The 69,774-nt window shown below is 32.7% G+C and overlaps 9 protein-coding genes across 18 annotated transcripts; 4 read left to right on the forward strand and 5 right to left on the reverse strand.

Moving 5' to 3' along the window:
• Positions 1-1,282: 1,282 nt before the first annotated feature.
• LOC128193807 (secreted RxLR effector protein 161-like) lies at positions 1,283-2,701 on the reverse strand. Its single transcript, XM_052867930.1, has 3 exons — positions 2,567-2,701; positions 2,117-2,198; positions 1,283-1,701 (listed from the first exon to the last, which is right to left on the reverse strand). The coding sequence occupies exons 1-3, from the start codon at positions 2,699-2,701 to the stop codon at positions 1,283-1,285; spliced, it is 636 nt and encodes a 211-aa protein (XP_052723890.1).
• A 4,413-nt stretch (positions 2,702-7,114) lies between these two features.
• Positions 7,115-13,156, reverse strand: LOC108343989 (kinesin-like protein KIN-14P). Its single transcript, XM_052867931.1, has 17 exons — positions 13,009-13,156; positions 12,716-12,846; positions 12,535-12,618; positions 12,165-12,242; positions 11,980-12,072; positions 11,838-11,870; positions 11,620-11,706; positions 9,922-11,538; positions 9,756-9,837; positions 9,578-9,673; positions 9,320-9,496; positions 9,083-9,189; positions 8,790-8,965; positions 8,521-8,685; positions 8,185-8,438; positions 7,890-8,053; positions 7,115-7,439 (listed from the first exon to the last, which is right to left on the reverse strand). Exons 1-17 carry the CDS (start codon positions 13,154-13,156, stop codon positions 7,320-7,322), a joined length of 3,612 nt encoding a protein of 1,203 aa, XP_052723891.1. The 3' UTR covers positions 7,115-7,319.
• Positions 13,157-19,117: 5,961 nt separating this feature from the next.
• On the forward strand, positions 19,118-20,440 carry LOC108343988 (LOB domain-containing protein 41). The gene is made up of 2 exons (XM_052867209.1): positions 19,118-19,447; positions 19,678-20,440. The coding sequence occupies exons 1-2, from the start codon at positions 19,258-19,260 to the stop codon at positions 20,229-20,231; spliced, it is 744 nt and encodes a 247-aa protein (XP_052723169.1). The 5' UTR covers positions 19,118-19,257; the 3' UTR covers positions 20,232-20,440.
• A 450-nt stretch (positions 20,441-20,890) lies between these two features.
• LOC108343891 (NADH dehydrogenase [ubiquinone] 1 beta subcomplex subunit 10-B) lies at positions 20,891-23,039 on the forward strand. Its single transcript, XM_017582321.2, has 3 exons — positions 20,891-21,269; positions 21,492-21,545; positions 22,777-23,039. Exons 1-2 carry the CDS (start codon positions 20,981-20,983, stop codon positions 21,521-21,523), a joined length of 321 nt encoding a protein of 106 aa, XP_017437810.1. The 5' UTR covers positions 20,891-20,980; the 3' UTR covers positions 21,524-21,545; positions 22,777-23,039.
• A 4,854-nt stretch (positions 23,040-27,893) lies between these two features.
• Positions 27,894-30,759, reverse strand: LOC108343784 (zinc finger protein CONSTANS-LIKE 16). The gene is made up of 2 exons (XM_017582170.2): positions 29,521-30,759; positions 27,894-28,457 (listed from the first exon to the last, which is right to left on the reverse strand). Exons 1-2 carry the CDS (start codon positions 30,523-30,525, stop codon positions 28,233-28,235), a joined length of 1,230 nt encoding a protein of 409 aa, XP_017437659.1. The 5' UTR covers positions 30,526-30,759; the 3' UTR covers positions 27,894-28,232.
• Positions 30,760-35,035: 4,276 nt separating this feature from the next.
• LOC108344752 (carbon catabolite repressor protein 4 homolog 5) lies at positions 35,036-41,604 on the forward strand. 4 transcript variants are annotated; one of them, XM_052867211.1, is made up of 15 exons: positions 35,583-35,913; positions 36,460-36,623; positions 37,644-37,709; positions 37,805-37,857; positions 38,084-38,165; positions 38,380-38,426; positions 38,778-38,865; positions 39,051-39,143; positions 39,244-39,276; positions 39,772-39,866; positions 40,390-40,522; positions 40,713-40,798; positions 40,883-40,967; positions 41,079-41,208; positions 41,282-41,604. In XM_052867211.1, exons 1-14 carry the CDS (start codon positions 35,748-35,750, stop codon positions 41,157-41,159), a joined length of 1,272 nt encoding a protein of 423 aa, XP_052723171.1. In that variant the 5' UTR covers positions 35,583-35,747; the 3' UTR covers positions 41,160-41,208; positions 41,282-41,604. The 4 variants fall into 4 exon arrangements, with proteins under 4 accessions (XP_017438727.1, XP_052723171.1, XP_052723172.1 ...); XM_017583238.2 differs by lacking the exon at positions 35,583-35,913 and adding an exon at positions 35,036-35,241 and having other exon boundaries at positions 41,079-41,604; XM_052867210.1 differs by having other exon boundaries at positions 35,584-35,913; positions 41,079-41,604.
• An 889-nt stretch (positions 41,605-42,493) lies between these two features.
• On the reverse strand, positions 42,494-44,169 carry LOC108343987 (ethylene-responsive transcription factor ERF119). Its single transcript, XM_017582449.2, has 3 exons — positions 43,938-44,169; positions 43,777-43,826; positions 42,494-43,620 (listed from the first exon to the last, which is right to left on the reverse strand). The coding sequence occupies exon 3, from the start codon at positions 43,534-43,536 to the stop codon at positions 42,601-42,603; it is 936 nt and encodes a 311-aa protein (XP_017437938.1). The 5' UTR covers positions 43,537-43,620; positions 43,777-43,826; positions 43,938-44,169; the 3' UTR covers positions 42,494-42,600.
• A 5,210-nt stretch (positions 44,170-49,379) lies between these two features.
• LOC108344672 (syntaxin-81) lies at positions 49,380-52,693 on the forward strand. 2 transcript variants are annotated; one of them, XM_017583116.2, is made up of 7 exons: positions 49,381-49,766; positions 49,945-50,028; positions 50,148-50,252; positions 50,953-51,096; positions 51,278-51,520; positions 51,633-51,764; positions 52,325-52,693. In XM_017583116.2, exons 1-7 carry the CDS (start codon positions 49,689-49,691, stop codon positions 52,466-52,468), a joined length of 930 nt encoding a protein of 309 aa, XP_017438605.1. In that variant the 5' UTR covers positions 49,381-49,688; the 3' UTR covers positions 52,469-52,693. The 2 variants fall into 2 exon arrangements, with proteins under 2 accessions (XP_017438606.1, XP_017438605.1); XM_017583117.2 differs by lacking the exon at positions 50,953-51,096 and having other exon boundaries at positions 49,380-49,766.
• An 829-nt stretch (positions 52,694-53,522) lies between these two features.
• Positions 53,523-59,990, reverse strand: LOC108343748 (uncharacterized). 6 transcript variants are annotated; one of them, XR_001833517.2, is made up of 11 exons: positions 59,832-59,990; positions 59,674-59,742; positions 59,342-59,496; positions 58,249-58,536; positions 57,714-57,843; positions 56,868-56,975; positions 56,654-56,756; positions 56,443-56,568; positions 54,511-54,698; positions 54,242-54,393; positions 53,523-53,715 (listed from the first exon to the last, which is right to left on the reverse strand). XR_001833517.2 is itself a non-coding variant. In XM_017582111.2 (11 exons), the coding sequence occupies exons 2-11, from the start codon at positions 59,724-59,726 to the stop codon at positions 53,696-53,698; spliced, it is 1,263 nt and encodes a 420-aa protein (XP_017437600.1). In that variant the 5' UTR covers positions 59,727-59,742; positions 59,832-59,990; the 3' UTR covers positions 53,523-53,695. The 6 variants fall into 6 exon arrangements, 5 of the variants coding, with proteins under 5 accessions (XP_017437600.1, XP_017437603.1, XP_017437602.1 ...); XM_017582111.2 differs by having other exon boundaries at positions 54,302-54,393; XM_017582114.2 differs by having other exon boundaries at positions 54,266-54,393.
• Positions 59,991-69,774: the final 9,784 nt, after the last annotated feature.

A 69,774-nucleotide genomic window follows, 5' to 3' on the forward strand; every position in this document is an offset into this window, starting at 1 on the left:
AAACAATATATATGACCTTTTGTAGCATTTTTGTGAAGTTTTCAGAGTGTCTTTCTCTGTAAATTATCTTTTACTTTTTTTTCAAAAAGTAAGAAAAAACGAGTTTTTAATTGCCTAAAAGAAATATTTTCTAATTAGATATTTGATTAACTATATGCGTATATTCATGGAAGTTATCATAATCGATTAGTTAAAAAAATGAAGATTTATATATTAATTTATGTGTAAAATATTGAAAATTTCAAAGATAAAATTAATTTATAATAAGTGAATGAAAATATTATTTTATTAGTAAGTTTTTTAAAATTAAACTATCTAAATTTATTTTTTAAATGATATTAAAAATCATGAATTAAAATTTATCATAATAAAATGTATTTTTTGTTGATGTATTAATTTGCTTTTTTATCTAATTAATTTTTTAAAAGAGACTTAAAACACACTCTACCTAATTATGTTGTTATTAATAACTAAATTAGCTATGCAACATTTAATAATAGGGAATGGCTTTCCATAAATACTTCGAAGCCATTTTACTGTATAACACCATTACATAATCATTGTGTTACTTAGCATTTAAATTGCTAGTTGATCTTATTTATATAATATAATCATTGATTTCAGAAAAACCATGAACATGTTCAAACGAAATCATGTTGTTCGTGATTCTTATCTGGAATAACTTTTAAATTATACATATGTTAAGAATTAAGATTCTAAATGCACTGATGTTTAAAAAATTGAATGACTGTATTATTAATATTAATTGTAAACGTGGCTTTAAATAGTGAAATGACATTTACTAAACAATTAAAAACCATCCATCGAAAATAAAACTAGTAGTGGTTAAATGAGAAAAATTAATAAATATTCCTAAAGACTTGGTAAACCAAGATATTATTCAAAACAGAAATAAAACTACTGCAAATTTCTTCATTTCTTCCCTTAAACTAAATGTTATAAAACAATTAGTTTATATCAGAAATTATATCAAACATATCACACACTTCCAGTAACTTTCGAAACTTCTGAAAAACTTCTATCTTCAATGGCTTGGTCATTATATCAGCCAATTGATCTTGACTCTTGCAATGAACTAATTCAATTGTACCTTCCTTAGTAAGATTTCTTAAGAAATGAAACCTTACATCAATGTGTTTGCTGCAGTCGTGCATAACAGGATTCTTTGACAATTTAATGGTTGAGTTGTTATCACAGATCATAGTTATACAATTTTCATAAGAATGACCAACTCTTTTAAGATTCTTCTCATCCAAACTCCTTAACAAGCACAAACAACAGTTGCTACAAATTCTGCTTCTGTGGTTGATAAAGTTACAATAGGTTGTTTTTTGGAACACCATGAGACAACACCTAACCCCATTAAAAATACATAACCGGATGTACTCTTCCTATCTTCCATATCCCCTGCATAGTCACTGTCTGTGAAAGCTAATAGCTCACCACTTTCTGTTGTCTTATAATAAATTCCATAATTCACAGTTCCTTTCAAGTATCGTAAGGCTCTTTTAGCTACCTGCAGGTGAATATCCAATGGTTTTGCCATATATCTACTTATGAGAAATGTAACAAACATCATATCAGGTCTTGTGGCAGTGAGATACATCAAACTACTAACCAACTGCTTGTAATAAGTTTCATCAACAAAATTTCTGGTTCCATCTTTGCTCATTTTGTAACCTGGAACAATTGATGTGCCTACATGATTACTTTCCAGCATACCAAACCTGCTCAAAACTTCTAATGCATATTTTCTTTGACATATATAAATACCATCAGGTCTTTGTAGCACCTCAATCCCAAGAAAAAAATCTCATTTTTCCCAAGTCAGACATATCAAATTCTCTTAACATAGAGCTTTTAAACTCAGACATCATGACTTCATCATTACCAATAAAAATTAAATCATCAACATAAATACTTACAATGATAATTTTTCCTTCGTTGTTTCTCTTGGTGAATAATGTCTGCTCGCTGTCACACTGTTGAAATCCTTCACTAATGAAATGAGTTTCAATTCGACTGAACCAAGCTCACGGGGCTTGTTTTAAGCCATACAAAGCTTTATGCAACTTATAAACCAAATGTTCACTACCCTTCATTTCATACCCTTTTGGTTGCTCCACATAAACATCCTCGTTAAGGTCACCATGAAGGAAAGCCGACTTAACATCTAGCTGGAAAATTTTCCAAGTTTTATGTGCAGCTAAAGCAATAATCATTCTTACTATATCCATCCTTGCCACTGGTGCATAAACTTCTGTGTAGTCAATTCCATGCTTTTAAGAATACCCTTTGGCCACTAATCTAGCCTTGTACTTATCAATCTTGCCATGTTCATTGTATTTGATTTTGTAGACCCATTTCACTCCAATTATTTTAGCTCCAATAGGTACTGTAGTGAGTGTCCATGTTTGATTCTTTTTTATGGATTTGATTTCTTCATCCATAGCCCATCACCAATTCGGATCTTTCACAGCTTCCTCAAAACATGTGGGATCATTTGACACCATTAATGTCATATGGGTCTCATCCTCCGACAAACCTTCGCCAGGAACATAATCACCCATCCATGTAGGAGGTTGCTTATTTCTTGATGCTCGTACTCGATCTTCTCCTTCACTGGAAGATCTTCTCCTTTACTGGAATTCTTCTCCAACATCAATATTGTTGTCTGCATCTATTTCTGCATCATTCTCACCTGTATTTATTTCTGCATCATTCTCACCTACATCTATTTCTGCATCATTCTCACCTGCATCATCATTCCATTCTAAATCTGGTACAGGTTGTGTTCCATCCAAATCCCATTATTTGTCTTCCTCAAAAATCACATCTTTACTTATGAGAATTCTTTTAGCTATAGGATCAAATAGCCTATAGCCTTTAGATTCCTCACTAATTCCCAACAGTACACAAGTGATGCTTCTATTATCGAGTTTGGTTCTTCTTGTTTCTGGAACGTGCATATGGGCTACACATCCAAAGACCCGAAAGTGAGCAACCGAGGGTTTCACTCCACTCCATGATTCTTGTGGTGTAACATATTTCACAACTAATGTAGGAGATCTGTTTAAGACATAAATGGTCCAGTTCACTGCCTGGCCAAAAAGACTTGGGAATATTTTTACCAGATAGCATGGAACGAACCATGTTCATCACTGTTTTGTTTTTCCTTTCGGCAACTCTGTTTTGTTGTGGAGTATAAGTAGTGGTTAATTGCCTTTTGATCCCATTTTGTTTGCAAAAATCATGGAACTATGTTGAATGAAATTCTCCCCCTCTGTCTGTGCGTAAACACTTAATAGACATTTCAATCTCTTTCTCAACCATAATCTTAACACATTTGAAAGAATGTAACGCTTTTGATTTTTCTGCCAAAAAATACACCCATGCTTTTCTACTATAATCATCAATGAATAATAGAAGATACCTTTTATTACTATTAGATGTTTGAGAGATGGGACCACATATATCTGCATGGATAAGTTCTAGCTTCTGACTTGCTCTCCAATTACTTTGTTTTGGAATGGAGTCACGATGTTGCTTTCCATTAAGACAGTCAATGCAGATTACTGTTGACATAGAGAGTTGAGGAAGTCCTTGTACCATGTTCTTGTTCAATAATGTTCGTAAGCCACTATAGCTTAAATGCCCATACCTTCGGTGCCAAAGATGAGATAGTTTTTGAGTGTGTGTATGAAGGCATTGGTCAGATTGTGTTTGATGGAAAGTAAAAGATTGGGGCAGCAGGAAAAACATCCTGTTGGCACTCATGTTGATCTGAATTATCAAGCCTTTCTTTGGATGAAATATTTTGCACATTCCTCCCTTGATCAAAATGGTCAAGCCTTTCTCTTGTAATTGCCCTATGCTTAAGAGATTATTTCGCAATTATGGAATATAGTAAACTCCAGTGATAACAAAGTTTACTCCATCTTCCAGTAACTTGATGCTCCCTTTTCCCATCACTGTCATCTTGGTGTTGTTTCCCAATTTTACTGAGTGTCGAAAGTTTGCATCAAACTCATGGAACATAGCAGAATCACCACACATGTGATTAGAACATCCTAAATCAAGAAACCAAACGTCTTTTCCTTTAGTCTCAGGAAACTCCACGTAAGACATCAAAAGTAGTTCTTCTTCTTCATCATCAACCTCCACATAATTTGCCTTTTTGTTGTGAGGACATTCATAAAAAAAATGTCAAGTTGATGGCATTGGTAGCACTCTACAGTTGCCTTGTTGAAAGTTGTTCGACCTCTTCCTCTTCCCCGTCCTCTTTCTCTTCCTTTGTAGCCACCTCGACTATGACTTCTTTCCTCTTCAAAGGTCACTTTTAAGGCTTGTTCGTCATCTTTGTGTCTACGAAACTTTTTTCATGTACTATTAGTGAGCTTTGTAACTCATCAACAGAAAGATTATCTATGTCTTTGGAACATACAATGTAATCAAACTTCTCAATTAAAGAACGAAGAATTTTTTCAACCACTTTAATGTCTGACATAACTTCTCCTTAAGTTCTCATTTTGTTGGCCACTGGCATGACCCTGGAGAAATACTCTATCACTACTTCACCAGATCTCATCTCAAGAACTTCAAATTCTTTGCGGAGAGCTTGAAGATGAGATCTTTTTACCCTTGCATTGCCTTCAAACTTTTTCTTCATAGCATCCCATATCTCTTTAGAAGTGTCTTTCTTGAGTATGGTGTCGAGAACAGTTCGATCAATCGCTTGAAAGAGATAGTTTTTAACTTTCAAATCTTTCAGTCGCATCTCATCTTGCTTCTCTTATTGTGCTTCAGTTTGTATAGTTTCGCTTGCTGGGATTACATAACCAGGTTCAATGAGATCCCAATACTCTTTAGATCGAAGGAAATTTTCCATTAACATGCTCCAATGGTCATAATGACCATCAAAGCGTGGGATGGCTGGCTGGACAAAGCTCCCTTCGATAGTCATTTTCTGCTGGTGCAAAACTTCAAAGACTGCTGCTTTGAAGTATCGGGTCCAGTAGGGGCTCTAATACCAGATTGTTAAGAATTAAGATTGTAAATGCACTAATGGAGAGAAAATTGTTATTAATTGTAAACATGGCTTTAAATAGCCAAATGACAGTTACTAAAAATTACCCACCGAAAATAAAGCTAATAGTTGTTACAGAAATGAGAAAAATTAGCAAATATCCCTAAAGATTTGGTAAACCAAGATATTATTCAAAACAGAAATAAAACTGCTGCAAACTTCTTCAACATATTCACAAGTGAAACTCATAACCGCGAGATAACCAGATTTCGAATTCCGGAATATTTATTTTAAAGTTTTTTTTAGAGAAAAGTTAAATGTAAGAAATATTTAATATAATTAAAAAATAAATAAATAGATAAATTATTTTACTATTGTTCATATTTTTATGATTTCTTAATTTTATGGATAAAAAATGTTTATGGAGGAATAATTCTTAATTTTATTACATTTATTTTAGTTTAATAAAATTTATTACTATTTATATTTTATTTTTAATAAAATTTATTATTTTTTAGTCTCTTATAACTATAAGAGAAAAAGACACAACAAACACAACACAATCATAAAAGTATTTGTCCGGAATATCATGAAACTTGTATATAATGAACAAAATTAACTTTAGCAACTCTACATGTAAATTATTCATTAAAAGTATGCTTAATTTAAATATATTAACATTTAAAATTAGAATACATATTTATGTCATTTGTTGAACTCTTATGTTAAATAAGATGTACTTGATAATTTTTAATGAGAATACTATTTGTTTGGATAATTTTTTTAAATAATTTAAAAAAAATAAAATTAGTATGTTCATATTAAGCTAATAATAAATTAAGTTGTAAAAATTATTTCGTATAATTTTTTAAAAATTTATTTTTAGTTTGTTAATAAGTTATTTTTAGTTCATGCAAAAAATTATCTTTAAAAAATTTACGAGTTCATGGAAAAGTTCTTTAAAAATACTTTAAATTCAAAACAAGGAAAAAGAAACTAAATAAATAAATGTTGCATTAATAAGCGGAAAAATTATATGTAGGAAAATTTTATTATATTGCCATAATTTTATAACTATATGATTTTCTTAAGGTAAATATACTTAATTGGGTTAAATATATTTTTAGTTAATTAATTGAAAATAATTAATTTGTAGTCATTCAACAAATTATCATTTTAGTTCTCTAAAACGCATAGTTATTTTTCTAATTATTTAGAAAAACTTAAATCGTTTTCTTTTAGAAAATAAATGTACGATGAAGTAGGGTAAGTGAGAGAAAAATTCAGATGTATATAAAAACTTGTGTTGACAATACAATATATATATATATATATATATATATATATATATATATATATATATATATATATATATATATATATACTGCTACAATTTTGAAGATATGTACATTGCCTCCTACTTTGCTGCTACAGTTTTGAAGATATGGTGTGTTCAGTTCTAAAGTTTGCTTCAAATACCTGAAATGAAAAAAAAAAAAACTGTGGAATAAGTTGAATTCTTTATTAGCAGAATTTTCTAACAAACAAAGAACTAGCAGACATCTAGAAAACAATTTTTTCCATAAATATTTTTAAAACAGAAAAAAAAGTATTTGAGTTTTTTATGTGCACAAGTTAAAAAAAATAAAAATTCATAAAAATTAGGTGAGGAAATTTATAAAATAATTTAAATATAAATTCAATTTAACGAGAAATAATTTTTTTTTTCTATTTTAGAAGAGTTTATAAAAAAAGTTAAACATGGTGAAAATTTTAGTTACAAATGTGATAGAATCTAATTCTATAACCATTGTAGTTATTGGGAAGGGAAGAATTATTAGCATTTAACAAATAAAAGCTTCATAATTATAACTAGAAATTTTAATTTTTTATTTTAATTCTCAACATATTAAAATTAAAAGATTTTTTCTCACATTTTTTTTAAATCAAATTGTAGTCCTTAGATCTACACTTTTTCCTCTCTACAATTTCAAAATTAGGATATATATAAAACATATTTAAAACTATTATTGACATTAGGATTAAATATATATAATATTTACGGGTTGAACTTCAAATACAAATAAGCAAACTAAAAGTCGTTACTATATTAGATAATTGTATGCTCTTTTTGAAAGAAAAAAAAAACCCTAATAATGTGCAAATCAATAATCATAAACCTACCTTCAAAGTTCTTACCTTTTCCACTTTTTTATGATTTTGGTTTCTCTTTCTAAATGATCCTCTTTGATTGAGAAAAGTTCATAACTGATTAGGCAGTTTCAACGTTCTCAGAATTAGCACCAGGATATACATTTTTTAGATCCTTAAGTAATTGTAACTTCTCAATCTCCTCATCTTTAACCGAAATAGTGTCCTTCAAAGAAGCCACCTGAAAATTCAAGTATAAATTTGAACAAGCTCTTATAAGAGACTACGAAAAAATAGATGCCATATCTGCTGAAATAATGTATTTGATATATTCATAAACGATAGAAAATTATAATTATATTTTGACATACATAGATTTTCTATATTTAACTAATTATATACGTGAATGATATCATTCTTTATCCAAAACCTTAATGAATTAATGGGTCTTTCATTTTTATATAGTGTTTTATTTTTTAGTTTTTATCCAATGTGAAACTTATATTCATATTTATATTTTCAACAAAATAAATATAAAAGTACGTTATGTTACGGTTCCTTAAATATAAAAGTTTATTTTTTTATAATCATTTTACTTTTGTATTTTGTATCAAGTGAACGCAAGTGTATCTCATCTTTCATCTAAAACGATTGAAAATGAAGTAAGAACCATCTAAATAAATTTAAGCACCTGTTCCATTAATTCTCTAACATCTCTTCCTTCTTTGCTACTTTTAGCAGCTCCTAACTCAACTCCGGAAACCCTCTCAGCAAACTTTAAAGTACTCAAAGATTCAGAAAAAGACTTTACATCAGAATTAATTTGGACCAACATGAGTGTTTTTGCTTGACCACCTGTGCGACGAAAAATAGAATGTTACCTCATCAGAAAAAATTGATACAGAAAACCTTAATTTTTCACTTTTTTTTGAGGATGCTAGTTAGACAAGACAAGACATCTTGGCAACAAGAAATGATGATTTTACCAAGAGATGTTTGCAGAAGTTGAGTGAGCTTGCTATTTCTATATGGCACATGAGCAGTCTTCTGAGAAAGTGCAAAAATGACATCTCCAAGAGCAGATAGTGATTTGTTGATATGTTGTGCTTCCTTGAGTCTATCCCCAGTTACTTCAGAGCGATCAACTCTTTCACTTCCTGCTAAATCTACCAAATGAAGATTACCATGAAGAGAGGAACCAGCCTTTTTATCCATCCCACGAACATGAATTGAGACAACACTGTATACACACATTTAATGAAACATTATGGTAGAAAGCTATTATTACATTGTTAAATTGTGAAGAGAGTGAAAACACAAACCTGTGAGAACGACTACTTCTTTCATTCATAGCTGTCGAACCCTTAGCTCTATTTTTCAGACCAATGTCCATTAGCTTTATGACATCTTCAGGTGATTTCACAGGTTGCATGGTAGCATCAGGCACTGCTAATCCATTTGGTTGAGCATTACTCAGTATCCCAAGTGTGTGTAAATCAAGGAAATCATCGTTCAGAGACATCACATGCTATTTTTTTTCTCTAAAAAAGTAAGAGAAAGAGAAAAGAAGTTCATGCTAGAAAAAGGATATTTCTTTGAAGCATCAGTTGTTAATAAGTCTCGAACTTGTTCATTGTATATCTCAATTACTTGAACACCAATCTCATACTCTATTGAGCTTTTTCTACTTGTAGATATGCTGAAGAGATCATTAAGAGCTCGATAGTTAACACCAACAGTCTCGGGTGTTGCATTATTTGGACCACTCTGAAAAACAATGGCAACATATATAAAAACATAACAAAATCAAAGTTTGAGATAGTGATGAAAACGAAAACATATATGGTTAACCCAATGACAATATGCTGAGAAAAAGTTGCATACCATTGTGAAAGTTTTCCCTGAACCAGTTTGACCATAAGCAAATATACATACGTTATACCCATCCAATACTGATCGTATGAAGGCTTGTATGTCAGCATACACCCCAGCTACATCATTCAAGTGAGAAAATCCAAATGAAGAAATGGAGTCAACATGCATAGATATTATATTATGAAGTTGTAAAAGTTCATCCATTCAAAACCTTATGATAAAATGGAGATTATAGAGAAATATAACCTTGAGTTGAGGTTGGACCAAAGACCTTATTGAACTTAAATGTTCTAAGGCCTTCCTTTCCTGGTTTGGAAGGATTTGCCACAACCAACTCAGTTTCACCAATGTGTTCCACAATAGATTGTTTTTCCTTTTGACCAGGAAGAAATGGTCTAAGTCGACAATATACTCTTATATTTCCTATATCAGAGAAAAGTCCCATGTAAATTCACAGCACATACCTCCATCTATTAACTGTTGGACAAACATAAACAGTGCTACCTTTTAATTCTTGAACTTCATTGAACAGTTTTCGGTTTTCTGCAAGAACTATTTGATAATTCTCAGCTGCATCTACTAGTGGTTTCAGATTTAAACCTAAACAAGTTACTACAGTTATTAACTGGTCAAAGAAAACAAGAAAATTTGGAGGGTGAGCATAAAGTTTAATGTAACATACCTAACTTTTTACATTCCTCAGAGTAAATAATTTGCTCTTTCAAAGCATCTTGCTTAATAGATTCCCATGATAATTTCAATGTCTGAATTGCAAGTTCGATAGAATATTGTAACAGTTGACATCACTATAATAAGATTGACATTTCGTTGTATATAAGTTTAGTTACCTTTATGGAACTGAACTGAATATTCACATCTTTTCGTATCTGGTTCTCTTTCTGCATCCACTTCTGATATTTTGACTCGTAAAGGGTTTCATTCTCTTTAACCTTATTTCTTAGTTTTTCCAACAAATTTTCGTATTCTTGTGATTTCTCTTTCAGCTCTTCTCTACCAGCCTCCGCTTTTGCTTCCCATTCTGAGCATCGTACTTCGTGTGTTCTTTTCGTTGTTTCTAGTTCTTGCTTAAATGATGAAATTTCCATACTTTTGTCCTCTACCTCTTTCATATATTTCATAATTTCTTTCTCATTCGCCATTTTTTCATCTTGAGCTTTTGCTTTCAGTTCTGAGCATTGTGCTTCATATGCTTCTTTCGTTGTTTCTAGTTCTTGCTTAAATGCTAAAATTTCCATGTTTTTGTCCTCTAGCTCTTTGGTATATTTAATAATTTCTCTCCCATTCGCCATTTTTTCCTCTTCAGCGTTTGCTTTCAGTTGTGAGCACTGAACTTCATGTGTTTTTTTCATTGTTTCTAGCTCCTGTTTAAATGCTGAAATTTCCATATTTTTTTCCTCTAGCTCTTTGATATATCTAATAGTCTCATTCCCATTTGCTATTTTTTCCTCTTCAGTTTTTGCTTTCATCTGTGAGCATTGAACTTCATATGTTTTTTTCATTGTTTCCAATTCTTGCCTATATGCAGAAATTTCCTTATTTTTTTCCTCCAACTCTTTAATATAACTGATAGCCTCTTTTCCATTTTCCATCTTTTCCTCCTCAGTTTTTGCTTTCAGTTGTGAGCATTGTACTTCGTATGTTTTTGTCACTGTTTCTAGTCTTTGCCTCAGTGTTGAAATTTCCATATCTTTGTCCTCTAGCTCTTTAATATATCTACTAACCTCTTTACCCTCTTCGCTCTTTTCCTCCTCAGCTTTTGCTTCCAACCGTGAGCATTGTACTTCATATTCTTTTTTCATTGTCTCTAGCTTTTTGATTAGTATTGAAATTTCCATATTTTTGTCCTCCAATTCTTTAATATATCTGATAGAATCTTTTCCATCTGTCACGTTCTTCTCCTCAACTTTTTCTTTCAACTGTGAACACTCTACTTCATATGTTTTTGCCATCGTTTCTACTTTGTCTAGTTTTTGCTTCAACGTTGAAATTTCCATGTTTTTGTCCTCTAATTCTTTAACATATCTGATAGAATCTGTTCCATCTGTCATGTTCTTCTCCTCAACTTTTGCTTTCAACTGTGAACACTGTACTTCATATGTTTTTGATATTGTTTCTAGTGTTTCTAGATTTTTCCTCAACGTTGAAATTTCAATGTTTTTGTCCTCTAACATTTTCATTACATCTGTCATCTTTCCCTCCTCGGCTTTTGCTTCTAATTCTAAGCGTTGCTCTTCACACGTTTTTTTCATTGTTTCTAGTTTCTGATTTAATGCTGAAATTTCCATAGTTTTGTCCTCTAACTCGTTAATATATCTATTAATCTCTTTGCCATCTGCTCTATTTTCCTCCTTAGTTTTTTGTTCCATCTGTGAACATTGTACTTCGTATGTTTTTTTCATCGTTTCTAGCTTTTGTTTCAATGTTGAAATTTCCTTAGTTTTATCCTTCAACTCTTTAATATATCTCATAACCTCTTTGTCGCATTCCCTCTTTTCTTCCCTTTTAGTGTTCTCAATTAGGTTCACATCATTTTCCTTTTCTTCTTGCATTTTAGTCATCCTAGTTTGTTTTAATTCATCTACCTTCTTTTCTTCTTTTTCAATCCTCTCAGTCTACATGAAAAGGCCAAAGAACATGATTCATTTTTTTTTGTTAGCTACAAAACACAAAAATTTAATAGGATTCTCTCATATTTTATGTCTAGAAGTGCATACATATGTTACTTGTAAGCAAGAAACATTACCTTCAAATGTTGAAGTTGGTTTATGCTAACAATCTGTCAGAAAAAGGTTCCTATGATAAGTAGAAAAGCTTGTATTTTGTACTGATATATGTACTTTGTATTAATTCACATGCAGAATGATATCCAAAGCTATTCAGTATACCTCTCTTTCTTCCTCAGTTCCAGATGCAAGAGCTTCAAGGACTCTGATTCTTGAGTGATATTTTTCTTCACGGGCCTTAAAAATATTGTTTTGCTGAAGGTAAAAAGGAACATAGCACAGTGAAAAAAACAACTGAGAAAAACAAAGGCTAACCAGCTTTTGAAAATCATGCAACTTTAACGTACAGTTTTTAAATGTTCTGCTTGAGTTGATATACGTCGCTCAATCTCTTGCACAACCTTTCTCAATAAGCAAGCCACACGCTGAGATATAAAACATCATTGTTACACAATACACTTTAAATTACATGTGTAGAAAATTTTGCATGCACTGATATCTTATTATTAGGATAAACTTCTCCATTAATATTTGATGAAGATAAAACCCAAATGAATTGAGTATGTAAAAAGTTCTTCTTGTTTAACTTCTCTGAAGGTTAAGGTAGATAGATAAGCTTTTCCTTATTTTCTTCTCTCAGAAGTGCTTATGAGTAAATTTATCCAAATAATATAGACCTGTTCTTTTTCATGAATGCATTTGTTATTTATTTATTACTTGGGGTATTTCGCCATTTCTTCTTTCAACACTTTCTTCCAAAATACCATTCACCACACTCAAAAGCGACTGAGTAGGAGCATTCTGCAACAACAAATGCTAAAACAAATCAGTGATGTAGAAAAAATGTGAATTGTGCAAATCTTTGAAGGGGGTGAGAGAAAAGAACAGGAGAGCTTACATCCAAGCTAGTTGATTTCATCAGTTCTGAAATTTTGGCTGAAGGATGATCAGCATAGCTTCCTTGTTTTACTCGAAACACCTCGGGAAACTTGTTAGAACCTACTTGGTTTATTAACGTTGGTGATGGCTCTGCATAAGATGCGAAATAAGTATCATAAACACTAATATTTGGTTTTCAGAATCACAAAACATAGCCATATGAAAAATGCTTAAAAATTTGGTATTTCATCTTCATCTCACCATGTTTATAAGCATCGAAACATGCTGGAAAAGGTAAAAATTTCATCGTACCTGCCATAAGTGGACTGTGTAAAACACGTTGCAGCTTTGTTCCTGACAAAACCTTCCTCTGGGGTGAGTTAACTCCATTATTGATATTTGAACCTGAATTTCCCAGGTCTCTTGGTTCTATATTGTGGTTATTTGATGGTGGATTCATCACTATAGTTGAATTTTGTTGAAACAACACTTCATACATTAATGCGTAGATGCATCACAATGATGTCGTCCATTGTTTCATATCACCCAATAAACTATTCAAAACGTAAAATCATGTCAAAATTACCTCCATTAAAGCAATAGTAAAAATCATGGTACTGGTACTAAGGATTAAATTATACAATATGTTGTCGTAAATGCTCAACTTTTCAACAGTTATGCTCAAATAATATTACATCATCCTTAAACAATTTGCAGTATCAGTTGCAGACAACACATTTTGAATTTAATCAAGCTTCATCTCACCATGAATATCAAAGCTACTAACATGGATATTGTGTAAAGCATCAAAACCAGAGAATCCAACCTTGAAAATGTTAACATTGATGAAATGTTCTTGCTGCGGCGAGAGTTGAGTCAAAACCAGATGAATATCAATTGGATTTTTCTGCGTGAATATAGTTAGATATGATAAAAATAATAATTTATCAGGTAAGGGAAATTTTGGTTTGGATTTGTGAGAGAGAAAGAAAAAGGGGTTCCTCAAAAATAGGAGAGCAATTGCATGAACACCATTGCATGAATGATTTGCGTCACAATCATTGTAGTGAAAGAACACCATTGCATGAATGTCTCTCCAAAAAGAATTTGGATCCTTTAAAGTGTTTCTTCTCACTTTAGAGAATAGAGTTATTTATGTATTTATTATTTCATGGTTTAAATTGATCTATTTTAAAATTATAAACCAAAATCTCAAACAAAAGTAAATAGTATATAATTTTATCTTGTTCATTTATTACACATTCTTCATTTCTTATCATTTCCACCAAAATAAAATAACTCACAATTAAAACAATTTTAAAATATCCACAAATAAAAGGTGAAAAAAATAATCTCAATATCTTAAAGTGTTGAAGAAAAAAAAATCACAACTCTATTATAAGTCAAGGGAAATCCTAACAATTAATAAATGATTATTGATGTAATTGGAGATGCATATTTATTATTGATAGTCAAACATAGGAGTCATACTCAAAGTGAATAATATCATTTCTAACCTAAAATTTTATTATAAAAATGTCAAACTTTTTCATTTCCGTCTAACAATTTTTATTTTCAATTTAAAGGATATTTTTTCATACCTAACTAATTTCTTCTTCCATATAAATTATTAAACTTAAGAAGAATTTCAAAAATGTTTCTTCTGATCTTAAAAAAAAGAGGTTAGAATATAGAGACATGTTGTTTATAAGAATTAATCAAAATATTCTAACAAGAACGTGTATTTCTTAAAAGTATGATAACACAAGAACATATAGTAATACCCAGTATCTTCATTAGGGCATGTAGCTCTATTTCAGCATATAAAATTCATCATCGAACTTTGACTATCTTAAAGGACTTGAAAGCTATATATAAAGCCACGAAATTTAGTTTATTATATATATATATATATATATATATATATATATATATATAAAATATCAATATTCTAGGACATTTATTTATGATGACAAATAAGTCAAATATCCAAATCTTTGAAAATTTTCATTCCAATTCAATGCATGAGACATATATAAGCAATAGTAATTCAGAAAGCATACAAGTGATATCCCTTTATGACCAAAAATGGAAATTGTTCTTATTTGTTCATATTATAGGAAGTAATTTACTACAATTGTTATACTTTTTTTAATGATATAAAAAACATATGTTCTTAAATCTGCAGTGTCACAGTTATGTATGTTTTATGATTTTTGATACATATCTAGACATATTCTTCTTAAGCATACAATATATATTTAGAATGATCATATTGTCGTGTTTATTGCATGATAATTTAAAATACATTTTCTCTATTTATTGTAACTTAATTTTATATAACTTGTAATAACAAGTTTTAGTAATTCTTAGTGATAATATGAATGAAAGAAAATAGAGGCATTTTGAGCATAAAGTAATATCTTTAATATACTGCATTAAGTACATGACCAGAATATATTTTCTTACCATAAACTATATGAACTATATTTATAACAATGAATTAATAATAGTGTAACTTGATTCTCAATAATTACAAAATTATGATGAACTAGATGTCGTGTCAGACATGGCTTTCTTTTGAAAATTTTGTTTTAATTTGTTGTCGTATATTAAGAAGAAATTAAGTTAAAAGTTATTTATAGGGGTAAAATTTTTGGGAGTTAATGTTCTCGAAAAAAAAACACTGAAATATTTATATTTTAAATATAAACATAATTTATTTTTATTACGTGTAGTTTGGGATCAAATAAATAAATTTATATTTTCAACACTTTATATACGCTTTAAATCCCCAAAGGTGGAAATCATGTAAATAAGATAGAACAGTTGGTGAGCTTTCTTTTAATTTGAAATGAAATAGTTTTGTTTTTCAATAAATTATTAATATATGGTTAATAATTATTTGCTTGTTGGAGTGTCCAGGATTAACTAATACAACCTTTTTAGTTGTTAATCATCACAACACTAAGCAATTAAGATTAATTACTTATAAATTATACGTGTATCAATTTCTCTCACCTTTTGTGAATTAAAAAAAAATAACTTCATTAAATTTGATGATAAGCTTCACACTAAATAACCAATCCTAGTTAAATTTTATGGAAAACTCACTGAGGCCATGATCAGAGAAATTGTAGTCTTAGGCTAAATAATTTTAGACAGATCTAATACTGTAAATGATTTGATTCTTATCTAATATTTTAATTCTTTTAAGTCAAAAAAATATTCATTATTTAGATTTTGGATATTGTAAATTATCCTATCTAATCAAATTATTTTTATTTTTATAATTATTCTAACTCAATTTTGTAAAAAAAAAATTAACATATAAAATGATCTTTCAAGCTAATATTTGAGTAGTTTGCATCATTTAAATTTAAATATTATAGATCAAATATCAGTTTAAAATATAGTTTAACACATAAAAAAATTGGATGTTGTAGAATTAAAAATATTATATATTCATTTTTCTATAAGTTAAAAAGATCAAAATATATGAAATTTTAAAATAGAAAACAAATTCAAACATTTTAAGTTAAAGGATATGAATGTATAACTATTTTTTTTTTTTAATATAACTTGATTTTTGAAGGTAATAGTACAATAATATTTTTTTTGTTAGGTAACAATGAAAAAGTCAATACTAATGTATGCAAGAAGAACAGATGTTGAGAAAGGTTAGCTAGCTAGGGTAAATTATTATTCTAATAATGCTTCAATAATTTTAATCTGTATGATTACTTGGTTAAATTATTGTAAGTATTATTAAATTAATAAATAATTAAATTGGATTCTGCTTACCTCAAGAAATTTAAGAATTAATAAACTATGGTTGGCCTTTGCATGCTTATATTCAATGGCTGAATTTTTTAATACTCTAAAGTTTTGAGGGTGTACGTAAATTATAATAATGTTCTAGGAAAGAGGCATGAAGTGAAGTTCAAATTAGAGAGATGCACTAGCTAGAGAAAATAAAACTATACATTAATACATTCAATTATATTAGTGTTCAATTTTTTAATATTCTAAAGTTTTGAGGGTGTACATAAATTGAATTGTTCAATTTTTAAGTATTTGAAGACTTTTCTTTTTGCTAAAACAGTTTCATAATTCTTCGGTTAAGTTGTAATCATGAAATAATTTTCCTTATCTGTTCTATTCGAACGTGTATTAGTGTATCACTTGACAGAAAGAAGACAGAAAGAAGCCGACGACTACAGAAATAAAATTAAAAAAATAAAAATATATTTTTTTATATTTATTTGATATTATATATTTTTAAAAAGTAGATTTTAAATTTAATAAACAACAAATGTCATTATGATAGATTATATGATTTTAATATTATATTAAAAAATATATTTTAAATTAACTTTATTTTTAATTGATGTTTGTCATTATTGTTAAAAAGAATTGATAATATTATAAATAATAATATACTTTTTGAGAATATTTTTTGACAATATTTTAACATTATTTACGTGTCATTTTTTGATTGGTCCATGTTTGTATTTATTAATATTATTATTGATTATAAAGTAATTTTAGATCAATAAGTAAATAATATTAAAATGTTAGTAAAAAAAATGTTATAAAATATCTTTATTCTGTTATAAATTGGCGGGATGATAGAAATGGAGAAAAGTGCGTGTGAAAGAAGGTCGGAAAGGGAGACTACAAAAGAAGAAGGAAAAAGTGATGTGTTGTATTGTGAGATGTCGTTTGTTCCAAATACAATGTAGTCTCCGCGTTTATAGGAGTGGGCCCCATTCACATTCAAAACCATTGGCTCCCTTCACCACTACGCCCACAGTCATTCCCTCCTCGTCTTTTCAATCACAAATACCACCTTACGCCTTCTAACATCAAAATATTAACCTAAAAATATAATACCACTTTTCTCCTTAAAAATATGCAAGTATTTATTATATCAATGCCTTTATATTTTCCTAACCCAACACATTTAATAAAAAATATATGATGTGATTAATAATGAATGGATAATGATACTTTCACAACATTATTTTATAACATTTTAACACCATTTACGTGTCATTCTATAATTATGATTATTATTATTGATTATGCAGTAATTTTGAACCAAACACAAAATGACATGTAGATAATGTTAAAATGTTGTCAAAAAAATGTTGTCAAAGTATCATTATCTATATTGAACAGGTGTCTGAGAAGTTTCTAGGAAGACATATAAGAGATCCGATCATAATAAGTTGAATAGATGACAAAAATATATTCATGTATATTTGTGAATATAATATGTGGTGAGTGAATAGTATAAATGATATATGTAGATAATAAATAATAGATAATTTAATATTCTTTAGATACTAATCATATTTGTGAATATCTATTATTTATAAAAAATTAAAATTAAAATTTAATTTATATTTTACTATGTTAAATTTAATTAAAATTAAATATTTAATTTAATTTTTATTTTATTATGTTAAATTTAATTAAAACTAAATATTTAATTTAATTTTTATTTTTTATAATTTTATTTTAAATTGGTATTCGATAAACAGTGGAAACAAATTTTCTATTATAGATAAAGTATTTTACCTAACTCATTGTCATTTTAATGATTAATAAATTCTTAAAACACCATTTTTAATTTACAAAAGCCTTGATTTCATATATTTGTAAGTTTCTTTTAATTATATATTAGTATTTTACTATGGAAAATTGGAAGTCATTTAGAGTTTATAAAAGAATATGCATTTAATTTGGAATATATGTATTATTATTAAAAGAAATTATAATAGTGATTATAAAATGACTCTCAAGTCAGTCTAGGATTGAAGGTTCCACCGGTCATAAACATTTAATAAATTGATCTGTTTAACAGAAAGATCAATCTTAAACAATAATTAAAATTGATAATAATTAATTTAAATTAAAATGATATTATTAATTAAGTTGTAATTAGTCTGTCACTGATGTAAAATTCATTTTAAAATTTATAAATATAGATTTGAGATATAATAATAAGTTAATAACATTTAATACACATTTATTATTAAAACTATCAAATATTTTTTTTAATTTTCACGTTAAAATATCTTCTAAAACCGAATAAATTGAAAGACAAATGATCAGTATAAAGAATTGAACTAACGAAATTTGAAAAATTATCAACCTCAACCCACCAACCGAAAGAGTTATTATAAAGTCAAAATATATACATTGAGAAATACGATCTTTTGAATATTAAGAAATTTAGTGGAAGTAGAATAATGAAAAACCGGTGTACGGAGTTCCCAGAAAACCGGGAAACTATGTCGTGGGAATTTGGCCATGATGATACATAGATTGATTAACGAAATTCATTGTTGGGTAACGCAACATGGGACCCTCATTTCTCAGTTGTTCTACCAAACAAAACCACACTCTCCATTCCCAAAACAAAACTGCCATATTCTTGGAAACCCAAAACAGCTGCGCTCTATTCTAAACCCACTCACTTCTCTCATCTTCACTATAAAACCACATCTCATCCTCGTTCTTCTCCTCCTCCTCACCCTATTCAAACTCAGCATGCGGTTCAGCTGCAATGGTTGCCGCGTCCTCCGCCGTGGCTGCACGGCGGACTGCCCCATTCGAAGGTCCCTCGAATGGATAAGTTGCCCTCACTCTCAGTCCAACGCCACCCTCTTTCTCGCTAAGTTCTATGGCCGTCAAGGCCTCCTCAACCTCCTCATCAACGCTCCCTCCCATCTCCAACCAGGTAGTACACCCATTTAAATCTTAAACACAACCAAAAAATAAATACTTTAATTTAATTAAAATGTACGTGAAAAATGAAATATTTAAATTACGATTTTAAACGAATTAGTATATATATATATATATATATATATATATATATATATATTTGTAATTAGTATATTTATGAATTTTTACCTTATGTAATATGCTTTTGTGGCTAATTTTTTTTTTATTCTGTTTTTTTTTCAGCGGTATTCAAATCTTTGCTTTACGAAGCTTGCGGTAGGATGGTGAACCCGATTTTCGGCTCGACCGGGTTACTCTCGACCGGAAATTGGCACCTCTGTGAAGCTGCTGCCAAAGCCGTTCTCAGTGGCGCGCCGATTCAACAGGCTCTTCTTGATGGAGTGGAGAGCCTCGATTTCAAGGCTTGCGATATTCGCCACGTGGCAAAGAGTCATAAATCGTACAGCCCTGGTGCACTCAAAGTAGTAAAGTCACGGGCCAGCAAGTTCAAGCGCCGCGCTGCGAAGCCAAAAGTGGACTCAACCGTGGCTGAGTTGGCTGGAAGCAAGTTATTTGGACAGGGTTCTCTGAGTCAGGACTCGGAGTCTGGGTTGACTCGGACGAGTGAGAACAAAATCATTGGTGGGGAAGCCGATAGTAGCAGCAGCGAGAATGTCATGGTGGCGGCTCGAGCCAATGATGAAGAAATTGAGCTTCGGTTGACTTTGGGGTGGAGACCATTGAAAAAATCAATAACTGCTGTATTGCCACGTGTAGGGCTCGATCTTTCTGGCTAGTTCGGTCCTTTCCTCCAACAAAACGAATAGTTTAGTTTAGTTGAGTTGGTGTTGTTTTTGGATTGTTGGATTTAGATAGGTGGTGTGAATCTTTTTTCTATTCTCACCCCTTTTACTTATGTTATGTTTTAGATTTTTCAGATGTACGTTCTTTATGGGAGATTTTTTATACTATTCTTATAAATTACAATAATACAAGTTTATGACCACTTCACATTGCATTATGTCCAAACAGTAAAGTAAAAAAAATAATTAAATGATTATCTTTCTCAGAAAGTTTGTAATTAAAGTGTGATTACATTTATAATATTCATATTCTTTAGCTTTATTCCAAAAAAATATAATTTATTTTCTGATTTTCTTAAAAAGATTACAAAGTGAGCATATGCATATCAATGTATATCAAATTTATTTTCTGATTTTCGGAATATATTAAATTTTAAAAATATTTTTTCAGAAAATGTTGAAATTTTAATATGTTTTATTACTTTTTAAAAAATTATATTTTAAAGAAAATATATACAAAAGAAAAGTAAGTTGATAATGACAATTACATCAATACACAAGGCATGCTAGCTCTTCAGCACTAAAGTTAGCAAAATTATATATATTGGGCCGATAATAACGGGCCTTTGACTGCAATAAGCCCAATCCGAAGGTAAGTGCAGGTATAGAATCAGAATTCGGAAGCATCCGAGTTGAGCTGAGTTGTGTTGAGTTGAGACAGGAGAGAGAACTCGTTGGTGAGAATGGGAAGGAAGAAGGGGTATGTGGAGTTCGACGAATCGCCGCCGGACGATTTCGATCCGGCGAATCCGTACAAGGACCCGGTGGCGATGCTGGAGATGAGGGAGTACATCGTTAGAGAGAAGTGGATTCAAATCGAGAAGGCCAAGATCATCAGAGAGAAGCTACGCTGGTGCTACCGCATCGAAGGCATCAACCACCTTCAGAAGTGCCGCCATCTCGTCAACCAGTACCTCGAATCCACACGTGGTATCGGTTGGGGCAAGGACGGTCGCCATCCCTCTCTCCATGGTCAGTCACTTAATTTCTGAAACCATTTTTTCAAATTGAATGTTCTAGGGTTTTTATTTTTGGGAATTATTGGGCAATGTGGAAACTCCGTTACGTATTTTGTTGTTTTCAACTACAGAGGTGTGATCCGTTTGGTGATTTTCATTAACGATGTTTGTAATCGTGGTTCATTGTCATGATTTTTTTGTGATTCCTTATTCATTGTTTAATTTTATGATACAGCTCCTAAGGTTGAGCCGGTTGAGTCTGAATGACTGTCTTGTGGATAAATAAAAGGTACTTTCAAACATTATTTCTGTCATTTTTCTTGTTTTATATGAATTGTTATTGTTAAATGAATCAATCGTCAAATGAGCTATTCATCTTTTGGGTTTTGGCTATTTTTGGTTGAATGGAGATGGTGTAATGCAAACCTCATCTTTGCCTAGGATTTATTTGAATAAACCTTTCTGGAAGCACGTTAGCTAAAGAAAACTAGAATGAACAATGAGTAAGCTCTTTCGTAAATTAAACTTAGCTTGTGCGTAAATTGTTTTTTAACTCATCCAGTAGCTGATTTAGTTTACGAGGGAATTTATTTCCTTTTTGTTTCTTATTTTCTTTTCAATTTTAATTCATTTTTAGTTAGACCTCTTGAGTGATTTATGTTCATGGTTTCTATTGGTTTTATATTGGCTTTTGATGGCCTAATGCAACCATGAATTTGGAACGACAATGAGATCATTGGTGGAGTTAGTTCTTAAGTGAATCCCACCGGAAAAAAAATGGACTTACAAGTGAAATAAGTACTTGGTGACTAGTGAAACAAGTGAAGTATTTATATTTCTGCTGACTCTTCATGCTTATCATGTCTAACGAATTTGAGCTCCATGTCAAAAGTTAGGATATCCGACAAGTTGTTGTTGAGCATTCTGAACTTTGCTGAGGGTAATAAATCAGCATTAACTCTTTTGACGATAGATACTAGGGCCTAAATTAAGTGACATTTGACAGCTTTTCAGAGAAGAATTGCTGTCAACATTGATGTTGTCACCATGAACTTCTTGGTAGAGATCCCTCTCATTTCTGGTTATAATGACGCCGATGTAGATGACTGGCGACACAGTAATAAAGCGAATTTCTCTAATAAATTCAAGAAAGTGATGAGTGCTTAAATCGAGTTGTTGAAATGGTTAAAAGTTCTATTTGCATGAGATATAGCTGGTCTTCCCTCTCCCCCATCTTACCAACTTTTGTTCCACTAAGTGATGATTGATGGCTCATTTGCATTGCTATTAAATTTGTAAGAACTAATCATTGGAGTTATTTGATGTATTTGGTCGGAGGAACATTTGTTTGGTTAATTTGATAAGTTCAATATCTTTGGGTGAGTTATTGATAACATCTGAATCTTAATTCGAAATGTCACGTACACTATTTTTGTTGTAATATTTCTTTATTTTAAAATAGTTTTCATTGATGCAATCATTTTGTCTATCAATGAAAGTAAGTTTTGTTTCTCTTACAGGGAAAGATTGACTATCCAACTCATTATACTGCCATATGAGATATAATGGGTGAAGGAGTGCCTATGCTGCAGTTATTTTGTTTATGTTCTTTTTGTTTAGTCGAACTTCCTGCAAACTGCAACTGTATTTTTACTTGGCATCGGCTATTTTTGCTTGGCTTGTTACCATTTAGAAGTAAACAAGTATGGATGGAAAGGCTATGGTCAAAATGCATCAGAATCAGATTATGAAATAAGTTTATTTTTGTTCCCTGTTATGACGAGTGTTTCATTAGTAATAAAATTGTACATTTAGTGCATTCCTCGTATTCAAAGTAAGATGTTTTGAAACTCAAATGCCATCCAACGACTTGTTAAGCTCGAGATTTCATTGTTGTGTTGGATTTGTGAGGGGTGACAAGAATATTCCTCACCCTAACCCAGCCACTTGTTGGAAGGGTGAAAAAAAATGCCTTTGTATTATGATGTTTGTGGTTTGATTCTTTCGTGTGAATGAACAGAGGTAAATGCAGGGAGACATGTTGGATATGGTGGAGGAACATTTAAGCGATAATCAGAGGTGAACAAAACTAATTGGAACACATGTAGTGAGAAATAACTGCAGAGAATGTTTGATATAACGATTGCCAATGAAAGGGAAATCACAGATGCTGTTATATGACCTTTCATATGCATCATGAGATTGACTTGGCATTTAGTTGGATTTCTCTTAAAAGGTTATGGCTAGATGAAGAAGCATGAGTAGAACATCTGAAAATGTTGCATTTTCGATTTGATGTAAAAAAAGAAATAAGAGATGGGGTACATGCTTAGTCTAGCTTCATATGTATTTGAAAAGGATAATGATACTTTGACAACATTTTTTTGATAACATTTTAATATCATCTACGTGTCATTCTGTGATTGGTTTATGTGAGTGTTTATGATTATTATTATTGATTGTGGAGTAATAGTGGACCAATCATAAAATGACACATAAATGATGTTAGAATGTTATCAAAGTATCATTATCCATTTGAAAAAAGTAGTAGCTCTTAATTAAGCATGATTGCCGGAGATTTCAAAGTGTAGAATATATAAGTGTTTTGTTGTCCGCATATAACAAAGAAGTATGTTAAAAACTTAAAAGCTTATGAATTAGAAAACTACCGTTTCACCTTTCACCTTTATTTCGGGCAAGATACAATTGGCTATATTAAGTTAATTAACAGCTTTTTTGTAAGGATCATAATTTAATTGTTGGCACCATAAACTAGGCAATAACCCTCTCATTTGAATTAGAAGACAGAAACTTTTCAAACCCCAATTTTCTGTTAATATGTTATAAATAAAATGTATTTGTACACTGAATAGTAATAAAAAATAAGGTTAACCATCATATGGTGAGAAACTCAACAAAAAGAGAAGAACCCTATTGTGAGCATGAATACTAAGAATAGAGAAAATACATTAATTTAATTAAACTATTCTAAAATTGAATTAAACACAAAAATAATTTAAAAGAGTTTAATACAATTGTACAATGGTTTAAATAAATTAATTCATAGTTTGAATAAACTAAACTAAATTAAACTACTCTGATTTGTTTGAATTTTCAATAATGAACATTCTATTTTTAAGAAAAAAATTCAATATGATAAGATACAGTTGAATTTAGTTCAAACAATTCTGTTTAGCAGCCATTTAATTTTTTAAAACTAAATTAATAAAATAATTTAGGACTTAGTGTACTTTTTCAAAATAATTCGTTTTTTTAATACAATTCAATGTTAGTATACGTGGGTTTCTTTGTACTCACTTTGAAAATATTTAAATATATTTCTTTTTATCTATTTATTTTTTCTTTGATTTTGTGAGATCTCGAAATTTTAAACGTGATTAACATGTCAAATCGGTAATTATTACACTGCTGAGTCACCTGTCAGCTTCCATAAAAGCGTCTCGTCACACGTTCAGTGCATTAAAAACGCACCAACCGCTGCATGCACGAGCGCCACTTGTCACGTTGGAAGGTTCTGAAATCAGAGTGAGTGTGCAGGTGTCGGATGGAGAGACGTTCGTCCGCTCGAACGTGGACTGAACAAAACTTGAGTTTCGAAAAACTCTTCCTCTCACCTGAACCTCTCATCTCTTTCCTCAGAACCTCAACTCTTCATCTTCTCCAACTTCTCTCTAAAACATCTAAACTTCTCTCTTCTGTAACTCACTGGTTGCTTCTCCGATCACGTTTCAGAGCCGTAGGAACGTTCGTCCAGCTGTGATCTCCTTTTGGACCGAACAGAGTTTGGATCGGAACTGGTAAGTTCTCGTCGTCAACCGTTTATCTTTTATGGTTTCATGCGAACCCTAGTTTGGTTGCATGCATGGGTTTTAAGTCTGAGTTGTTATGATTTTTGGTGTTTTAGACTAAGTGGAATTTGTTGAGTGAACCTGAGTGTAGAACGCTGTTAGAGGTCGAACCAAAACCTTGCATTTGGGAGTTCACTGCTATCCAGGTAAGGGAAGCTTAATAATTTGATTCGTATGTATATGATTGTGTGCGAGCATGATAGAATTAGAAAGTATGAGCTGTATGCTGTGTTTGAGTATGCTTGAACGATCGCTGTTATGCATGAATGAATATGGTATGCGCTGGCTGATATGCATGAATTGAATACTGGGCAATTTTTGTATAGTATGATTTAATGTGAAATCTATATAGTATGGGAATTAAATGATGAAACGGAAGATTTTAAGATTATGAATCGTATGAGAAATATTAAGTTTAGATGAAGATAAAAATATGAAATATACTGATCCTGTCATATGATAAAATACTTTCGTTATCGTACGGTCATATACCGTTCGGTTTCTCTGAAAATGATTTAAAGTGAAGTTCTTTCATTTGGAAAGGATTCTGTCTTAAAACGAGCGTCCCCAATTGAAATGCTATTTGAGCGTTCGTCCCAATAGCGCTTGGTTCATACCAAGCGTTCGTATTAAGTAGCGCTCCGTCTTACACCTAGCGTTCGTCCTAATAAGCGCTCGGTTTATGCCAAGCGTTCGTCTTAAAGTAGCGTTCAGTCTTATACTGAGCGTTCGTCCTAATAGCGCTCGGTATTATACTTAGCGTTCGTCCTAAGAAGTGTACGGTCTTATACCGAACGCTCGTCAATATCCTTGATTCCAGAACGTACGTACAAAGCGTTCGTATCAGATTTTAGTAAATAAATATTCGCTTGCGGTCATTGACTGGGGGTCGATCCTGTTAAACAAACGTTATCAGAGTATTAAAATAAATCATCTGGTTATACCTTTATCCTTTTAAATTTAGATCAAAGTCTTTAAATTTAAGTTATCCTGAAACACTCACATTATATAGCTATGAGTCAGATCGTTCAGCCGATTTTAGCAAAAGTAACGTTCGTCATGTTCAGCGCGTCAACCTTATTGTTTTAAAAAGAAACCCCACGGTCTCACTCTTAACGTTCGTCCTAGTCGAGGATTGAACGTTCGTCTTTTTATGGGAGTGGAACATAGAATGAAAATGTGAATAAAAGGAAGTATTAAGGTGTGCGAACACTATAAGAAGTGAAATTATGATTTTGGTATTTGAACGAGCGTTCCTTGGAGGGACGACTCTGATGTATATTGAATATTAAATTTGGTAAAGTATGACTGTGGATAAGTTAAGACTCGCTGTCCATCCTGATGTTCCGTGAATACTATCTTCATATAGAGGAAGTATGTCATGTGTGGGAACGGCAGGAGGTCCTTAGTCCATAAGTTAACATGGGCGACGTAAGAACGGACTGACCTCGAGTGGCAGCTGTTTGGTGTATCCCAGTTACTACATCACTCGGGTGCAAGGACGCTTGTAACTACACAGATTCATACAGTCCGGACGGTCGGTCTAGTACTTATAGATTTATGTTTTGTATGATGTTATATGTATGGAGGTTATGTGTTTTGTTTGAATAGAAATGTTGAAGTACGAATTTAAATTACTTAAGCTTACCCTTTCGTTCTTCTTTGGGTTGTCATCTGGTTATGTACGTTCGTCCTGTCCTTGCAATGATCATCCGTGTGGATGTGAGCAGATGGTGGTGCGTCCCTTGAAGAAATGCTAGAAGAAGAAAATTTGGAGGACGCAACTCTGGTGGACGTTGAAGTTAAAGCCGAGCCCTAGAGCGCTCGCTCGTGTGTTATAGTTTCGCTAAGTTATTTTGTGGACGTTCGGTTGTAGTTTTGTAAAGCCGTTCGTCCTTGAACTCTTGTATGTTTGTAACTTTCGTTATTTTTCTGTACATTTTGACCGTTCGACATTTAACGCTCGTTCGGTTTTTCTGTAAGACTGCATTGTTTATTTACTTAATGTAATTACTTCTGATTATGGTAATTACTATATTCTGGGATGTTACAGATTTGCTTTATTTATTTGAAAAAAATTAGAAAAAAGTATATTAATAGTTGAAATTTTTTCTTACTAAATTTATAACTTTTATGTAATTTTGTGTGTGGAGAATCTTTTGTAATTGCCCAAGGAAGTACCAGAAAAGAGAAAAGTGATGATCATAAAGTAAAGTATAGGAAGGTGGTCTCCACAAAGGTTAATGTGGTATGAATTTATGTAAAGGCCCACTTGCCATTTTGAGGTTCTGCCCAACTGTTACATTGACTTTTTTGAAGTTTATCTGCATCAACCTCACATCATATTCACATAGAAACAAAGAGAAAACCAAACTTGCATGTGAAGAAGATAACATCAAGCTGCTTTATATATAACAACATATTTCACTAAGTTTAAGTTATTCTACAAATCTCTAAACCTATGCAACCCTCATTATTAACGTTATTTTCTTTTATGTGCTTGTTAATTAGTCTCTACAAGTCTATATATTATCTGTGTCCACCATTGAATAAACTTCAGATTTCCCATTCATCAGTTCTTAGAAGATTGAGAGTGAATTTGTTCAGACATGTTAATCTTAGTCCATTTCACCTGTCGCTTTCCTTCTTCTTCCTATGCAAAGCACATTATTCAGAATATTGCTAAGGAGGAGCAGATGTAAAACTTGTAGATATTTAAGTTCCTGATATCTGTTAAACACTGTTAATCAGTAACCTCAAAGAGTTAATTAAGGAAAACAGACATATACAAAATAACATCAGCATACATTACATTTTCTTATATATAACCAATATTGAAAAAGGGCTTCTGAAAGTGAACACCAAAGCCATGAAAATGCTGAGAGGAGCTACCATTAGTACTAGCTAGCTAAGACCTGCTAGAGAAATCAATAAATATCCCAAGAAAGAGAAACCTGACCTAGTGACGGCATTGCACGTGCATGGCAAAACCAAGTATCTAATGATAATCAATTAACCTAATTAACCTTTCCACAAAATCAAACTTTGGAAAAGTTAACCATTAATTTGATTACTTTGTTGGTGTCAGTGGTGATTGATGATGATAACTATGCTGGCAAAGCAATGGATGTTCTCTTCACAAATCGACCTTTCATTCTAGGTCTTTTCTCAGCATTCAATTTCCTCACTTCATACCTTATCTTCTTTGCAAATAAACGAGTTCTTCTCTTCTCTCGGTATCTTGACACTCTTGCTTCTCTTCCACCATCTGCATGCCCTCTTAAACTTTTCATTTCCCCATAACAGCACTGAACATCCCCTCCATTCGAACCCTTAACAACAAAAAAAACTTGCATATCACTATACAAACAGTCACCTTTATCAAGTTTCAGCTTCAGAAGAATGTTAAAGTTCGTTACAATATTAGGTATATCGACGAATTTTGTATTGATTGCTGAAGATGTAACACAATTATTCTTCTTTAACCTGATGTGAGATCGACAATTACATTATGGGTAGAACTTTTTTGAAGTTCTCGCAGAAGACTGTAAAGTTATTCTCATAAAATGAAGTAAACGAAACAGACAACTGATATTGTTACATAAGCAAAGAGGGTTCAGAGAACAACTTACCAAGAAGTCTACCAAGAAATTATTCATTACCTTACCAGCTATAAGTTTTCATGTAAGGTATATCGACGAATTTTTCATTGACTAATTATTGAAGAAGATATAGCACAATCTTCTTTCTATAGCCAAATATATGAGATCAACTGTGATATTTATACGCAGAACTTTTTTAAAGTTCTCTCAGAAAACTGAAAAATTTATTGTTAAACCAAACACGTTGAAATTTTTGCATAGGAAAAGCAGGTTGAGAGAAGAAGTTACCAATAACTCTGACCAGCATTGGTTACCAAAAATATAGAGCAAACCCTTTATGGATGATTACCGAAAGTATAACACAATTCCCTTTAGCCATAGTGTATTATAGGTAGATGAACTATAGAATAAGTTAAACTAAATACAATTGGCATCACTGCATAAGCAAAGATGGTTGAGAGAAGAAGTTACCAATTGAAGTCTCCGGAGCTATCATTGGTTACCTACAAATTTTGCAGGTTAGGTATATCGACGAATTTGACATTTGGTTACCGAAGACATAACAAAAAAATCCTATAATTTAGGTATATCGACGAATTTTGTATTGACTATTGAAGGCATAACACAATCCTCCTCATCATGTAGTCAGATATGAGAACAACTATGACATTATAGAACTTTTGTTAAGTCCTCTCAGAAGCTGAAAAGTTATTATCATGAAATAAGTTGAACAAAAACGGCATCAGTTAACATTGTCACATAAGCAAAGAAGAAGGTTGGGAGAAGAAGTTACCAAGAAATCTGGCCAGCAATCATCTGAGTTGAAGTTTGGTGGGGTTCCTGTTGTCCATGGAGAACAACCTTGACTGGCCCAAGCACTAATAACATCTTCATAGTTTAGCCTCAAAAACATGTCCTTCTTGTCGGCTCCCACTGTACTTGCCTCCTCTTCCTGTTCCTGAGCAAGTGATTCTGACTCAACAATATCATTCCAATTAAAGGCCTCGCTGTTCATGTCAAGAATAATCGAATCCAAATGGCAAGGTGTATCAGAATCAAGTTCTTCTTCATCTTTGACCTTCACCATTGTTTCTTTGGCTCCAACTGCATCAACACATGCATCCATTTCTTCATCTTCTTCTTTGCAATCAAGCAGCAGTTCTGATCCTTTCACGTGCTCAGATGAATCCTCGTCAGCTCCGTTTCCAAGTAAGCTTTCCACATCAGCAGCAAACTCAGCAAGATCCATATCTGATGGCAGAAGCTCGGAAGAAAAATTGTCTAAGTCAAAGACTTCTTCACCAGCTAAAACCTCTTCCTTCACTTCATTGTATACACTACAAAGCTCAGCATCAAACACGGGCACGCGACACAATAGCTGCTCCTCACTCTCATAATTATGCAGTGCTTCTTCACTTCCAAGCTCTGGCACAAGGGGAAGACTAATGGTGTTGTTGAAAAACACTTCTTCGTGTACTATTTTCTTCTGTTGTTCTTGTAGCTGCACCGTTACGTGCTTGCTGTTGTGGCGCGGTGTTCTTGCCTTGCGTGTGAATCCACTGTGCCATGCTACATTATTGTTCTGATTAAGGGTCACTGAGTAGTTGACCTTAGAGGATGCAGTTTGAAGCTTAACCCTTTCGTGCCTGCGTGCTAATTGGTTTGCCGAGTGAACCATGTTGTCACAGCCATGGCAAAGGAAAGCATCATCAGCAGCACAAAACCACCGTGCTCTTACTTTTAGACAGCTCTCGCATGCTCGAGCAGTTCTAGCTCCTAATGCACTTGCTTCTTTCATTTTGTTGGTCAAAGTTAGGAACTGATTTTTGGCTGCAAAAGAGAACTGCACTGAACAGTTAACTGGTTATTACCAACAAAGGATCATAACAATGTTGAGGGAGTATAACTGCATAGATCTAGAGAGCCCCCAGATTATTCAAATTCAATTATTGGTTATGATGGGTTTGAGAATGTGAAGAGAAAGAAGCACAGTGGGGTCTTATAGTTTGTTCTTACTTGGTTTCTTCTTTAGTTTAAGTAGAAAGTATTATACTATGTAATTAGTATTATGGTTTGGTCATGTATAAGATTGCTACAAGACATTGAGTGAAGGTGTTAGGACCCACAATTTGGTCTCATCGCAATGCTCATTGGCTGGAGATTTGATGTTCATCTTATTCTCTGAATTCTTATTGGTTAGCTTTCCTTTTATGGGATTTCTGGTGGATCCAATGCAGGTTATTTGTGAGTGACTACCAGTGTCAGTGTTGTTGGTGTGTGCTGGAGTAAGACCTTTTTTGTTGTGTTGCAACTGTAATTCAATAATTCCTTTTTGCGGTCCTAACTTCACGTTGCTTTCACTTCCCCTATGGTTTGTCTTTAACTTCTCAACCATTCACCTTTGCAATGATGCATTTTGCACCAGTAGATGCAGCCCTACGTTTGAATAACATATGGTTCAGCTTGACTAATCTGGTGGAGTTAAGCTTCAGAGAATTTTGAACCACAGATAAATCTATATGCCTTGTGTTTTCTTCCACTTGAGTGTGTCCAAACTTGGTTAAATTTGGTAAGTTTGGGATTTCACCTTGTTTCCTTTTTTTTATCTTACACTGGTGGCTCAAATTTCTGAGCAAAAAAGTCCACCAAGAGAACCATCCAATCACATGATTTTCTGATTTGAGAGTTTTTGTAAACGGTTGAAAGTCCCACATCTACTAGAGATAAGGTCAATTTATAGTTTTTAATTGGGTGCAAACCTCCGATTTTATGGGAAAGAATTAGACTTAAAAATTCACTTTCTAATATAAACATTGACCTGTTTATATTTGATTGGTGCATATAAACCAACCAAGACAGTGAAATGGTTGTGTTCATACATCTTTATATTTTTAGCTTTGTTAGCTCAAATTTCCATTCATGGGAGGCAATTATGATGTGAAAACATAACATAAGAGCAATTAATCAGACAGTGATATTGTAACAAATTTGCCACAAATGTTGACATTCTAGGAATGTGTCCAAAGAATAGTTTACCATAAAATTTCCTGCATTTTATCTGGGCCCATATATTTTCTACTAATAATGAAAACCACAAATTGCACCATATATTGACACACATAGATGCAGCCAAAAAGGTTGCTTTTTGAGACTGTTTTGGTTCTGCAATGTTATATGAACAGTGACGAGTCTCTTCCTTGGCACCCTTCTACAACTTTCCTTTCATTAAATTCTCCATCATGGGTGCTCCTACGATCTTATCCTTTGGCGTAAATTTGCAAACAAATAGAGGAAAAAAGGGGACTTGGACAGGCACAGAGGGAACAAATTCTTTGCTATCTATCTTCTATGCAGTAACTCGGGGCAGTGTAGAGAGAATCTTAGTACAATGTTAATATCAATTCGACATTGATGTTATAAAATCTTCAAGTTTGATGGAACCATAGGAGCAAGCTAGCTTATGACACATGTATGTGTGTAATGAGATATGAACGTAACATTATTCAGATATTTTTCTTTCGTATGGCAGAATCTCAGAATATGCATGCCACGATCTGTAACTGATAAAGTCTGAGATATTACATAGCTATCAAAGTGATGCAATTGATGAAAATGTTTGTTTGTTTATTTATTTATTGTAATAAATTTAATTTTGAGCAAAAATTGACCATTGTTAATAAATTTATGAATATCATCTTAGATATGATTTTTATAGTTCTATATTTCTTCAAAAAAACAATAATCTTATGTTACATATATCAATTTATGGTTAGATACTAACGTAAAAATATTTATATTATCAATATTGTAACTAAAATTATAAATTTTAATTTGAAATAAGGATTTTAAAATAAAATAAGGAATAAAATGATAAAATAATAGAAAACTCTCATGCTTTCAATTCATATATTTTATATTACTTAACTAGGTGACAAAATGTTGCTTTATTTTATTTAGATAATAAGAAGAAACAGGATTTGATAACAGATATTTTTTCATGAGACGTTCCAATTCCAAGTGGATAAGACTACAATACATAATCCGTAAAATTTTTCTTAAAATATGCAATATAGTATCTAATAATATCTACTAAAATTTCATTTTACTATAGTATTTTTCATTTGTTTGTCAATTTCATATGAGCATATAGTAGCTAACAATATCTTCTGAAATTTCTGAGCTAATTACTTAAAATTAAGATTAAGGAATATATATATATATATATATATATATATATATATATATATATATATATATATATATATAAAATAAACAAGTTTCTATACTTTTGAAGGCCAACTAGTTCATGCATGAAGACAAGGATGAAAATGGTATGGATTGGGTGACACGTGAAGTGAATAATAATGCATTCACATGTGATGATATGATTGTAACTTTGTTGGTATGAAGTTCATAGAAAGGTGATTTTAATAATTAAGATTTAAGAATCCTTGTATGTAAAACAAGTCTAGTGTCTAGAATATCGTAGTAGATATATATATATATATATATATATATTGTTTAAATTAATTATTTTTTAATTTTGTAAATCATACACTAATAGAAAATTGGTTAATGATCATAAGTTAAAAAAGTGTTATGGTATTTTTGTAAATAAGAGTAATTTTTTTTTACCTTTAATCACAAGGAGTCTGACGTAAATGAATTTTTAAGAAGTTGCATACATTTTTCTCCTCACTTCTTCATTCTCGAAAACATCTTCTTCCTTCTCGAAAACCTATAAGTACAACTTCTCTCTATGTGATGGACGCTTCATTGGTGACTAAATTAGTTCATTTCTTCATTTTGTGGATGATTTATCATGACTATAAGTTCTATCATATTACATTTATGTTCTCATTGAAATTAGTTATCTAAACATCTATTTTATTCACATTGAAATCTTGTATTTTTAGGGAACCCAATAATGTGTCTAATCATGATATATGTATATCAACAAGTTTAAGTTCATATAGATATGCTATGTTGGTGAAATAAGCTTTCTCAAAGTAGTTAAGACTTCTAAAAATTTTGGAACACATCCTTGAAATGTAATGTAAGAATGTTGTTTTGAAGTTTGATTTGATTTAGTCAATATTACTGTTGACTATTTGTTTAGAAATATTTGAATTGATATGACTTATATTTATATTGTTATTGATTTAGCACTCATCTTTTTAGGTTTGACATATTTAAATTGAGAAATATTAGTTATAATATGAAGTCTGCTTTTTTATAAGTAATTTTATAATTTAAAATTGAACTTAGTTTTGGCAAAATTTTGCATAATTGTTAATTATGCATAATTTGCCCATACTTCATCCTCTCTCAAAGCTGAAGTGATTTTAAATATTTGTTTATATTATTTGAATATAAATAATGAGATGTTATTGATGGTTTTTGTTTAAATAGACATGATTTGATATGTTTATCCAAATTGTTATTTGAAATATTAAACACAACATTATTTGTAGAAAGAAATATTCTACTTTCAGTAATATTTTAAATCATGTAAATTAACACATCAAGTTATAAATAATAGAAAGAGAGTTTGACATCATTAGAACATAACTTCATGGTACAGTTATTTGTGTAATGAAATCACTCTACGCTCTAGATTTAATGTTTGTAGACCGAATGAAATATGTCTATATGATTTAATCTTACCACAAAAATGAATAAGTTGTTTAACAAATAATGGAAGATAATTAATTTATTCAATCTAGTGTATGAATGTGAAAATGATCAATACTATAAAAAAAATAATGAATACGTTCATATATAAATTATATATATATAAATTATTTATTTATCAGTAACGATATCTTTAAAAAAGAAGTTTTAAACACAATTATAAATCCCATTTATATTCAATAAAATTTCTCTATAAAATTATTATCTCTAGCAAAAACATCGATTTAATGAAATAGTTTATAAAAGATAAAACTTGTAATCTAAAATAATAATTTATACTCTTAGTTGATAAAACAAAATAATTTTACACTCTTGTTTAGTCCTTTTATTTAAAAATAAATTTGATACTCATGTAAATAAATAAAAGAAAAATTATTGTTTTAAATATAAATATTGATACAAATTACATATTGTCTCTTAATGAAATAGTAATATCATTATAATGTAAACATATTTATAAAAAATGTTAATTATTACTATTTTAAAAGTTATTGTATTAAATTTAAGGCTAGGATTAATTTTAAAAAGAAAAGAAAACATTTAATTCATTTTTAAATCGTTAAAGATTAAATTGCATTTTTTAAACATAAGGAATCAAACTTAATCTAAACTTGAAGATAAACGATAATTTAGCAAAAGAGAATCCGTTGAACACTATCAACAGAGGTCATGAACAGTAGAAGCGGTGCAAACATGGTTCGGCGCAAGCGTTGGAGGCATTCACCGGAAAATTCTCCGTCAAAACGAAGAAGACGTTCTCAGTCTGAATGTCGGAGTAGGAGATGGATTATCTCTTCCAAAGACTCTTCCAATTGCACGGGTCAGAATAATCCTTAATTTGAATTCTGTTTCACTTTGAATCTGCATTCACTTCCAATTGTCTTCCGTTTTTCTAATACTGTGTGTGAATTTGAAGAGATAAGAACAGAGAGAGGATTCGTAGTCTTTTGGAATATTGAAAATGGCATGTACAATTGATTAGGATAGCTTCCAATTGATGGCTTTCAATATTATTTTTGAAAATTGGGGAATGTATTCATTTGATTGCCTTTTAGGTAAAATGAAGAGGCGTTTTTATTAATTAATGTGTGTGAGTGTGACAATTGGTAAACGCCTAAACGGTTTGTTATTTGTTAGTTGTGTGTTGCTTCTGCGTGATTGTTCCTGTGTATGCTACATTCATGATGATATGGAAAGGGGATGTAAAATAGGCGCATATCAATGACACCTTACTGTGTGTCCCCAATAAGTAATCTTCTTGAGTGAATACAAAATTCTAAACCTAGTTGATTTCATGTGCTGTTGCCGTCTATCCTGGAGGGTGGTATGGCAAGCCACGATCGAGGAAGCCCTCCTCCAGAAAATTTAAGCACTTGTTATTCGTCAAAGCAGAAAACACCTCTGCTGGAATCTCCCTGTTTTGCCAGGAGATGGGTTTTCTCTTCTAAAGATTGTTCTAATTGCATGGGCCAGAAGAACTCAGAATTACGAGGTTATCTGCTTCTAGGGAAATAATAATTAGTTTGAATTCTATTTCACTATGAAATTATGTATTCAAATGTCATACAAATTCATCACCCGTGTGGGCACATTTCCGAGCATGGGTATGTTTTTGTGTAGAAAAGTGACTTCTGTTTGCTATAGTTATTTTTCTTTTTAGGAAAAAGTAAGCATTTTAATGTTACGTTTCTGTGGTCGAGATTGTCAATTTGTCACCAAATATAAATAATAAAGAATTTAATTACCAGATTCCATTCTACAATCTACATATTCATATACATTTTGCTTGGTGCCTTATCTGAAAATTTCAGCTGTCTAAGGAGAGGGCAACAAAATATATTTAAAAAAAATAAAGGTGTGAATGTACAGATGGGATTTGCTTGCTCATGTGTAACCCCACCCCCGAATAACCAACAGTCCATGATGAAGATAGCTAATACTTTACATTTGGGTGCTCTTGTTAATTGTGTCATTTAGACTTCACATTAGACAGTGTTTATCTCATATTTACTAATCTAAATTGTTCCTTCCCTTGCAGATAAGATTGTGGTTGTTTCATACAATATACTTGGTGTTCAAAATGCATCAAATCATCCGGATCTGTATTCTAATATTCCACATAGGTTCTTGGAGTGGGACAAGCGGAAAAGGCTCATACTTGAAGAGATTAACAACTATAATGCCAGCATACTGTGTTTCCAGGTAGTCCTTCCAGCTGTTATAAATTGAATACTGGTTACAACTTTCGACCATTTTTTATCATTAGGATTTATGCATCTCTATTAAGCTTTGAAAGCTAGAAAAGAACAACTGGTGATTGATCAAATATGTCCATGAAAGTGCTTGACATTGTCATTTTAGTCTATGAAGGCAACATAATTATTAAAAATTCCTTGAATGTAAAGAAGATTACTCAATTTTATCCTTCTATTAATAGAGCTATGCGAAAGGTAGTGCCTATGTCAACATGGCACGCTGGTTGAAGTTGTGGTTGTGGTTGACCTTAGACTGTCCAAATTTATTCAAAAAAAAATCTTACTTTTTCAAGAATTATGACATGTTATCATGTCATTTTCAATGTGGTTCTTACACTTAACCACTGCTTGTCATTTTGATTCTTGAAAGTACTTTCAAATTTTCAATTAAATCCTACCTTGCACATAAATTATTAGCCAAGACATCGCCATATTATTTCTCATATTTTTACCATCCTTTCACATATTTTATGGTTCACCTTGACTGTTTTATTATTCATCTTTATATCAATTCACCATTTAAAATGTGAATACTCACAAGATTGAATGTGAGCTTTAAAGTATGTTCTTAAATATCATAAGAGCTTAAAAATAAGTTCGAAAATTTTTGCACTCATTAATTATATGTAATTAATAACTTGATTTAGATAGAAGATTTGGTTCGAAATCTTATAGAATCTTGTCAGTAGCATCTTGGATTTAACTAATAACTACTATTATATGTAATCATTCATAAATTAGTTTAATAGTTGTATGAACAAATACATATGATGAAAATTTTTAATTACATATGTAACATACAACTTTAAAGACACAAGTTACACTGATGTTAATTCCAGTTGGCACAATCAAACAGCTTAGATGTACCCGATTTAGTATTTATTCTCTGCTTGAAATTGTAAGCTAATTTTCTGCATTATAGAATTGTATTTGAAGAATTGCTTTCTCATAAATCTTGTGTCTGAAGGAGGTTGATCATTTTAATGATCTAGACAATCTTTTCAAGAACAGTGGCTTTAAAGGTACTTATAAGGTATATTACATACACATTTAAACTATCATGTTAGTTTTAAAACTCCTAATATTTAATCAAGTACCTATGTGGATCATTGTTTTCATTTGTCACAGGCTCGCACTGGGGAAGCAAAAGATGGATGTGCTGTATTTTGGAAAGACGAGTTGTAGGTTTACCTAACCCATAAATCATTTACGTAATTGAGTTTTTGTACCCTATATTAATCAATTTATTTACATTGTTGTCCTTTGACAATAATTAAATGAGTGCGTAAGTATTTCTTGATGCAACAGAAAATCAACAGTTAAAAAATGTGCTAATATAGAACTTATCAATTGAGAAAATATCGAATCCTTAATTTGACCTAATTATATTTTGTAATGTGAATGCAGATTCAATCTTTTGCATCAAGAAGATATAGAGTTCCAAAGATTTGGCATGCGTAACAATGTTGCCCAGCTGTGTATTTTGGAGGTATTTTGGGTTTAGTTTTATCTTTAAGTTGTTTCCATCCTGTGTTTTGTATTTGCTCTGCTGTCTTTCACTAGAAGGATTTATGATCTGTTATACAAAATTTTTAGTTCCCCCCACCCCATCTTATATTCTATTGTATACATGTACGTGTTCTTGCTGCAATGAAACCAAACGTTTTTATATCTTATTACTCTGTTTTATTATCAATTTACAGGGAAACCATGATAAAAAAGAATCCAACGCATGTAACCTAACCACAATGTAAGTTTTGATGTCTAAGATGGGTAACATGAACACAATCATTTGCAGTCTTTGACATGGTTTTTGCATAGCACTTGGCTGTGCTTCTATTCCAGTATTCTTGAATGACTGTATTTACTTTTGTATACTAAATTATTGCATACCAACCGGTGACTTGTTTCTGTTATTTCCTTCTCTTGAAACTTTATTGCATCGCTAATTTTTAGCACGTTTAAAATTGAAAATTTTGGAAAGATTGATATGTACACTCATTTATTCACATATGTTCTCTCACACACACATGGTGTCTATTTCACGGCCAGTGATTTTTTAAGTTTTTCACTTAGCAACTAATATGATCGTCATCTATAGGGAACCATCCACAGGAAAAAGAAGATTTGTTGTGGGAAACATACATGTGCTATTCAACCCAAATCGTGGTGACATCAAACTGGGCCAGGTACTTCTTAACTAGATGAGTATCACTATACTTATTTTTCACATGTATAGCCATTTGTGTTTATGCATGTGATTCAATTTTTAAACTTTTTAATATTATATAATAAATGCATTTAATTGTCTCTAGTTAATTAAGTTGTCTAATATTTTTCTTATTATGGAAAACTACTACATGACAATGGACAGGTCAGACTTTTACTTGATAAAGCTTACAAGTTGTCACAAGAATGGGGCAACATCCCTGTTATTATTGCTGGGGATTTGAATAGTGTTCCACAGGTATGATACTGCTTTATACTTAGTAGTTTATCTATTTCAGATTAGTTATCTAATGTGCTGTTATTTCATTGTTTTTGTTTCGTATCATCTGATGCTTCAGAGTGCCATATACAAGTTTCTGTCTTCATCAAAGGTGAGTTTGTCATCTTGTCATGGTATATTCTCTAGCCGTTTAGCTTATTTGTGTGAGGTATCTGAGAAATTTGACTATATGTAGTGTCTCAAACCATCAGTAAATAATTAATCGGGATTACATTACAGATGATGGGGGCACAGAAAGGGTATGAGGAAAAGGGGAACATATTCCCTTGTTTGGGAGTTTGTAAACAGATAGGATGGTAAAAGAATACAAGAGGAACTATTTGCTGTTTGTTTCTTTCAAAGAATCAATTTTTGTTCCCTTGGAAATTGATTGGAATGAGAGGAACCCAAAGGTTCCTTTCCCTTGTTAATTTTATGAACAAAAGAAAAGCTAGCTTTGTGTCATTAATTCCCCTCCATGTTGAGTTCATCCTTACTTGTCCCATTCCTTTCAGTTAATGGAAAAATCCAAATACAGTTAGAGGTGTGACTTGTTCTTTGAGGAGAGGGGACCATGAATGAGTTTTCAGTGGTTATTTTATTGCAGTTAGACATCCAATTACATGATCGCCGAAATATGTCAGGACAGCTTGAAATCCAGTCCAACAGACTCTTCAGATCACAGATTCGTGATGATGCTAGGTAGTTTTTATGTCTTTCCTATCTTCATGTTTTGGTTATTATCTGCCATAACTTCCCCTCCCCACTCTCTCATATAGAAAAAGAACAACACAATTATCAAATCTGGAACAGATTAAGGACCACTTATTTGTCGAGACTGTAGATTATTTGTTGATATGGATAATGTGGTCTTTTGTTGTTCTTAATGATATAATGATATTATTGCCTTTACTGTTGTTGTTGATTATTTCCTTGTTTATGCTGTAAACTGTTGTATTATATCCTTTTTATTTGCTGCACCTAATTAGGCTATAGAACATCTAATTGACTTTGTAATCTTCTTTCCCTAATTACGAGATTCTATATAATTGATTGAGCTGAGAACTCTCCTCTAAACCAAGATGTTCACTTATCCAGTTTCTTGCCTCTGTTTCAAGTATTGTTATTATTTGTCCAATTTTAGAGGGAAGGGTTATCATCATTGTTTATGGCAAACTTTAGATATTAGGGCGTTCTGTAATAATTATTTGGGTATCTGGTGCAGCATTTCGATGACTCTTTCAAGGCAATTGCTATATAGATGGAGTGTGGAAGAACTAAGAATTGCAACAGGAGCAAAAGGAATCACTCAACTTCAGCACCAGCTCAAACTCCGCAGTGCTTATAGTGGTGTTCCTGTATGCTGTTTTAATCTGTCAGCTAAAATTGTTACAATCGATTATTTCTGCAACTTCTTTGTGATTGTGATATAAAGATTGTGCATCTAATATTAATATGGGAAACTCCTTAAAGATTTTAGTTGGATATTCAAACAGTCTTGATACTTCCCACTTCATCTTCATAAATCTCATGTACTTATGGCTGCAGGGAGACCATAGAACAAGAGATGATATTGGGGAGCCCTTGGCAACATCATACCACTCCAAGTTCATGGGAACTGTTGATTATATCTGGTAATTATATTGTTTAACAAACGCCAAAAATTATATGCATTTACAGATTGTTTGTTAGTTATGACCAATGTCATTGGTAATCAGGCATTCCGATGATCTTGTTCCACTTAGAGTTCTTGAAACCTTGCCAATTGATATTCTTAGAAGATCTGGAGGACTCCCCAGTGAGGTAATCTACTTAAAGTTAGTTCTTTGAAACCATACTCTGTAATGCGCTGATGTATCTTGTTCCATTTTGGATTTGGATTATTAGTATCTTTATGATTATTATGCCTTGTAGAAATGGGGAAGTGATCACCTAGCTGTTGTATGTGAGTTGGCTTTTAGCAAACAACAACAATGTCTGAGGTCTGAACCTTAAGCTGATTAACAAATATGGAGATTGAGAGTCAAAGCATTGCACCGCCGTGGTAATTCTCATTGAATGGTTACCATTATGTCCTCTTTCCCTTTCAAGATTTCATACTCTTCTAATTCCTTTAGCCGTGAAGGAGCATCATGAGATCTTGCTGTGAACTTCACTTGATAAGCATCGTCTTGCAATCGATCTGCAAATTCCTCCTTTCTAGCTCTGATGTTGCGTGGAACTTGAAAGTGCTTTAAAATTCATCAAGAACTTGCTGTGTTACGATGTTCAGAGAGCAGTTAGTATACCTAAGATATTTTGATATTCAAAGACAAATTTGCTTCTATTTTCACTACTCTTTTGTAGAGTTTTATGCAGCATCTTCAAAATTGAAACACCAATTCTCCAAATGTAATAGTGAAATATTTATCAATTTATGAGTAATTGCCTTTTACGCCCCTCGTTTCTCTCCTCTTTGTTAACACAAGTTTAGGTTGTTCTTGTTTTTCCGTTGAGTTATTACACTTAAACTTGTTGAAGAAAATATGAAAGGATTTTTTATCTATTGCACGAGATTTTATGAGAATCAGCATCTTTCTGTAGATTGGGTCTTTTTGGATGAACTATTCCATAAGGTTTCTCTAAAAAAGAAAAATTAGTTTATACATAATTGAAAATTTTATATATTTTTTCTAATATTTTTGAAGTTGGATTTTTTTTTCTCCTTTATTCTCGTTGTCAGACAGACACCCCACGAGCAGAACAGGAATAAACAAGGATATTTTCAAATGATCCGTGCTTAATTAATTTTTTGTGCTTATGTGTTAGGGGAAAATAGTGGCTAAATTTTTCATGCGGGGAACATTTATTCTTTGCAATTGTAATGCTTTTGCTTTTAACTTTACTTTGGCATTCTCTTTTTGTTTTGATTTTCCATGCAATAACAGTAGCCAAAACCAAATAAAGTACACACTCAGGAGCAATGTCTTTTCAAAGTGGATATAATAAGCAAGAAGGAAATAGATCAAAGACATTAGGACACACTGAAGAAAATATGAAACAGATTTAGTTTCTTAACAAAATTGAAAAACTACAAAACGGTTTCTCCAATCTGCAGCAAAATTCTCAAGAGCTCTTCACAATGGAAACAAAGCCTCAAGTCTCAACAGTTAAAATGCAATATGCTAAAACTCGTTTTGTTAACCTATATACTCCATAATAACTGCACCCAGTAACCTATTTAAACGAGTTTCTGCATAAACTTCTTCTATAAAAGAAAAGTAAAAACCATAGTTTTTTCTTAAATCAAAATCAACTTATGAATAAAGTAATTTATAGAAGTTCGCCTATCTAAACTTATAATTGTAAGTTATACATAATAATTTTGACTTATGAAAAAAATTTTGTTTCAGAAAAACTAATGCAAAAACTGGTCCAAACAAGTGAATAAAAAATTTCACGAGCTTTCCCAATCTAGAGTTTCATCAATCCAAGCTAACTCATCAAAAGAACTGTCCACAGGGGGAAGGACAGTGGCTTCCCCATGTTCCACATTCCACATAAAACCACCTTTGATGTCATTGTCCAAGAAATTATGAAACTCATTATCAAGCAGAATTCCCCTTTTCTCTGCTTCATCCAAATAGAAACCATCATATCCAAACAATGATGCCATAACTGGCTCCTCCAGCAAAAGTTGTGTTGAATTATCTTCACTGTTGACTGGTTCCACTTCCACATCAGTGCCTCCTCCTTCACCAACCTTTTCCACATTGAAATTTTCTTTGACTGAATCATTCAGATCACTAACATCTAGTGAAGCTTTTGTAGTGCAGACATCAAGCACTGACGATGGAGATGCATGAAACAACACTTCTTTGGAACTGTCAAAAGCCACTGCATCCCTTTTTCTCGACCTTTCAAACTCATTCTTCTTTCTCTCATAAGCCATAGCAGCCTCTTGTTCGGTATCAAATGTACCAAGCCACACTCTCACCCCTTGAATAGGGTCTCTGATTTCTGCTACATACTTCCCCCATTTCCTACGTTGAACACCTTTGTACACGCTTGATGGTTTCCTCATCCTCCCACTTGAAAAATCGATTGGACTTGCTTTCATCTTTTCACTGTTTACATCTTGTGATGAACTCTCTTGTAACTTGCTTTGCATGCATGGAAGCAAGATTTCCTTCACAACCCGCTTGGAGTAACCACTTACCTCATAGCCATTTCTCAACAACTTATCATCATCTTCTTCTTCTTCTTCTTCTTCTTCTTCTTGACTTGAGTAATCTGTAGCATCAGGGTCAGTGTACACAATTCTAATTTTCCTTGCTGTTTTTACGTTTTTTGCTTTGGCTGGAACCTTCTCTTTTCCTCTCTTACATTCCATTCCTTTTTGTCGAATTTCTCTTGGAATGCCTGATATTTTTTTTAACAAATATCCTTCACCGAAACTTCACCAAAGGTAATAATACTATTCAAGTATAGTAAAATCACTATTAGCAGTATTCTAAACCAGAACCAAAAAGAAGCAAAACACAAAAAGTAAATAAAACATAAAACAACAGAATGACCAAGAATTTGTAGTACAGAAGCCAAAAGTCGCACAATAACTATGAATAACCCTTACTTGTATCAACTATAAGAGCCCCAAAGCATTGAAACCCAAAAACATAAGTCCTGCATTAAAGGGGTAAAGAAATGAACATTTCTGAGTGAAAAATGATACGAAAAAAAAAACGTAAAACCTGTCAGACACCAAATTACAGATACCAAGGTGAACTCACATACCCTTTTGATCTTTTAATCTCAGGTAAAAAAGTTATCACTGATGGAGTGAGCAGAGCTGCATGCAAAGGCGAAAACTCAAGGAAGCACAGAGCACAGAGAAACTGGTTCAAAGCAGATATTGAGATTCATGCCGTTTTGTGCAGAAAGCATTTACTATAGAGTGTGGAGGGGGAAGTGAAGGGGACGTAGAAACAAATGTTGTAATAAATAAGCAGCGTTTGAAAGTCTAAGGTAACCAAAAAGTAACATACCAATGAGTCTATATTATATTTTTGTTTGGAAGTTGTGAATTTTGTTTGTTGTGGATACAACAAGGAAACCAAAGAAGCAGCTTCTGATGACATGCTGGAAAGTAACTGATGTTGAATTTGACTCGACAATGATGCTCAAAATCTTGTTTCTCTTTCTCTCACCCAACGCTCTCTCTTCGCCTTTTCACCGTTCACTTGAACTTACATCTTTTCAAATGATTGAAACATATAACAAAATTATGTAAAAAAAATTAAATATGTTTTTATTCTTGAGTGAAAAATAGAATTAGTGTATTTTTAAAATTTTAATCTAATTTAATTTTTTTATTTTAGAAATATTTGAATTTAGTTTTTCTAACTAAATTTTATTAATTTTGTTTAATATTTTAAAAACATTTTATAATAATATTTAAATTATTTATATTGTTTAACACAATTTTTCTTTAATGTTAATTAAGAAAATCGTTAAACTTAAAATAAATTTAACAAATTTAATTAAAATAATTCATACAATTCTAAAAATGAATAACTAAATTAAATCAAAATTTTAAAGAAAAACTAATTTCAACTTAGAAAATGTTTTTTAACAATTTCTTTTTTATAATTTTTTTACAATTTCCACATATGGCTTTTAATTGATTTGTTTAAAATATTTTTTCAAAATAAATTTAAATGGGTCAATAAAATAATTACATATTATTTTTTAAGTTGTTATGGAAAGTTATTAAAATATTATTGTCATTTCAATTTTTAATAAGACTGTTTAACCCTTATATAAAATTAATTATTTCTTTTACATTGACATAGTTCATTAGAATTTTTAAGGTTTCGTTTTAAATTAAGCAAATTTTCAACAAAATCAAAGTAAATCAATTTCCAACACATGTCACTAAGACATTTTTATAGTTTATATTAAATGCTAAGTTTTCTTTTTTCTTAAGAAATAAATTGATTTAAAAAAAAGTTATTAGTGAAATATAAGCATCAATGTAATTCATTTTGAAATAAATTAAAAAGTCATTAATATTTTATTAAAAACTGTGAGTGTTAATTAATTTGGTTTTGTTTGAAGATTGAAACTTCAGCTACTTTGTAACGTTAGTGAGTAGAAAACAAAGTATGTATTTATTTTCTAACCTTTTAGATGAAATCATAGAAAATGAGAAAAAGGAAAACAAATTGGTGGGTCCAGTCAATACAAATTCCTTCTTTCTTCTTTTCTCTTTCTGGTTTTCTCTGTTTTTCTTTTGTTGACGACTCAGCTTTAAGATTTGCGAAAAGGAAGGTTACATTTGCAGAACTGTAACTGAAATCCGTTTATCAAACTTTAATTTAATTCATATTAAAATTTGGTCTAAAAACATTAAATATTTTATCATGTCTATGTTTTCCATTAATTAGGATCTGTTGTGTTTGGTGTAATTTCGAGGTGCTAAAGTTAATCATTTTTATATTGATTAAGATGGATGGTCAAATTTATTTAATATTTTTATTTATATATTATTGTTTTTTAAATTATTCCCTAGGCTATTTTGGCTAAAACTATTTTAAATATTAAAGATTGAAAAATATTTATTTTAATAACTTTTTTTTAATAACTTTTTAACTATTTTAAATATTAAAGATTGAAAAATATTTATTTTAATAACTTTTTTTTAATAACTTTTTTACAACACCTACGTGTGGGTCTTGATCCGTTTTAAATATCTTTTTAAATAAATTTAAACGAATCAATAAAATTAATAAAATAGTAACAGTGACTTATTGTTAAAAAGTTGTTAAATTATAGGTTTAATATTTTTTTTAGTTCCTTGAAAGAGGGGGATTGTTCAAAATGGTCCTATCTTTTTTAAAAAGTTTGAAGTGGTCCCAACTTATGAAAAACTGGGTCAAGTTAATTTTTTTTTGTTACGGCGTCAAAATTTTAAGGGTGCAGTTGCCTCCTTGGCCAAAACTTAATGAGTTGTCCTCTTTTTCTCATACGTGGCACACTAAGGCAATATAACGTGTCAATTTTAAATTTTAAAAAAACAAATTGCTTGCCACATCAGCTTTATCTTCTACCTCCAGAAACGTTAGAGTCACAAATCGCCCTCGTCAACACCTCAGACCACCGCTAAGGCTACCAATTTCTTCCCAAAAACCAGATCACATTTTCCTCCTCCATGTGCCACTCCAACCAAACCAAAAAACCACCATCATTTTTTCCGTCAGACTTTCGAAAAAACTCAAAAACAAAATGACGAAACCTAAATCGTAGAGACCTAAAGAAACCCAAATCACAGAGACCTAAAGAAACCCAAATCTCCTCCTTCTAAACCTGCAAGAAACCGTAGAGACCTAAAAAAACACAAATCGAGCCTTATTCATAACCACATGAAACCTCCGAAAACCAAATTCCAGAAAACTCTAAACAAAACTTTGGATGACTTACCCAAGCACACATTTTCCTATTTTCTGCGCTCCTCAAAGACTACTTCTAATGAACCACGAATGTGACTGTTATTTTCTACCATATATGCATTGTGAATTAATTATATAATTAACAAGGCCATAAGAAATGTTATCGATACAGTAAGGATGGTCAATAAATGCCAATCACGGCCAATCCAAGCTCCTTCTGCCATCTCATCATATAATTGTTTCTGTCTCCAACTTGAATATCCTAAGAAAAACCAATAATCCCCAATTGGTTCATTTGCCGACTTCAGCTCTTCGATTTTACGAATTGTAGTTACTTTGATCAAGTAAGTAAATTCCAGGCAGGATTTCAGGTAAAATGATTTCCGAAAACCGTTCTAGTTAAGGATAAAAGAGGCATTCTAGTTTCCATTATTGGACCTCCCAGGGAGAGAGGAGCATCTTTCAATAGGAGCATCTTTCAATTTTTCCAATTCTTCTTCCAACCCTAATCGTAGGATAGGAAACCTCAAATTAGGAACCCTAATCCCTCTTTTTTTTAACCTATCTCACAGTTCATTGCCACGTAGTTAATTTATTTTTTTTCAATTTTAATTTTACATGTCAATAAACTTATTACTGCCACGCAATCACATAACATTGACACGTCATTAAGTTTTGTCCAGAGGGGTAGCTGCAGGATTAACTTGAACCGTTTTTTCAAAAGTTGGGATTAATTGTTACTTTTTAAAAAAGGTATGACTATTTTAATATTTTTAAAAAAGGTATTAAGCCAAAATTATAATACTTTTACAACAATTATATTAAATAAACCTCCCCATGTAGTTCACACTTCTTACCTCCAAAATATCCATAATAACCTTCTCAAAATCTGCAGCTGTACACATTACATAAAAACAGAAAGAATCTTTTACCAAGATTATGTTCCAAAATTTAAAACCAAAACCCTACACCTCCTAAGAGTCACTTCTCTCGACCAAAATCCTCTCTCGCGCCTTCCTCCCCAAACCCTCCCTCACTGTGTGATTCCTTCCTCCCTTCGTGCATCTCATCTTGCGGAACTCCCTCTTGCATCTCATATCAATCTCGTGCCTCCATTGTGACTCTTTCTCGCTACATTTCGAAGTCATCCCTCACCATCTCTATGTTGCGCTCATCTCTGGCAGGCTGTTTGTCGTTTGTCGCGGTGTTGTTCTTTCTCATCCTTTGTAAATCGCGTTTGTGCTGGTGGTGTGGTGGTGTTGGATCTCGTCTTTGCATGCACTAAATGTTGGTCTTTCTTTCTATGCTTGTTTCCATTCTCGTTTCCATTGAATGTTGTTGCATGTATTGTCGTTTGCATTGAATTTTAGTGCATGTATATATGGATTGAAGTAGAAATTGGATTGAATTGTATGATTGAATTATATGTAAAGCGTATGCATGTCATTTGTTTGGATTTATGTGAAATTCCGGTTTGATTGGCGTGAATGGAGGCTCAGATACCTTAATCGAACTTCACGATTAAGGTCTCGTCAGTGTTTGAAAACTAGTTAAGGTCTCAGTCGCATTTTTAAACACGACAAGGCCTTAACCGGCGTTCGAATGCCAGTTAAACTCACGTCGTGGTTCAAATTGTGATAAAACCTCAACTGACGCCGACGAAGCCTTAACCAAACTTTGAAGTTCAGTTAAGGATTTTTAACTTAAAACTCGCTTCGAACGAAGTCTTTTAAGCTCCAGCACAACACCACACACCGGGACACCACACCACCACCGGGACCACCAACGAGCATAGGGATCACTACCAGAATGAACACCAGTAAAGACAAAAACAGAGAAGAACGAAGCAAAAAAAGTATGTTGAGTGTGTTTTGAAAATGAGGGGAATGTATAATGAATTTATTATATTGGTAGGTGAAAAAGGAAACAATGATTAATGCATCATTAACTATTATTAATTCTCGCAAAAACGGTGCAAGCGGAAGAGTATTCATGTAATTATGGGAGCGAATTAGGAGGTATAGGGAGAAGGGCTCGTTTCAGTTTAGTTAATCTTAAATTTACTAAATAAGAAAAAAAAATCAATTTTACTTAGGAAGGTAATATGAAACTTAATTTCTACTACATCATTTTATAATTATTATAGTTTATCATCATAGATTTCCTAGAAAGTAATTTTTTTACATAAACTAAAAATAACAATAATAAAATATTAATTAGTTTACTGAGAACTATTTAAAAGTAATAATTAATTTTTGGTTCAAGAAAACATCAACTAATTTGGGAATTCTTCCCACTTTAATTCGGTTTAACTACTACTATTATAAGGTAATGTTCATATTAAATGTCTAAAATTTAAGAAATAGTTAGAAAATGTATAGTCTGATACACTTTTTATTATTAGCTCAAATTCATTGCATTGATCTGATTTTTAAACAATAAGAGATAATAAAAGTTACTCAGATAACTAAATAGTGTTATTAATTTCTTTATTTTATAATTGATGTCACTAAAATATCGTAAGAATGAATAAGGTCATGTCCCTAAAAAAATATGAACACTCAAATATTTAATGAATTTGTATTAAAGACAAATAAAAATTTATATTTGCTAAAGACAAATAATCTTCTTATTTAATTAAAAATTATATTTATTTTTCAAATAAATTATTTTTGAAAAAACTATCAGTTTTAAAAATATTTATTTTAAGTTTAAACAAGCTAGTTAAATTGACTATATCTGCAAAAAAAAAATATTGAATAAAAATATTGAAAATAAGAGGAAAAACATTTCCCATGGAGTGAAACGAATCGTTTAGATCTCATAACAGCGTCGTCTTCGTCTTCGTCTTCTTTTCTTCTTCTTCTTCCTCCCTTTGTTTAGGTTTCGCAGAGCTTCCTTCAGCGTCCTTCTCCGACCCATTTACCTGTATTTCACTCTTTCAACCACAACTACACCATACAATCCTTCCAATTTTGAAATTGGAACTCGTTGAATCGTATTGTATCGTATCGTATCCTATCATCATATCGCGTCGCACGATATCTCGGTTCCTTTGCTTCTTTCTGAATTCCCATTGATCGATCGCAATTGAGAGATGGTAAAAGCGAGGGACAGAACCGAGGATTTCAAAGATACCGTGCGCCGCACCGCTCACTCTTTGGGCTACGACGAGGTTCGCCATTTAGAATTTTGCGATCTTCATTATTCAAATCGTTAGTTTTTCTAGTGTGCGAAAATGCCACATTTGGGTTTGGCTAAATAGGGTTTATGAACACTTGTTGATTCTAGTTGGTTATTGGTTTGAGCATTGAATGGTTTCTAATCTCACCGTGATGGAATTCGTTTGGCAGGCTAAAGTAGCGTCTATTATGGCATCTTTCATCATCCATAAACCGCCACAAAGGTCTCCGTTTTCCAAAGCCGCATTGAAGACGGTAAACTCGGCTTTCAAATTGTTCTTTTCCGTGAGCTATGATTAATTTATTCGTGGTTGTAGTTATGTGCTGTGCTAATTTTATGTGATGTGACTTTTTTTCTTGGTCTTTGTTTTTAGCTGGAGAGTATTGGAGAGCTGGATCAGTTTTTGTTGAAGCATAGAAAGGACTATACGGATCTGCATCGCACCACAGAAAAGGAAAGAGATAGCATCGAGCATGAAGTAAGCTTGGATTCTGGTTTTAAGAGTATTCTGGTGTCATGTTTGATGATTGGAAAATAGTACTTATTGGCAATAGTGTAGTGTTTCTCCTTAGGCTTGATTTCATACTTGTTGGCTGGCATTGATGATTTAGAGCTTTCTCACCTCTGTGCTGTACATGATAAGACATGAGTTAGTTTACTTGGGCAGCCTTGCGATTTGGTCCGTGAAGTCTGTTCCTTTATACATGTTGTCTAGGGGAAGAAACGGCCAATAGAAAGAGAAATTACCAATAGGAAGAAACTGATGAAGAAGCGAGTGATAGAAGAGATTAGGATATATATGTTTGGGACTAACGTGTTATTTGTTTATGGTTCCCTCTTAGGCTGGTATTAATTTTATTTTTCATTGCTAGCACTATCATTATTTAATCACATTGGTTCTCATTTTTATTTCCTTCCGAAGGGGTTCTCACACATCAGTGCACAGTTGAATTTTCAAAGGTTGTTTTTTTTTTTGTATTTGTTGTTCACACCATTCTTTCAAAGTTCACAGCTCACAACAATATATAGATAGAACTTATTTTAAGCCTGCCAAGCAATTTGGTCTTTACCTGCGTATATAATTTTTATTAGCCTTTTCTGTGTTTTTGAGTCAAAAAGAATGATATCTCTTAATCGTATAGCATCAGTTTCTCTTAATTGTAATTAATTTGGTGCAGGTTAGTACTTTTATTAAAACATGCCAGGAACAAATTGATATTCTTAAGAATAGTATAAATCAAGAAGAGGAAACTTCCAAAGGTTGGCTTGGCATTGCGACTACAAAATCTAATGCCGACGTGATTGCCCACAAACATGGGGTGGTGAGGACATCTTGTGCTTGTTGATTTTTCAGTTATTAGTTACGTATGTGGGTTGAGCAGTTGTATGATCCCTTATGCCAGAATGTATGCTTGATAATGTTATCTGAATACTAACAAGTTCATGAATTGAGATGGCTATTTACTTTTTTGTATGCTAACGTTTACTTGGGGCCAATTTTAGGTTCTAATTTTAAGTGAGAGACTCCATACAGTCACTGCACAGTTTGATCAGCTAAGAGCTGTACGCTTCCAGGATGCTATTAATAAAGCAATACCACGGAGAAAACTTAACCGTGTAACCAGAAAAGATTCTGCAGAAACCTCAAAACCAGATGGCATGGACCTCAGAGAACCTGAAGAGTTACGTGCTGAGCCTCTACGAGTTCAGCAACAACTCTTGGACGATGAAACACGTGCCCTGCAGGTGTAAAAATCAAATTCTTTATGAATTTCTGTAGGTCTTATTCTGTCGTTTGTTTAATTGAAGATTTTAGATTCTTGTGACTAACCCTTTGCCATTGTTTCTTTTCCTGTAGGTGGAATTGACTAATCTTCTCGATACAGTTCAAGAAACCGAAACTAAGATGGTGGAAATGTCTGCACTAAATCACCTCATGTCTACTCATGTTTTGCAGCAAGCTCAGCAAATTGAGCATCTTTATGAGCAGGTTAGATAACATATCATATTTTCCCCCCCTGTTTTCTTGTTTTTTGGGAACACATGAAGGCTGCCATCTATCATGTCTATACTGCCCACCCCCCGTCATTAACCCACCTTCCAAGTATAGCCAAGTAATGTGAAACTGGAATTAGTGTAGCAGGAATGGAAATAGGTCACGTATATAAAAATAGGATTTGGTATATTGATTCATCTCAAATTCAAGGCTAAATCTGCAAATCTTAGTAATCAGCTATCTTAATAGTATGCAAAACTTGTTGTCCCTATAATAATAAGTGACTAAAATCTTGAAACAAATTTATCAAAAATAACCCCCAATAGGCAAGAACTCCAAGAAAACTAAAATTTCCGTAATTACAATGAATAGTCAATATTTTATACACCTAATAATGCTGATATCCACATTTTGTGTTTTAATTAAAATCGTTAAGGTATAATATTTTTCGCAGGTAGTGGACCACAGTGCTTGTAATTTGTTTTATTCTGCTTAAAAATAGTTGCATTTCCAATTTCTAAGAAATATAATCGGGCTTCTGCTGGCTTTTACAGGCTATTGAAGCCACTAAGAATGTTGAGCTCGGTAACAAAGAACTCTCACAAGCCATTCAGCGGAATAGCAGCAGCAGGACATTTCTTTTACTGTTTCTATTTGTGCTTACTTTTTCAATCCTCTTTCTTGATTGGTATAGTTAAATGCATTTTGTTTTCTGCTAGCACAGTGAATCTTCTTATAGAAACTCTGCCCTCTCTCGCTTTTCCCTATTGCTGTCAATATCTGTTTTTACCCCAAGGAAGGCATCTTTTTCTAGATGCAATGTATTTGGTTATTGGAGAAATAATTTTAGTGATCAATTTATGAAGGGAATTACAAAAGGAGACCTCCCTACTGTTTTGTAGGAAGAGAGAGAATGATGAATATTTTATTTGGTTTGTAAATTTGAAGAGATAAAAGGAAAGTGAGGGACAAAAAATTATTGTTTCTTTTCGTTTAAATCAATCAATCTGCCGGACATCTTAAAGAATTCTTAACTGAACCTGTTATATAACAGGCTGTCTTTGTCATCATATCTTCTGCAATGGAACATTTTTACCATGAATTAATTATATGAGATTGGAGTTTCAATATCAATTATTAAAGATTACAGATTTTGGTGCTTGCAGAAAGAGGACAGTGACATCAAATTCTTTGGGAAAAATGTTGAAAACTGAAGGTATCGTTGCTTGACACATGAAAAGATATGAATTGAATTAATGTCCATATACTGTAGAAACTACGTAAATATAGTGACTATCATTTGTTATTCTCCATATACTTCCTAATAAAATGGAAGGATTGTTAATTTATAACTGTTTCCTTAAAGATAATGTTAATTAAAAGTGTTACTATTAATTGAAGAATCTACAATTTCTTCTAGGACCAATTAACAAAAAGAAAAACAAATGATAATTTAATTTGATATTAAAAAAGCTCAATATGTAAAATAAATTGACCATGAAAAAAATCACCAGTATTATGTTAAATAGTTGAGAGATTATTCCACTTCACAACAATGAACATAAAAAAAAAAAAATTCGATATGAAAACTAGATGTCACCATCATAACCATATTTTCAAATAACAAAGTATATAAATACAATTATCATTTCTTCAGGAGGAAACAAAATGTACAAGATAAAAATGGGGGTGGGGGTGGGGTTGGGGGGGGGGGGGGGGGGGGGGGGGGGGCGCTATTGTTATACTGGAAACTAAATCAAGTTTTTTTTCTTATTGACGAAGTCAACAACCACAAAAACTTAATTTCACTGGGTATTTTCCATATCATTTCCATGGCGTACAATTTTTCCAACTCAATTCTCAGAATTAAGCTAGGTTCATTTTCAACTGCACAAATGTGAGCATGGTCTCTAACTCATGGTTCATCACACAGAGCACCTACAACCTGAAAATGAACCACCCAAATGTCATTGAATAGAAGTTTCCTTTAAAACAGAAAAAACTATTACAAATGTTGCTTCAAAAATCTTTTATGGTTTCATAATGTTCATTATACGGGTATTTTTAAATTTAATAAAAATAAACGAAAGATAACAATTAATGTCTACCATCTCTATAAGCCTGATAGTATATTAGTCTATCATAATATTGATTGTTGCACAAATACCAACCTCTACGAGTCTAAATCCTCAACTGGGTTGTTTGTAATGTTCTTCTATTGTGTCTTTAAAATACATTGATTTTAATATATTTATTAAAAATATTTTTAATATATTTTAAAATATCAAATAAGTATATTTTGAAAACACAGCAAAAGAATAATACTATAAACTCAGTAGAAAATCTAAATTCAACTTCTATACATAATAAATAATTTTTTTTTTTCAGAAATTACACAGTTGTTTCACAAGAAATCTCAACCAAATACAACAATGACAGAGACACAAATAATAATAAACAGAAGTACATACATAAATATTTAATTGCTTACTGACACTTATAGGACAAAATTTGGGGTAACTGAACTCAACTCCCTGTAATAGGTCTTCGTTTCACCACCAAATCATCAGCTGAATAGTAATCAGCTATGAGCCGGTACATATATGACGGGTTGTGCCCTCCCCTGAGAAGTAATTTCCAGTCAGGTGAGTGCAGAAAAGGAAACCGATTAGGCCACTAATTTTCTGTGGTCAATGACAAAGAAAAGGAAGTTTTTCCGATCAATTTGAGTCTAACTTACGTGTCAGTAATAAATAGACTAACAAATTTTGGCGGCACATAATCAAAGGTTGGATTGACAACATGAAGAGAACCAGCACCGCTTGCAGAATCCATGCAATCTGAGAATTCCCCAAAGTCAAGTAGCTCAGACGGGGATCTCAGTTCATTAAGAAGGACTTCAGGATTGTGTGGATACAAAGGACACAACTGTCAACAAAATATAGCAATTTTCAGCAAATGCCAAAAAGTGTTGGAAACTGAGATGGTGAGGGAGATCATAAACTATTTTTTAAATGGCATCAAAGTTTCCTTAAAAGCAATTAATGGAAAGCATGGGGGTATAGTACATTATTAGTAATATTATCACAACTTGGACTTTGAACTTAATATCAGTAATATTATCAAAGTTTCCTTAAAAGCAATTAATGGAAAGCATCGGGGTATAGTACATTATTACTAATATTAATGGAGAAAACTATTTCATTATCATCAAACAAATTATTTTCAAATTTTCAGAATTACAAATCTCTCTCATTAGGGATAAATACACTGTGCATTCAACAGAAGTATAATTAAGGATCTTCTAAAAATTGATTGACGCTCAGTACCTTCATTTTCAGATAATGCAAATTTTTTTAAGAGAGAACTTCTCCAAAACTAGTAGATGTGGAATAATTACGGTCCATATTATACATTAGAAATTAGACCACATCAGAATAAAAAATTCAGTAACATCATTTTAAACTAATGGCTAAAAAAATTACAAGCTATTTAGTTTAGATGTATATTTCAAAGGTTTTGTATTTATACAAATACATTACCAAATCCCAAGTCATCCAAAGATTTTGTATTCATCTCTTCCTCAATACCCTTCTGATGAATAAGTTGTCTAAATAGCCAAAACAGGGACTAACATGTATTTGAACATTATGGATTGACCGTTCATAGCTTGTAAACTATTTCTATCATCCATTTTGGGTTAAAGAACAAAAAGATGCAGAAGTTAAAACTAGTGTCATGGATCCATATAATTTTTTACTTAAACTCATTATACTTCTTTTGCCTGATATTTGGTTCACAAGAATTGTTTGGCTATTCATTTTGAAACTTCGGTGAAACAAATTCAAAATGGACCATGATACTTTAACAACTTTTTTTAACAACTTTTTGACAATAGACTATGTGTCACTATTTTATTGGTTCGTATATTTGAAACAGACCAATCACGAGCTACCACATAAGCGGTTGTAAAAAAGTTGTTAAAAAAACATTTTCCATTCAAAATACTACATTGACTATGTATTCTTTTTATTCTGATATTCCAATTTATAAATGTATAGGCTGTATGTATTATCCAATCCATTAACAACTGATACAAGTATAAGTTTAAAGGAAAAAGGGCAAAGTGGGAGTTCAGTAAGGTGTGTGAACGGAAGTGGAAACCTATCTTGTGGGGTCCACCAGCACACACCCAATGATTGGGATCTTAGCAGAATTGCTGAGTGGCAGGTGAGCTGGAGGTGGGATCAGGTGAGGAATATTTTTTTGTTTTGAAGAGAGAGAAGGGGAGAATATAGAGGGGAGGTGAGCACGTGTTGGAGGGAGGACAAAAGGTGGAATTTGGGACTTTGGTCATTGTATCACGATTAGTGAGTGGTTCTTCCCCTCTATAATGTTTGGACAGAGTGAGCAATAATACACGAATTTCTTTTATCTCTTCTACTTTGTACTGATTGCTATCAACAACTAATTCTCGAGTCCATATGTGCAAAAAATAATTCGTATTCTCTGCCTCACCCAAGAATTTCACAATAACCTGTCATCCTCTTTCCAAGTTAAACAGAACAGGAAAGGAAGTAAATTATAGAAACATCAGAAGTCAAAAGCATTCTTGTTTCCTAAGAACATGCCAGATGTGAGGGCACAAAGTTATTACATGTTAAGAACTGACCTTGTGACTCCCAGCAAGTACAACAAATGGAACAGCATGCCTTTGAGCTGCAAGTGCAACCATATTTAACCCAACTGGGGCAATAACTCCACCATTAGCCATGACAGCATGAGCTCCAACTATAACCTATAAAATGGCACGTTCAAATCAACTTAACTTCAGTACAGGAGTCTTAATTGATTCAAAAATTTATGCCAGGATTTTCACATACCATGTTCACTCGGGAAATCAATGCAAAAACGGCAGAATCAGAGATTACTGTGGTCTGTAAGCCTCTGGCAGCCAATTCTTTTGCAAGGATATGTCCTTGGTATCTGATTGCACACACAGTCGACATTAAATGGTCTAATGGAATATTTAAACAACTTTATTAATAGTAAATCACGATCATTCCATGCAAATGTTGGATAGCCAGTACTACAAACCTTGGGGCACCTTCAGCAACAAAGACCTTAAATGATCTTTGCTTTTCCTTCGCAGTATAAAGAAATTCCAAAACTGTTTTTGAGCTGCCTAACGTTAAAATTACCTCACTGAAAAACATGCAAATATCAGTGGAAGAGATAAGAAAAAACAATACAAGACTTGACTCTGTCTAAACAAGAAAAAAAATCCTAATATCAAGACATGATAGCTAAAATCAAAAGAAGAACCATTGCCTTGGTTATTTTAAGATACCAAGAATATCAGAAAAAAATAAAAATATATAAGGAAAATGTATGGACCAGTAGTGTAGATTAAGAAGGGGTTATTTTAACAAGTGTTTGATAAACTTGATGATATGAATAATAACATAAAAAATTAGTTGGAACCTTCCTATATACTTGGACATTTAACATATGCATTGCCTGTAATAGAATGGTTATAAATAACAACTAACGCCTTAGTTTGTAATTATTCATCAGAACATCTAGAAATAGTTATAATGTACTTTTTGCTGTTAAGGCTTAATTAAGAATAGTCGACTAAGGAAATAAAATCTTTCAATGCTCCATTAAGAGAATAACTCTTGGATATCGGAACCCTTTATACAAATACCCATTTACACCAGAACAAGTCTTGGGATTGCTCCCGAATAAAATAGCAAGACTACTGGAGCATTGTCCACTCAAAATATGGTCTGTAAATATATAAAAGTTTCGATGCAAGTTATTCGGAGTCACAGAACAATTCGGATTTTGTAAAGCATGTATAATATGTTTTCAGACAAGTAATTTAAAGTATCTAAACATAAATAATATATATTTAGATTATTTTCATGGGAAACAAACTTGTGGTGAATGTGCTCCACTGCCTGCTCAGCTATTTGTTCATAGCAAGTAGATATGTCTTGAATTAGTTCATTAACTGCTTCAATGACATCATGTTTCAACTTCCTAACTCTTGAACCTTTCTCAATAGCTGCAGAAAAGGAAAACAAAAAGACATGCAATTAAACACCAAAACAAAAACAAATATTTCATCATCAAATGTCACACAAGAAGGAAACGGTATTATAAATTATTCACAGCGATTAACAAATAAACAAACAGTAAAAAATCAATCAAGTATTCTAATATCGTTAAAAAATTTGAGAAAATGAGAATATTTTACGCATCAGCCAAAAGCATAAAAAATAACAAAATCATTAGTCTAGCATGGACTTTTGCATTCAAAAGGAAGAAATAAAAACAAAATTGACTACTTTATTGCATTTAACCATGACTAACCAAAACCCTTTTTTTATTAAGAAGCAAAAGAAAAATATCTTGAAAATATTACAGAAGTTATAAAATAAAAATCTCAATAGTCAAGTGTCATCCTCACATCTACTTCTCCCGTCAGATTCACCCCCAGAGGAAGATGTGTGGGGAGCGGCAACTGAATCAGACGTATCCTCTAGAAGAGTTTGTAATGACGGCGGACGTAATGTACTTCTAGCAGCAGCTGCTACAGCAGCAGCAGATAAAACAGGGTTTTCGTCTCGCTCCTCATCATCTTCATCGTCACTTGCAGCTGATACCCCCAAACCAGCCATAGCAGCTGTTGCAAGGGAAAGATCCTCTTCCCTTATAATGTGCAGAACACGCCTCACAATATTTCCCACGGCTAGCTCTGCAATCACATACAGTACATGTCATGAAAGGCAAACAATAGATCAATCTTAATATTTGCCAAATCACAATAGACTTCTGCAAGTGACTGATGGGGGCACAAATATAGTTCCTTGAATTTGAGAACAAGGACCTCCTTTGACTAAATAAAAAACAAATTTGATTTTTGGCCACCTTCTTCCATTCATGATGGTGGTATTTAAACTAATTACAATGGCCAGTCATTGGCTCTCCACCATGGTAGCAACAGGAAAAGGTATCTGCAACATGCAAAATGGAATAAAAGGTAATTGACAGCTGTAACAAACTTCTCTACTGACACCTAATGAGTCATGCACCGTCAATCCAAATCCTTCAGGTGGTTTTGCTTCCTTGATCTTCTATTGGGCCTAGTCATGCACCTAATGAGTATGCACCATCAATACAAAGTGCATCCATAGAATTTGGGTTAGGATCCGACTCAATCTCAAAAGCTAGTTTATGGAATGAGTGTTACCTCGCACTTACACTACTTATCGGTATGACTGGTGAATGTAGGATCTCCAAATACTCCTCTCACACCAATGACTAGACATATCAAATGTCAATTTTGCAGAATTGGACATCTGCGAGCGGCCTAATATCGGTCGGTCAAACTACAACCATTTAGGATAGGTTTCAATCCAACCTTAGTATTCGGATTTGAGACTAATTCAACTAAAAGGCTGGTTTATGGAACAAGGTTGTTCTCACTTATATATATTACATCTCTAACATGCATATTTATAGTTATAAAAACATTATAAAAAACAATAATCTTAACATACCAACAGGATTGGCAGCAATAAGCTGCTCCCCAATAGCCCTTACTGCATGAATCAGAGCTGTGGCCTGGTTTGTGTGTGGCACCCGCTGCTGTGATATCACAGACCGGAGCAACTCTGCTGTGAGCTTTGCTGTGGCCTGTGAACCTTCAATTTTACTAGCATCACTCAGCAAAATAAATAAATAAGAAATCACAAATAAACAATATATAAATAATAAATCAAACTCGCATACAGAAAATCACAAAAACAGCTCATAATCATCAAAAGTCACATGATGGCTCCTAATGCACCATTCATTGAACTCAAAAAGTATGAGAGGAGTAAGCGATTACCGTTTCTTAAGCTTGTTCACAAAATCATTGACAAGGGTCTGAACGTCCGGCATTTTGGGCAAACTCGACCTGAAAATAACAATACTGATAATAAGAAAAGGATGAAAGGGTTTTACTTTATGAAATACAGATAAAAGGGTAACCTAAAGTACAATTACAATGTCAAGGGTTTTGAATTGAAATTGGAACAGGGGTTTTTGCGACAAAATATTAGAGAATGAAAGAAAAGGAGTATTGAATTTGATTCCGAGCAGTGTCCGTCGAACCCAGATTCTCTGCAGTCGAATTCACAGGTAAGTTAATTGTAACAGTTGGATAAAAATCCACGGATCACAATGTATAACATAAATCACACTTCTAATATGCATCCGAAATCATAACCGTTGATCTTCATCAAGGGTGTAGTTCAGAATAAGATGTAGTGAACCCAGTTTCTCTTGGGCCTTTTCATTTCATTAGTTGAATCCAATAGTCCAGGTCCGGATCCAAATACCCATCATAAAAATGTAATGGTTTAATTATAAAAATGTGATGGTTTTAATTATGTTTTAATTACGTTTAGGGTGTTGCTCCCTCCACCACCACACCTTTCTCCTTCCACCTCCCCTTTACTATTTTGTCCCTCAGTAAAATTTTATTTTTAGGGTTATTATTTTTTAATTTTACCCATTCACAACCTATTTCGTTAATAACCTATTCTAGTCTCGTACATGAGTAAAATACTTTTCTTTCATTTTAACATTATATTTCTTCCTCTCTTTCTTTCGTCGTTGTGAGATACTACAAGTTGCAAAGGTTGGTGGTGGTGGTGGAAAGAATTATCAAGCAGTCTCTCTCTCGTGATGTAGTGCGTGGAGTGGTGCAGTGCGTGGAGTGCTTCCTCGTATTCGAATAAACCTTGAAATAAAACCCTAAAATAAAAAACGTAACCTTTAAACGAAGGTGACATCCTTCAACAAATGTCAACATCCGTTTAAGGAAAAACGGATGTTGACATCCGTTGAAGATGTCACCTCGTTACGTTTTTTATTTTAGAGTTTGTTTTATTAGGTTCGTTGATGTATACTTCCTCACGCTGGTTGATGCTCTGGACGTTCCTCGATGTTCCTCCACACCACGGCGGCGACGCTCCTTCACACCATAGCGGCAATGGAAGCTTTCAAACAAAAAAGAAAAGAAACTGGGAAGAAAAAGGAATGGAAGTGCGGGAGGTGGGGAGGTGAAACGAAAATGGGGAAAGGGGAAGAGAGTTCCGTGGGTGGGTGTTGGGAAAGTAAAATTAGGGTTTCAAATTATTTAAAATAAGTAAAAATCTTTTTAACTTAAGGATATAATTGTATTTAAAATAATGTGGGGAGGCGGAGGAAGTATAGGATGGTGGTGGAGGGAGCAACACCCTTACGATTTAATACCCATCGTTACGATTTACTTTCAAATTCATCTTCCATTTCAAAAACTCAAATAGCACCATGTAGAAATTGAAGTTAAGTGTACCATTTTAAAACTATCAGTTTTATCTTTTCAATAAGTTTCACTTCTATCATTTTTCTTTAATTTAATTTGTTTTCCATCTTGTATTAAATCTTCTTTCACTTGCATTCTTCTTTTTTTCTACCTTCTATATGATACTCTATCTATTTACAATATTAGAAACACGCTATTACTTTTGTTTTGGTCATACAGTGTGTAAAAAAAAAAAAAAAAAAGTTGTGTAGAGGGTGATATGTTTTAGGAACCCACATTAAGTAGAGAGAGAGTAATTATTTGAAATTATGGATGAAATTATTTAGAACATGAAAGTGAGATTTGAAATGTAGTTAACACAGTGTGTTTTATTAATAAATTATGTGTTGATGTTTCTTATTTTTTTTAATAATTATTTAAGTATCATATTAATTTTAAATGATAAAAATTAATTTAATAATTTTTTATTAAAAGTCATAAAATAAAGAAAAAATTAATAAAGTAAATTTTAGAACGTGTTTTAAAATAATAAATTTGTGAGTGGTATTAAATATTTTGCAATAACGTAAAATAATTTAAATCAAAAAAATTATATTTATTGAGTTAATTTGGTAATATTGAAGTGACATTATGAAAAAAATCTAAAGAAAAGAGGAAGTTTTGAGAAAATGCCATGAACGAGGAAATCAAAGAAATTTAATGGATTGAAAAATGAATAATTTAAAAAGAAATAAATTAAATTAATTTTTGACTGCTTACTTGAGAATTAACATTTTAATTATCATTAAAATTTAATTAGAATTTGTTATGTTAATTTTTTTGTAAACTGCATTAGTAATTAGTACTTAAATATATGAGTACGATATTATGTGTAATGGTTTTCAGTTTTTTTGTTATAATTTTTTTACATATAATATTAATTTTACATGATAAAAGTTGTTTCAAAAATTTAATAATTCATAGTAATAAGTCATTGAATAAAAAACAATAAGAAATTGAAATGTGTTAATATATATATATATATATATATATATATATATAATTATCAATGAGGGTCACAACATTAATCACAAGAAATTCATATCACACTCAATTAAAAACCTCAAGACAATAGGTTAAAGGGTCTTATCCCTTATACAGTATTTTACTTTCTCATTTCTACCTATTGTGGGACTCAGACTCACACTTGAATTCTCAACAATCTTTCTCTCAAGGGTGAGTCATTTCTATATCAATACAATCCTTTATATAGTTGGACTTAGATCTCATGTGTTTTTCCAATGAACTCCTCCCTTAATAAACCTAACAATCTAGTTGGGACATTATTGGATAGGTAAACTTTGAAGAAATGATTTAATGGGTAAACCTAATGCTTAGGGTATGTTGTTAGGACATTTAAGACCTGTTTAGCTAATTAGTTCACTACAATCTAGTTGGTATCATGTCACATCTGAAGTATGTGTTTTTGGATATAATGAACCAAGTCACCACCCAAAAGAGCCGATTGGTATCGAATTTGAAGGATAAACATGTTTTCAAATCAATTTTAGTGTCAAAGATACAAGTTGGATAGTTTGAATGGGTCTTGGATGCATCTAGACCAAATTTTGAAGTTTCTAAACTTCTCGTGTGGCATTCAACGGTGCTCAAGCGCCAAAAAGCCAAGAGCATTGGCGCTCAGCTACACCAAGGGAGCGTCCAAGCGCCAATTTTACGCGAAGAATGACGCTCACTTGCAAGGGTGTGTCGCTAAGCGTCATTCACTTCCAATGTTTGTTTGAAACTTAAGCTTGTTGTAAAGGGTTTAGATACACTTTTAATGTATGTATGTTAAAAAAACTATATAGATTTTTGTGATAGAGTTATGAAGTTCTTGTGAATGAAAATGATGAAAGTGTATTCAATTTAAATATGTGGGCAAGGCACTAGTGCAGAAAGGGCTTTAGATGTCCGTTCTTTTGGCTTTTTGACGTCCGACCTTCCCCCGACGTCTTTGTGGGTGACGTTACTCAGACGTCGGGGGGTCCACATCGGACGTGTGTATAGACATCCGATGTGTCAGGCCCGACGCCTATGCAGACGTCCGGTGTACCCCCTCAGACGTCCATATAGACGTCCAATGTGCCCCCGTCAGACGTCTATACAGACGTCCATCGTCTCCTCCCCCCGACGTCTATACACACGTCTGAGGTGTGTCACCCGACGACATCATGCCTGAATTGTCTTGTGCTAGGGGTGGGGTTGGACGTCGGTGTGTGCACTGCCAGACGTCTATAGACGTCCGACAGTGCACTAACCGACGTCTACTGGGCGTTTTTTTTTTAAATTAATTTATTTTTGCAATAAAACCACACTTGAAAAGCAAAAAATTGTCCCAAAACAATTTTGCAATAATATATATATGTGTTTCATATAAACAAAATTCTACTTAATGTAAAATATAATCCACTACCAAAACTATCAAGTTAAAACTTAAACTAAAACTAAGCAATGTTCAACAATAAATAAAACTATTCCTAACTCCATCTTTGCAGAAGATAAGCGGTCCACTCCTGCCTTATCTGTCTAATTGTGTCCTCTGGTATAGGCGATGTACTCTTGAAGCACTGCAAAATTCAAGAAAGATTCATTATGGTTTCATATATGTTTGAAGATAAATTTGATTTGTAATGTATTCAAGGTATACGTCATTACCTCATTCCAGTCATCTGTAATGTCAGCTCGAATGATGGTCTTAATCCAACACATCACATAGAAGCCACATTCCCATGAATCTAGCTGCTGGTTACACTAAAATAACAAACTAAATAGTTAAGAATTTAGATCATTCAATAACATAGAAAATAATGAATTAGAACTATAAATGACTTAAAACCTTTGGATACAAAATTTGACCCAGTTGACCACGTGATTTACCAATAACTCTGTACAGATGGAAAACACAAAGTATAATTAATATGACTATATTTATCATAAAAGTTGAAGGTGAACATCAAATTCAAAGTCATTTTTTGAGAAACACTTACCCTTGAAGCATTGTTCTCAAGTCATTTTTCATCTTCCTATGCAACGAAAAAAACCATATAATTTTACATGCTTTGGGAATGATGATCATCAGCTGCCAGTGCATGCTATCATAAAGGATAAATAGTTATTTAACTAATTAAGGAAACTATAATAATGAACTGGCCACATATAACAACATCTACCCATCAATGTATGACACAAGGTATACGTCTCTTTTTGACTCATCCATCCATGTTTGCAAATAATGTTGTCTGTTTTGAAGTGTGTTACCAGACGGTTGAATGGTTTGAGGTTCAACAAATCCGTACATGGAAGACCGACCTTGTTCTACAACGATTGTGTCCATGTACCTAAAACAACAAAGTTAAGTTGTTAGAAACTATAAGAATCTAAATAAAAGTAATATGAAAGACCAAATTGACTATCTTACATGCACCATAGCTGAATGATGGAAATATTCAACATCCGGTCTCCCCCAATCATCTCCAATGCATCAGATAATGTGATATAAACTGGCACATGTGGGGGAAGACCAAATACTCTCAAATCCCAGTATAGTTCTAATGGTGCTTTCTTCAACCTGGGTAATCTTGTCATTAGCTTTGATAGAGGATCATCCTCCGCTTCAGCCATGTCATCATCTTCATGTATGATTGTATCATGAATTGGCTGCTTCTGAGGAAGTATGAACTGAAGATAAGAATTTACGTCAAAGAGTTATCAACAAATATTTGAAGAATAAACATAGAAATACTAATAAAAAAGACATTATACCTGTGGAGTAGCGATGTGTGACATGATCAATGCTCTAGGCCAGGCTATAAATGATCCTATGGCCTCCCCCACAAAGTTAATTTCTGGAGTGGGTACAGGCACCTGAGCCTGGGGATCCCGAACCTCGTCAATCGTCACACGCACGTGCTGGGGTAATATGGGAACACCATGAATAATCTGTCCTCCCTCAAGCACTCGTCCGACAGCCACAATGCGTGGGGGATCCCCATCAACCAATAGCTCATACTGACCGCTATACTGAGTGGGTTCTACAGCAGAGCATGATCCTCTAGTGCTGACCCGAGGTGGTGTGGGAGTTTCAGCGGCCCCCATGTTGCCTTGCGTCATGGAATGCAGATTTTCTTCAAGCGCTCTTTGTATTTCTTTTTGTTCTTGTAGCTGCTCCATGAATCGTTGCTCCATTGATCTCATGCTTTGGTTGAGTCTTTCCTCCCACTGAAGATCCATCTGCCTCACTGTCTCCTGACTCATTGATGGGGGGGTTTTCTGTGTAGGGCCAAAGTAGTCACGAAGACCAATCGCCCCAGGAACTCCACGTACACGTCCTGGGTGCTCGGGCCTTCCAATGGCCATTGTTAGAATGTCGTCCCTACCTTGGCCAGCAAATGTGCCCTGAGTCTGTTGCTCAACCAACTCATCCTGCACATAAAAAAACAATCGTTACTTAGAAGACATGCTATGATAGATACACAATCAAACAACTGCTTATAATTTGAACTTACAATTCTCTGTGAGATCAAGGCAGCTGAGGAAGATGTCATGTTCCCATCAGATTTAGTCCGAGCAGCCTTCCACAGCTCGTACCTAGCAGGTGCAGGTGCTAGGTCCGGCGACTCAAGTCCCAAGGCATCCGCTCTAGACTTTCTAAGTTTCTTTTCTAGTTTTGCATAACCACCTCGTGATAACAAGTGTGGTGCATCATTTAGCCTTTGTCTTTCTTGGACGACTAACCTTTTACCCTGTGAAACCGTGTATATAAATAAGTGTAAAATCATAAAAACTCAATGAATACATTTTCATATGTTAAGAAACATACCTTCCATTCCTCAGACTCTCTAGATGCACGAAACTGCATACAATCCTCCTCTGTGAATGTATATTGCTGACAGGGATTTTCATGTTGCCTGTCTCCAAAGACATATAGTCGTGTCAGCCTTGTCTTGAAATCCCTCCATCTTATCGCTATATGCGATAACACTTTCTTTCTAATTTGTATTGTGTTTGGAATATCAAAATGTTGCTGTTTAAAACAAAAAACATGTTATTGATAAGAAAACATGAAAGATAAGTATATCACAAATTGCATGAAGTATAAACATACCTAAATATCTTGCCATAAGAGGTTCTTGTCGAACTCTGGGACGTCATCCCAAGATGCATGAAGGATAGAGACATGACTTTTTGCTAACTTACCCAGATAACTCTTAAACCTATCAGCATTTGGCCCTGATGGATGACCTGATCTGGGGTCAATGTCAACATGTCTCCTCTGACCATCCACACGTCCGGATGTCACATCTGCCACTCGGGTGACGCCTCGACCACGTCTGGTCTTTCCTGATCCTGAGTCTAAGGCCGACATACCTGAAAAATTATACAAGGTTAGTAATAATTCAATTATGATGAACATACATATAAAGTCAATAAAAAACAAAAATATCAACCTATTAAGATATTGTTTTTTCCCAAATCCCTTCATTGTGATCACTACGAATTGCCTGGATGACATCGGCAACGTCATCAACTGGGTCTTCAGTGGGTCTAGATGCAACAGATGTTGTCTCAAGTATATCAAGAGAATCGTCATCATCATGTCCATGCATTTTTTTTCCTTCTAAAACCACTGACCATTTGTTATTCGCTGGATCATTTACGTAGAATATTTGTCTTGCTTGACTAGCCATGATAAATGGTTCATCAGTGTAATTCATCTTGTTCAAGTCTACCAATGTGAAACCAAGGTCATCTGTCATGACACCAGAATTTATATCAACCCATTTACACTTGAAAACTGGGACTCTAAAAGTGACGTAATCAACTTCCCATATTTCTTGTATTATTCCAAAATAACTGATGGAGGTTGTGATTGGATTTTTGTCTTTAGAACTAGCAAAGTGCACAGCCTCAGCTTGTAGTGTGACGCCACTATTTTGAACTCTGCTTTTGTCATCTTCTACCTTTGTCTGAAAAGAAATATTGTTTATATAGTACCCACCATATGTAATGACATCCGTGTTCGGCCCACGAGATAACCTCAATAAGGTTTCAGAAACATGTGGAGTCGCATAAATCTTTTTCTTAAACCATTGTAAGAAGGTTTTCACATGTTCATTAAGATGTCATTTTTCACTCATTTTTGGGTTTGCTGCCTTTATTTCATTAACGTGGTCAGAAATGTAAGGAATCACATCAACAGTGTTGTTTAAGACATACAAATGAGCTTGGTCAATTTCTTTTCTGCTAACACTTTGAATTCTCACACCTCGAACACCCTTACCTTCACATTTTCCTTCATGTCTGCTCTTGGGAAGACCCACGGGTTCACAAGATGGCATATAACTTGAACAAAATTCAATGGCTTCTTCTGCAACGTATCGCTCTATGATTGAAGCTTCTTGTCTATACTGATTCTTGACATATCCCTTTAAGATCTTCATGTATCTTTCAACTGGGTACATCCATCTTAAGAAGATCGGCCCACATAATTGAATTTCTCTGACTAGATGAACAATCAAATGTACCATGATGTCAAAAAACGAAGGTGGAAAATACATCTCCAATTGACATAGTAGTCTTATTCCCTCATTTTCCAATTCATCTAAACCTCGAGGGTCAACAACTTTCTTGCAAATGGCATTAAAGAAAAAACTCAGACGTGTCAGAATACCCCTAACAGAAGGAGGTAATATGCCTCGAATAACAACAGGTAACAATTGTTGCATCAATACATGACAATCGTGAGACTTTAAACCAACTAGCTTTAAGTCTTGCATAGACACAAGGTTACTAATATTTGAAGAATAACCTTGTGGAACCTTCACACTTCTTAAACAGTTACAAAAACTTTGTTTTTCTTTTTTAGAAAGTGTGTGACAGGCTAGGGGCAGATAGGTGCGTCTTCCTATTATCTGTGGATGTAACTCAGATCGGATTCCCATGTCAGCCAAATCTTGTCGTGCTTTTATTCCGTCTTTGCTCTTCCCTTTTATTCCTGAACATGTGAATCAAACACGTCGACCCCTTCTTCCCACAACAATTTCAAATCATCAATTAAAGGTTGTAAGTAAACATCAATGTCATTTTCAGGTTGTCTAGGACCCGATATCATCATGGACAACATCACATATTTTCTCTTCATGCACAACAAAGGAGAAAGATTGTAAATCATCAACATAACTGGCCACGAACTGTGTTTGCTACTTAAGTTTCCATAAGGATTCATACCATCAGTTGCAAGTGCAAGCCTTAAGTTTCTTGGATCTGCACTAAATTCTGGGAATTTGTCATCAATCTTTTTCCATTGTGGTGAATCAGCAGGGTGTCGAAGAAGATTATCGCACTTTCTTTCGTCAGAGTGCCATTTAAGGTTCTTTGCATCTTCTTTTACAGAGAACTACGTTTGAACCTAGGTATTATAGGCAAATACCACATCACCTTAGCAGGTGCACCATCATCAGTGATTCTGTCAGATTTCTTTTTAAAACGGGATAAACCACATGTTGGACAATACTTTAGCGAAGCAAACTCCTTTGTGTACAAAACACAATCATTAGGACAAGCATGTATCTTTTGATATTCAAGACCCATTGGACATAAAAAAAATTTGGCCTCGTAATTACGAATAGGTAGAGTATTATTTTCTGGAAGCATCTCCTTCAACAACTCCAACAACTCGGTGAAACTTTTATCGGTCCATCCATTCCTTGCTTTTAAACTAAACAACTTTAAAGTTGCAGACAGACGTGTAAAGTTCGAGCATCCTGGGAACAACGGTTGCTCTGAATCATTAATAAGAGAATCATACAAATTAGCTCTTCCAAAATTATCTTCACCGACATCACGTATCATGTCCTCTAAATGGTCACTCATCCATTCTTCCACATAATCCGTTCCTCGTGACGTGGTAGGCTGGTCCAATACTTCTCCATGCCAAGTCCAAACGGTATAAGTCCTCATTATGCCGTACATGAATAGATGGTCACGCACATTGCCTAAGTCTTGCCGTATTTGATTAAGACAACGAACACAAGGACAAAAATATGTCCCGTTCACAGACTTAGCATTTTGTTCAACGTATTGCAAGAACTCCGAAACACCCTTATCGTATTCTTCACTGATGCGACGTTCATTCATCCAGCTTCGATCCATACTATGTTCGTAAAATCATCAGTATAAGTTTTTTAACTCTCACAAGGTTAGGCCCTACCCATTCAAAAAAATTAATTTTCATAATTTGCTAAGACACGTGTAAAGAAGTCTACATGATAAAATTGATAAAATTTCGGCAGCATTTCGCATTGGTCTCCGAAATACACGAAATGAGAGTAGTCAACGATGACCACAATCAAATATGCATCCGGAGAACAACACAAATACTGAACCGAAATTTTATCAATCTTATCCATAAACTCCAATTGACATGTTTTGCAAATTATGAAAATTAATTTTCTTAAATTGTCCAATCGGACAATTCAAAATTTAACACAAACGATTAAAAGATTAATCGTTTGTGTTAAATTTCAAACGGGAACTAAGTGTCACTCAATGATTTGATACTTACATTCTAACATATCACAATTATAATAACACAACTAA

Source organism: Vigna angularis, chromosome 8 (genome assembly GCF_016808095.1).
Source record: "Vigna angularis cultivar LongXiaoDou No.4 chromosome 8, ASM1680809v1, whole genome shotgun sequence".
Classification (NCBI taxonomy): Eukaryota; Viridiplantae; Streptophyta; class Magnoliopsida; order Fabales; family Fabaceae; genus Vigna; species Vigna angularis.

What these genes read in the sequence shown, in the direction of transcription:
- LOC108343989 (XM_052867931.1), bottom strand. Translation starts at nt 13,156, where the DNA reads ATGAATCCACCATCAAATAACCACAATATAGAACCAAGAGACCTGGGA. An exon ending in TGAAATCAACTAGCTTGGAT is followed by an intron (nt 12,619 to 12,715) that starts GTAAGCTCTCCT and finishes TTGTTGTTGCAG; the next exon opens with AATGCTCCTACTCAGTCGCT. An exon ending in ACTTCTGCAAACATCTCTTG is followed by an intron (nt 8,054 to 8,184) that starts GTAAAATCATCA and finishes TTCGTCGCACAG; the next exon opens with GTGGTCAAGCAAAAACACTC.
- LOC108344752 (XM_052867211.1), top strand. Translation starts at nt 35,748, where the DNA reads ATGGCAAGCCACGATCGAGGAAGCCCTCCTCCAGAAAATTTAAGCACT. An exon ending in GTGACATCAAACTGGGCCAG is followed by an intron (nt 38,866 to 39,050) that starts GTACTTCTTAAC and finishes GACAATGGACAG; the next exon opens with GTCAGACTTTTACTTGATAA. An exon ending in GGAACTGTTGATTATATCTG is followed by an intron (nt 40,799 to 40,882) that starts GTAATTATATTG and finishes ATTGGTAATCAG; the next exon opens with GCATTCCGATGATCTTGTTC.
- LOC108343748 (XM_017582111.2), bottom strand. Translation starts at nt 59,726, where the DNA reads ATGCCGGACGTTCAGACCCTTGTCAATGATTTTGTGAACAAGCTTAAG. An exon ending in ATCTGACGGGAGAAGTAGAT is followed by an intron (nt 57,844 to 58,248) that starts GTGAGGATGACA and finishes CCTTTTCTGCAG; the next exon opens with CTATTGAGAAAGGTTCAAGA. An exon ending in AGTCTATTTATTACTGACAC is followed by an intron (nt 54,394 to 54,510) that starts GTAAGTTAGACT and finishes ATTACTTCTCAG; the next exon opens with GGGAGGGCACAACCCGTCAT.
- LOC108344672 (XM_017583116.2), top strand. Translation starts at nt 49,689, where the DNA reads ATGGTAAAAGCGAGGGACAGAACCGAGGATTTCAAAGATACCGTGCGC. An exon ending in ACTCTTTGGGCTACGACGAG is followed by an intron (nt 49,767 to 49,944) that starts GTTCGCCATTTA and finishes TTCGTTTGGCAG; the next exon opens with GCTAAAGTAGCGTCTATTAT. An exon ending in TTGCCCACAAACATGGGGTG is followed by an intron (nt 51,097 to 51,277) that starts GTGAGGACATCT and finishes GGCCAATTTTAG; the next exon opens with GTTCTAATTTTAAGTGAGAG.
- LOC108343784 (XM_017582170.2), bottom strand. Translation starts at nt 30,525, where the DNA reads ATGAAAGAAGCAAGTGCATTAGGAGCTAGAACTGCTCGAGCATGCGAG. An exon ending in ATTGCTGGCCAGATTTCTTG is followed by an intron (nt 28,458 to 29,520) that starts GTAACTTCTTCT and finishes TTTGTTGTTAAG; the next exon opens with GGTTCGAATGGAGGGGATGT.
- LOC108343891 (XM_017582321.2), top strand. Translation starts at nt 20,981, where the DNA reads ATGGGAAGGAAGAAGGGGTATGTGGAGTTCGACGAATCGCCGCCGGAC. An exon ending in TCGCCATCCCTCTCTCCATG is followed by an intron (nt 21,270 to 21,491) that starts GTCAGTCACTTA and finishes TTTATGATACAG; the next exon opens with CTCCTAAGGTTGAGCCGGTT.
- LOC128193807 (XM_052867930.1), bottom strand. Translation starts at nt 2,701, where the DNA reads ATGCAGACAACAATATTGATGTTGGAGAAGAATTCCAGTAAAGGAGAA. An exon ending in TGATTATGTTCCTGGCGAAG is followed by an intron (nt 2,199 to 2,566) that starts GTTTGTCGGAGG and finishes AAAATTTTCCAG; the next exon opens with CTAGATGTTAAGTCGGCTTT. An exon ending in AAAAGGGTATGAAATGAAGG is followed by an intron (nt 1,702 to 2,116) that starts GTAGTGAACATT and finishes CAATTGTTCCAG; the next exon opens with GTTACAAAATGAGCAAAGAT.
- LOC108343987 (XM_017582449.2), bottom strand. Translation starts at nt 43,536, where the DNA reads ATGGAATGTAAGAGAGGAAAAGAGAAGGTTCCAGCCAAAGCAAAAAAC.
- LOC108343988 (XM_052867209.1), top strand. Translation starts at nt 19,258, where the DNA reads ATGCGGTTCAGCTGCAATGGTTGCCGCGTCCTCCGCCGTGGCTGCACG. An exon ending in TCCCTCCCATCTCCAACCAG is followed by an intron (nt 19,448 to 19,677) that starts GTAGTACACCCA and finishes TTTTTTTTTCAG; the next exon opens with CGGTATTCAAATCTTTGCTT.